Consider the following 60,948-nt stretch of genomic DNA (forward strand, 5'->3'; position numbering starts at 1 on the left):
ACTCAGTTGTGCACCCTGGGTTTTCTGGTGAATCTTTGCTAAATGGACCTTAAGTGCATTAATGGAGTTGAATGTGCACACACATTCTTGGTGTAAGCAGGGAAATGGGACAGTTCTACCATAGTTTCCGTGTTTTAACCGATAATGTTTTAAAAGGTAACCCCTTTTCTCACACATGAACTCACAATACTTACACTTCCACAGCATCCTCACACCACAAGGATAACAAGGAAAATAGAAAACAAGAAAACGTTTAGCTCAACAACTCAGCTCAACAATGTCACTGTTAAATACAATAAGGTAATAGAACCGAAACGACGCCTGTGTTACAGAGAAAACCGGCATGTAAACAAGCGTGTGTGTGAGAGTGAGTGAGAGGGAAAAAGAGAGCGGCCAAGGAAGGGTCGAGTGGATCAATGCGCTGCAAGCAGCTCGCAGTGTTCACAACGTAAACACCTCCACAGCGCCTGCTACACTCCTTTGCCCCGACAGCGGTTGAATCGCTTTTCTATTGCGTAAAATGATGGTTATATAAATGATACAGTCGAGCAAACTCGCCAGTATGTGAGCCGTCCTCAGACTGTTAACACTAAGCTAACTTTAACATTCAGCTGACACTTTTTTCAGTGGACATTAGCTAGTGTTAGCAATAAGCATGTATTAACACCATGCACAGGTTCAAACAGTAACATTAGACAGAAAAAAAAGCTGCGTCAACAAATTCCCATAAAGATAACTAGGCTACAATAGTTATTTTACATACTAACCATTCCACTTGGAGTAAGGTTGCTTCCTGGTCAGGTTACCGTCTGCTGCTGATGCCTGTGCTCGTCCCGCCAGGTGTAGAGCCCCTTGGATGCACATTACAAGACGCTGGTCTTGTCACGTGACCTGGCAGGTTTTTGAATTAGCCCCCTCCTCTTTCTTATGAAAGTAAACATACCAAGTTATCTCTGCTAAACCTGATTAGTGCAATGAATCTTTCAGCTAAATAGTACAAACAACTAATGTTGTTTAGTAATGATAGCAGGTTTTTACTAAACATAAAAGAATAAGTAATGATCACTCGTAAGTTTAATTAGAAACAAAATCTGGGTTTACAGTGTACAAGAGAGAAGTTAGCCAAACTATCTCCAACACATCCCACTCTTAGATTCTTTATATGCAGTTTCAAAACTGCCAGATACTTATAAGGAGCGAATGACTTTACAAGCTGAATATGATCTTATCATGTCACAGCACACTACTGAACTTTTACTACATTCAAGATCCAAATTTTATGAACAGGGAGATAAGACTAGTAAACTCCTGGCCCATCGGCTACGTCAAATATCTGCATCTCAGTTAAGTCGCACCTGTGGGGGATGTGGGTGTTTTAACACCCACACTTTTCCCGGTTAGAGGGTTCAACACCCACACTTTTTCTGCAGTTTTGCACAAACGCCTTATTACGTATGTAACTCTGTTACTGTGATGATAAATATTGAATCTGTGTCTATAATAACCACATCCTGACATGTAAGTGTGTGGGAATAAAAAGCACTGATGTTTACATTACATTTAACTGATTCTGATGAATCGTTTTTATATCCAGTGATTTTAACTACTAAAAATGACAATCATGGAGACAAAAAATAACAAAGTCTGCAAATCAAAAATGAAAAAATAAGACAGCAATTGGCTTGCTGGCTTTGACATAGAGCAGGTCACTGAAGAACATATATGCATACTTATATCTATACAGCTGTATGTACAAGGAAGCACATTGAAGAACATATGTATATATGTCTATGGCTGTAAACACTCATAAAAACATTAGAAAAATACATACGTGGGTTTGGTGCCTACCTGTTTACTAAACATATAAGGAGTAGTTAACGTTTATAATCATCAGAGAACGTTACTGTTACGCCTGGCTCTGAGGCCGCAACAAAACATTGAAAAAACAGCGCGATGTGGAGCAATACAAGCTTCTTTATTGCCGAGATTGCACATGAAAGGTACGATGGAGCGTGGAAGTGAATGTCAGTGCTGTGTGAGGGTGCTTGGGTGCTATGTTGTGTGTGAGGTGCATGTTGTCAGGTGCAAACAAAATGGGGCGACGTGCAGCAGGATGGAGGTCCCCGGGAAGAGTGCAAGAGCGAGGCAGCCCACAGCAGGGGTTTAAATCAGCAGGCCTATCAGAGAGCCGGACACAGGTGCTCCCAGTCAGCCATCAAGCAGCCACCTGCAAAACACACCCACACACCATACATACCACACACACACACAGCCATGGGCTGGGGCCATAACAGTTACATACCTTGTTTTTGGTACCTGTCTGTTTCCCAGATATATTCGTAAGTGTGAATGGGTAAATGAGAGGCAACAAGGATGTGTGAGACACTCCATCTCACTCCTATTGCCTCTCCTCATGTCCTTATATGTTTTTGTTTGTTCAGTGTTGTTATTGTTTGATTTGATGTGCTGATGTTAGCCTACAGAGAGAGTTAGTCAACTTTAACTACACAATAAGGCTGCTTGAACTGCTTATCTCTTTGATTTCATGTTTGCAGTGCATGTTTGCATTAACAAGAATCACGCTAAAATGTGAGCTAAAGCTTTTTTTGTGTGTGTATTGGCAGTTTTTATCATTGTTGGATTTGCTGTCAAAATGTTCCCATGCCAGGTCTGTTCTAGTGAATATACCACTCTATCCACATATGTAAGGCACATGAGAATTCATAGGAATATTCCAAATTCAGTTTTCATGTGTGTCTTGCCTGACTGCAAAAGGTCATTAAAATTTTTTGCAGCATTTAAACCAGTCACCCAGTCCTCTTTATATAGTAGCAGACATTATTGCTATCCAACCTCTAATCTCAGACTACTGTGTTTTCAGGTGCTTCATTGGAATCAACCCGGAAAGAGGGTCCAAAGCTGGCCGAGGCAAGATCATCTCCAACAAGACGGGGAGAGCTGTTCAGAAGAAGTCTGTCACAGTCAATCCCTGTGTGTCCACTCTTCTGAATTACCTCATGGACTTTGAGTGGAATTTTTGTATAAGTCACTGAGCGCTCTAAACACAGGCACTTTACACCGTCGCAGCCACTGTTATTTCCCATTTTTTGTTGTCAGTTATGTATGTGTTCTTGTTAAATATGCTATATTGCACTTTAAAAAAGTGGATATTTATAATGTAGCTGCAGAAAAACTTGTGTGTATGTACAGTAAACAAGAAGGGACCGTGTTCACTTGTCCCAGGACATGCTCAGGGCAGGAGTGCTGTTGTATGTTCTGTTTTGCCTTTTGATGTTATTGTCTATAAAACAGTCAGCAAATTCTTGGCAGACACTAGATCTGTTATTTTTAGAGGACTCAGAGCCTTCTCTTTATGTTAAGATATGTTTTTTTATTATTTATTTTTATTTTATATTTTATTATTATTGTAGGAGATACACTAATAATAAATGTAATTTATTAATCGCTGGTGATTAATAAAGCACTCGTAAATGGGGCACCACCTCCGTTGTTTTGTCTGTTTGAATAATCCGGAAGTAATTAATCAAATTCGACTGGACAAGGTTAACTTGTATCAATTCTAATCAATTTCAGATCAATTTATTCAATCTCATAAATGAAGTAGTGACTTCTACACAGTTTCCATCGGTTCTCCACATTAAAAACAAACCTGCACAGACAACGACATACGGTTAAATATGTTTATTGACTAACTAATTCAGATTAAATAAATGAAATGGCAATTTAAATGAATAACAACAGGTAACAGGAAATGTGGAATAACTAAGTAATGGGTTATTAGTGGAATATGGGCTGATGGTGAGATCACGAGTTAGGTTGAAGCATTTAAATATTACGAGAGTAATTTTAATACTAACAAAATCCTAACCGAATTTCTCTTAAACTAAAAGATATGAATCAGAAGCCAAAAGACACCAACTCATGTATGCGTGTGAATCCAGCAGTGTGCCAGGTGCTGAGCCTACTTTGTCTAGAGAGTTGGGACGTCCACAACTTTGGGTCTTTCCTCTGGAGTTCTTAGCTCCACTGCGGGCTTGCAGTGCCGGTCCAAGAGCCGGAGGGAAGTCGCAGTTCGTCCGATTTCACAGCAGGTGACGATCTTGGCTCAATGCCCAGCGGGATGGTACCGCTAGCGAGCGCTGGGGGCAGGGTCGGTCTGGCTTGTCAAAGAGTCTGTCTTTCGTTGGAAACCGCTTGCACGGTTTCGGACACAGCAAGTTGCTGTAGTGTCGTGATGATGATTTTAATAAAGATGTTCTTCGTCGTTGCTTGTTCTCAGGTGGTTCTCAGGCTCTGATTTAGTAAACTAATTTTAACTATCTTGACTAAAATAACTGAGGATGATACGTTGATCAGGCGGATATTCCTTTGTTACTTAATGCAAGATAATCTAAATTAAGTTCCCTTCCTCTAAATCAGGTTACAATACTTAACTGTATAAAACAAATTAAAACAGAACTTCGTTCTGGTACAAACTTAATAAAAGAATCAGAAATCAGAATCAGAATCAGAAATCCTTTATTTGTCCCGCAAATGGGGAAATTCCTTAGTCACAGCAGCCAAAGGACAGTATCACACTTAAACAATAATAAAAAGTAAAAAATAAACAATATAATAGAGATAAGAAATAGAATTAACTCGTATATACATAGTATTTACAATATGAACTTGGTATTTACAATATGACATAGTATTTATAATATGAACAGTGTAAGTATAAGCAGTTTGGTATTTTTATTTACAAACATTAAATAATAAATATGGGTATTAAAAATTGTCCAATTAGTGCAAACCAGAAAGTGTGTGGATATGTGTAGAGTTTAGTATTGCACAGTGCACATGTGAGGTCTACTGGGAGCAGTGCTGGTTGTACAGTCTGACAGCAGCAGGAAGGAAGGACCTGCGATACCTCTCCTTCACACACTTGGGGTGTATCAGCCTGTCGCTGAAGGAGCTGACCAGTGCTGTGAAAGTGACCTGCAGGGTGTGGGACTCCTTCACCAGCAGCGATGACAGCTTGTCCATCATCCTGCTCTCTCCCACCACCTGCACTGGGTCAAGAGGGCATCCCAGGATGGAGCTGGCCTTCTTGATAAGTTTATCAAGCTAATCAATACTAGCTAATCAATACTGCGAAAAATATAAAAGTGAGAAAAATCAATGCGTGAGCACTTCTGCTGAGATTGCTGTCTTGAAGCGTGTTTCAAAATAAAAGTAAAGAGCGGAAAAATTAAAGACGAGAGTTTCAAAAGTAAGTTTCAGGACTAGGAGTTTAAGAGTAGGACGTTACAAGAGTAAGAGTGAGACTAAGCCTGGAGAGAAGTGATGTCTCTCCGTTTTGTTGTCTCCAAATAGTGGGCGTGCCTGGGGGCAGGGCTGCCGGCTTTTTGTCTCCAAGTAGCTAGTAGAAAGTGTGAAAATTCACAGGAACTCACTAAAACTAAACTATAGTTTTAAACGTTTCAAAACCGTGCTTCACCTTTAACAGAATCTCACCATGGCTTAATAGATGTACTTTGTCTATCATGAAAAAGGATTATGACATGGTTAAAATCACTTAACATTCAAAAGGAATTAAAACTTGATTAAAACGTAAAAGAAAACACACTTGAATATACAGTAGGTAGAACTGGTAGAATTGATCACTTATACATATTTCTCCTAGTTCTAGCTTAATACTTGTTAAAACAAAGACATATCAGAGACATTTACTGGTGATAACAATAAACATATTAAACAGAATATTTCTTAAACAGCTCGTCCAACTGTACCAGGACTCGCCGTCAGGAGGCGCTGTGGTTCCACGGAACACAGGACATTTTAAACATTAAAACTTGGTCTCAGTCAATCTTAATCGTAGAGAAACGGGAAAAAGATCAGTTTTATTAACTTCTTTTACTGAATCCTAATTTGTTAGAATTATTATTTTAAAATCCCTTCTAATCCCACAATGGGGAAATTCTCTTTTTTTCACTCACATTACACACACATGCACACACAGTGTATAGAGGAGATGAGTGAAGGGGCTGCCACATGCACAGTGCCCAACGAGCAGTGTTAGCGGTCTGTGCCTTGCTCAAGGGCACCACTGCAATGCCCAGGATGTGAACTAGCATTCTCCATTACTAGTCCACATCACACTTTTTCTGGTCCAAGTAGGACTTGAACCGGCCACCTTTGAGTCCCCAAGCCAAGTCCCTATGGACTGAGCTAGGGTGAGATCCTGGTTTAATAGTTAATTAGAACTGATCTGAAATCTGGAAGAATACAGAGACCATTTGAGTGGAATGTCCCACAGACAGTGAGACCAGATGTGTCGTGAATAACCAAAGACAACAAATCAGCAGGTTTCCAGTGTCCTTTTAACTGAGTGAGAAGAATTCGTCTGTTTTGGAGGGGGAAGAAAGAGGGCAAATGGTGTTGCATCCCGTTTTACGGCCCCCTAGAGATGGGTTTTGATACCAGGGAGGATCTCTGAGAATCGTCTATTTGACGGTTTTATCGTAAGCAAAACAAGTCCTCCTTGTCAGGTGAAGAGGTGAGAGACTTCATGGCGTCTCTTTCCTGAAAACAGTCAGCTTGCAGATGAGAGGAGTAATTAATGCAAGAACAGAACCTCAATGGAATGCAGAGGCGATGGACATGTGTTCCTACATTATGTTTAGTTCGGCTTCATTGTACATTGTATCTCTATGGCAGATGTCTCCAAAACTGAGTGAATCAGTCACACTAAAACTGTTGAATTTGTTTTATTATTTTGTTAACCAATTAAGTATTGCTGTTGGTGCTAATGTTTAAATAAAGGTTACATGGTTGGTCATGTGATCCGGATCAAGATGGACGCTTAAGACTTTTCTCTGCTCTGACTTTCTCCAAGTAAACTCAATATCATCAGCCGAATTGTACTTCAGGGATGCCTAGACCGCAGTGAGACAAGGACTTTCCTATCTTTTCACCGTCGGGTTCTGCCGTTAAGAAGAAAACTGTTCAACAAGCGGCCTCACGTGTCCCAAGTGAGGCTAAGCAAGGTGATGCTAACACCTCGGAGCTAACGCTAACTGACCAAGCAACTATGGAGCAGATCTTAGCTGAAATAAAGTCTGTGGCCTCCCTGGTGAACGACATGGATGAATCAGTTGGCATTCACCTGGACATCATTGACGGTGCACTGAGCGAAATAAAAGTCTGTCACCTCGGTGGAGAGCTCTTTATCGGCTCTCTCTAACCGAGTGACGGACCTGGAAAAGCGCACGGATGAGGTTCAGGAGAGGGTCATGAGGCCATGGAAAAAACAGTGGAGCAGCTGCGGCTGAAAATTGACGACTTAGAAAACCGTGGCCGACGTAAAAACCTGAAAATTATCAACCTTCCAGAGAAAACGGAGGGCAACACCCTTCTTGCGGACTTTCTCCAGATAACATTACCGACTTTAGTCGGCCTGCCTGCTGACTATCCTCCGCTGGAGATTGAGCGCGCCCACCGAGCCCTGGCTCCCGCTCCGGCTCTAGACAAGCCCCTGAGAAGCATCTTGGTCCGGTTTCTATGATATTCCCAAAGAGAGGCTGTGCTCAGAGCAGCGATGAAGAAATGCGACATCCACCATGGTGGCTCCCAGCTACGGTTCTACCCTGACCTGTCTGCGGAGGTCCTGCGAAGGTGGTGAGAGTTTGACACTGTGGGGAAAGCGCTGGCTCGTCATAATAAATATTGTGGATTTGCCTACCCAGCGCGCCTCCGGTGTCTCCACGAAGGGCAAATTCGCCTTTTTGACACCCCTGAGTCTGCCGCTGCATTTCTGGATACTCTTAAATAAGGTAATTTCTTCATCTCTAATGTTACCACTTATAATGGAGGGGACGGATCTTATATGTACACTGAGCCCCCACTGAACAATGTGCACTTTTTTGTGACCACCACATGGACTCTGAGAGAATTGTCTATACAACGGTGCTGATTTAATTTGTAGCTCTCTCCCTTGGAAATAAGGTGATTTTAGTTTTTTTCTTTCTGATCTCACACTCTACAGTGCTTTTTATTTTCCATGATGTTCTCTTACAAATATAGCACTTGCATTTTTAATTTAGCTTTAATAGTTCATATGCCCTTGTAACAACTTTGTGTGTAATTTGAATTTAAAGTACACCTTGCACAAATGTTGTGGTCCAAGCACAATTTGGAAACCCATCATTCTGGGGTGTTTCTCAGTGGTGTTCACCATTCAGCCTGGAGTATGGACACTGTTTCGGGTGTCTAAGTTGTTACTGTGCTCTAACTACTAAATTAGGATTTGGACTATGCTTAGAATGCCCAGTGACTTCTTTTGGGCCAGTTTTTTCCTGTCGTTTGGGGACAGGATAGGGGAGGGTAAGCGCTGCTGTTCAAATTTTTTGTTTTAGTCTACTTTTGCTAAACGACTGGAGTCTAGGTTCACTCTTTTATATAATTGCTTGCACCCTGATTAATTCCTCTATACTCAGTACCTGTTACTCAATTATTTTCCGGCTTTGTGGCTCTTATGTCTGGTTCACTTAAACTTACTACTTGGAATGCCCAAGGATTGGGCCATGTAATTAAAAGGAAGAAGATTTTAACATATTTGAAAAAACAAAAATCTGATATAGCATTACTTCAGGAAACAAGGCTATCTGATACAGAACATCTGAAACTCAAAAGGGACTGGGTAGGCAAAGTTTACTTCTCCTCCCATTCAAGAACAAGAAAGGCTCAGTCATTCTCATAAATAAGAACCTTCCTTTCATCTTGGAACATGTCGAAAAAGATTCAGAAGGGAGATTTATTTTGATTAAGGGTTCGATTCTTGAACAACATATAACTATTCTCAATATTTATGCCCCAAATAATGATTCACCCCAGTTTATGTCACAAATGATTTTGATGTTTAATCATCATTGCAATGGCCTGGGCTTCTTAGCTGGCGATTTTAATTGTATAATGAATGCCTCTCTGGATAAATCCTCCTCTGCAAACATGTCTAACCCAAGGTCGTCTGCCGTCCTTAAAAATGTATGCACAGATACCGGATTGATAGATATATGGCGACACTTAAATCCTAAAGTGAGGGACTACACATTTTACTCACATCCTCACAATTCGTATTCTAGACTAGACTATTTTTTTATTCCCAAAAACTTTTTACACTCTGTCCAGACCTGCTGTATAGACCCTATTGTTTTATCAGACCATGCTCCGATACATCTGTACATTAACCCAGTATTTAACATTCCTAAAACTCCCACTTGGAGATTCAACACGTCATTTTTGAATAGCAACTATTTTTGCACCTTTGTCCGGAACAACCTATCACAATTCTGGCTCGAAATAAAATAAAAGCTCTCCGGTGTCCTCTGCTACAATCTGGGATGCAGCCAAAGCCACTTTACGTGGACACCTTATTTCCTATAGCTCTCAACAGAAAAAAGCCTTAGAGGAAAACAGAAAAAACCTTGAAAAAGAAGTGATACTAAATACTTAAACAGTCACCCACACCAGCAAACTTAAAGGCACTAGTGGCTGCTAAGACTGAACTTAATATGGATCATACTCGTCATGTCCAGAAACTATTACTTTACACTAAACAGAAATATTATGAATTTGGTAATAAGTCCAGTCGCCTGCTTGCCCACAAACTGAAAAATCAAAATAATGATCACTCAATTAACATGATAAGAACACAGAATGGGGATGTTACATGTGATCCAGTGATTGTCAATAGCACATTCTGGGATTTTTATAAATCCCTGTATAATGCAGAGAAGGCTGACGCCACTGCCATCGCTTCATATTTGAACAATATTCCTTTGCCTACCATTGCGGAGGAGGATCGCTCCAGCTTAGATGCTGTATTCACGCCGGAGGAGGTCTGGGCCGCAATCCAGTCTATACCAAATGGGAAGTGTCCAGGCCCAGATGGGTTTCCATTGGAATTTTTTAAGAAATTCTGGCCAGAGATCCACCCAATTTTTATGCCCACCATCAATGGTATTTTGAGAGACGGCATCCCCCCTCCTGGAGATACGCTTCCATTAGTCTACTTTTAAAAAAAGATAAAAACCCTTTAGATTGTTCATCATTTAGGCCTATTAGTCTCCTCAACGTAGACTACAAAATTGTTGCAAAGACACTGGCTCGGAGATTCGAAAAAATCCTTCCGAAAAATAATAAACACAGATCAGGCAGGGTTCGTAAAATCAAGATATGGCACAGACAATGTACGCCGTGCTCTCAATGTTGTTCAGTATCTTAACACTCATAAAAACCCAGCGCTGATAGTCTCCCTTGATGCCGAAAAGGCCTTTGACTGAGTGGAATGGTCTTTTTTGTTTCTGGTATTAGAAAAATTCGGTCTGGGCTCTAACTTCATTAATATGATTAAAACCTTCTATTTAGACCAAATAGCCACAGTTAATACTAACGGCCTGCTGTCTGATGGCTTCCCGGTGCGCAGGGGCTGCAGACAGGGGTGCCCCCTGTCACCTTTACTGTTTATATTGTTTATTGAACCTTTGGCCGAGGTTTCAAATACTTAGTTATCATTGTCACTCCTGATTTAAATAATCTGTTTGAAAATAATTACTTACCCCTAATTCAAAAGGTTAAGAATCATCTGACAAAATGGGCCTCCCTACCAACTTCTCTCCTTGGGAGAATCAACAGTATAAAAATGAATATTCTCCCTCGATTGAATTATGTATTTCAAAATCTCCCGTGCTATTTGACCCCTGCCTTTTTAAAGTCACTGAATTCTCATATTTCTCGCTATATTTGGAACAACAAACACCAAAGAGTTAAGTTCTCTACACTTACTAAACCAAAGGATCTGGGAGGCTTGTCCCTGGCCAATCTACAACTATCAGCACACCTTAAAATGATGTCAAATTGGCTTATGAACAGGAAAGATTCCTTATGGTTGGGTCTTGAATCCCTATTTTGCTTTAGGCTTAACTCCCTTCCTTTATCAATAATATAGATCAGTTAAATCATCTCAAGAACAACATAATTGTTTATAACACACTACTGGTTTGGCGAGATATGAAGAAATACCTGAATATTCCCCCTGTAATCTCTCTCCGTTCTCCCCTGGCTCTGAATCCAGATTTACCAGCACAGATTAGGAGTATTGGTTTGATGGAGTGGACATTTTAGGGCCTGTCAAACTTTACAGACCTGTTGGTCTCCGACTCTGTTAAGTCATTTGAGCAAATCAGGGCTGATTTTAATATTCCCCACAAAGATTTTTATAAGTATCTCCAAATTCGTCACTATATAGGGTCTCTCTTCAGGACAAACGGGATTCACATGAGACTGTCAGAGCTGGAAAACACTATATTTCTGGCCAAATCTCCCAAAGGACTGATTTACAAGATTTATACTTCATTACTTTATTCTGATTCTTCAGGCTATGACTCTTTGAAGCTGTTGTGGGAGCACGATCTGGAGGTGACGTTTAATCCTGTAAACTGGGACAAGATCTGCAGCGGGGTTTTCCCTTAATGTACTTCAATCTCTATACATGAACAGAACTTTAAATTTTTTCATCGAACTTATTACACACCTGTTCGCCTCCAGAGAATGTTCCCTGACACCTCCAACCTTTGTTATAAATGTAAAATACACAAAGGTACATTTATCCACTTGTTTTGGTCATGTGACCGCATCCAGACTTTTTTGAAGGGGGTTCACTCTGTAATCCAGGAGGTCACTGGTAAACAGTTTTTGTTGACTCCTTCGTTCTGTTTACTTAACCATGCTCCAGACAATTTCTCGGACACGGACACCAAATCTCTGTTGACAATTCTTTTGTTTTTGGCTAAAAAATGTATCTTGCTGCGGTGGTCAACTCCTCAGATCCCTACAGTCGACATGTGGATATCACAGATTTCTGCTCTTATTCCTCTCGAGAAGTTGACTCATGACCTTAATCACAAATCGGACAAGTTTTGGAGGATCTGGGAACCATTGCATTCCTTTTTACAGAAGCTATAACTCATCATCTGTCCCTGGAAGATGAGGTCTGTCTGCCTTTTCATTTATTTCATGTATGTGCTCTTTGTTTACCTGTCTCCTGTCGTCTTTTTGTTTACTTATTTATTTTATGCATATCTAGAAATATATAGCGCATCGCTCACTGTTAGTTTGGGGCGGGACTTTTTTGTTTTGTTACATGTTTTGTTGTCTGGTTTGTTTCTTTTCTAATGTTTGTGCTTATAAAAATGAAAAACCAATAAAAAAGTATTAAAAAAATAAAGGTTACATAATTGATATTTTCTAAGTCTCTTCTTGTACACTTTTTTTCATTGCTGTCTTTTAATTAACTAACTCATTCAGTATATATTAAAATTTCTAATCGAGGTTACAGTGAAAACAGCGCTTAATTCATAGTAATTGGCTTTCAGCCAGTAATATGCTCTATTTTCAAAGACTGCATGGTATTGTATTTGGGATTATGGTGAAATTCCATTGTTAATGGAAAAAAAACAATATTGCGACTACCCTGCACCAGTATACTGTGAATTCATACAGCACTAAACCGTGTTTTAGTCTAATGTAAAAATCAAGAAAATAGAGCAATGTACTGTAATTCAGTACATGGCTTTATTACGGTAACATACTGTGAAGTAGATAACAGTAGGGGAACTGTAAAATTAACAGTAGAATGCTGGCAACCCTGCTGCCAGTAGTCTACTGTTAATCTACAGGACAATCGTTTATAGTGTGTATGTCTTTTTTGACTTTTTTCTCAAGCTTTGGTTAGGATCAAAGCTTGAATTTGAGGGATTAGTTAAGTTTATAATAAGTTTTTTATTCCACATCAAAGTTGGGTGAAAAGACTTTTTCTTGTTCCTTGGTAAGGATTTTGACAAAGAATTACTCGAAAAGTACACAGTAAAAGTACAAGTAGTCTAGGAAGTACTAAGTTCAGCAGTATATGGACCTTGGACTACTTATGAGAGAAACTTTGATATGTCCAAGGGGGACAGGGAACGGCAACACGACAAATCAAGGATTGAGACGAGACAAAGTTAACGGTTAAAGAAAAATACTTTATTGAGGATGAACTTAACTCACAACTTGCCAAGGTTTACAAAATGTGGGGGAGGAAAGGAGGGAGGTGGAGTGCCAAAGCAATGAAATCAATAAAACAAAATAAAGCCTATACCAATTCTTATTCATAACACAAAACAAAAACGTCTGTCTTCTCAAAAAAAGTGTTCAAAACAACTTTCAAAACGATACACAAGTGACATCCATCCACTGCTAAACTAGTGTTTTTAGACAGAGTTTACTATGTGATGAAATGTATAGGGCACCCCAACTTACCTAACTCCTTTCTCCCACCACATACCTAAAAATCCACAACAAAACCAAGTCTGCCAGAGCATCTGTATCATGTGAGGACAAAATGCAAAATGAGAGAGAGTGAGCTCCTCAGCCAGGCTACCTTACATTGGGCCTCCAGACAGGGGATTGGCCACTCCAGAGGTCATTGTAACAGTGGGCAGTGGCTTCATGGCCTCTCAGGTGCAGCTCATCACCCTGTCAGCACCTGAAGGAAAACTAGGGGAGAGAGGAGAGAGGGAGAAAGAAAACAAAACCCTCTGCCCCTGCTGGGCACATAACAGTTCTGCACAAACTCCTGATGTTGCACCTGGAAACTGCTCCTAGTCAACCACAGTCAACGTCTGCTGGCTGATGGTCACCTCACTCCTCAAGTTGTATCCATGGCCTTATATGCTTGGGTTTTATAAGTTATGACTGGAAAAAAACCTACTCAGGAATCCAAGTTTCAGATTTGCACAGTGTTGGAGGAAATACTCTGATCTCTTACTTAACAAAAAAGGGAGTAATACCACAGTCTAATAATACTCTGTTAGTTTATGATAGTTAAGTTTATAATAAGTTCTTTAATTCCACATCAAAGTTGGGTGAAAAGACTTTTTCTTGTTCCTTGGTAAGGATTTTGACAAAGAATTACTCGAAAAGTACACAGTAAAAGTACTTATACAAGTGGTCTAGGAAGTACTAAGTTCAGCAGTATATGAACCTTGGACTACTTATGAGAGAAATGTTTTTTATTCCACATCAAAGTTGGGTGAAAAGACTTTTTCTTGTTCCTTGGTAAGGATTTTGACAAAGGATTACTTGAGAAGTACACAGTAAAAGTACTTCATAGTATTTATACAAGTAGTCTAGGAAGTACTAAGTTCAGCAGTGTATGAATCTTGGCCTACTTATGGAAAAATAAGTTTTTTATCCCACATCAAAGTTGGGTGAAAAGACTTTTTCTTGTTCCTTGGTAAGGATTTTGACAAAGGACTTCGTGAAAAGTACACAGTAAAAGTACTTCATAGTAGATATACAAGTAGTCTAGGAAGTACTAAGTTCAGCCGTATATGAATCTTGGACTACTTATGGAAAATAAGTTTTTCATTCCACATCAAAGTTGGGCGAAAATACTTACTCTTGTTCTCTGGTAAGGATTTTGCCAAAGGATTAATCGAAAAATACACAGTAAAAGTACTTCATAGTACTTATACAAGTAGACTAAAAATTACTTAGTTCAGTAGTATTTGAATCTTGAACTACTTATGGAAACAATGTTTTTTTGAAGGATACCTTTGTGATACCTTCATTTCATTACGGGGAATAATTACTGCAAAAGCATCGTATGTTTCATGGGTCTGGTTGTGAGACTGCAGGCTGCTCCAAATTCAGTGCCAGCGGCTCTTCAGAGCGGTTTCATTACGATTACCGTAAACGTTAGATCATTTGCGCACTGGGAAAAAAAGGGGTGGCTGATTTGACCAAGCAAACGCGAACCACGGCTGGCTTGACCGCAGTGAATGGTAGACCTGGTAGACTGCTGACTCACAGGTTTGAGTGCCGCAGCAATCCCTCTCCTCATATTACCTTAGATAAAAATCACAATCAGTCCCAGAGGCGTAAAGATGAGAGATTTGGGAAAATGGAGCACTGGTATCGGATTTGTCCTTCACATCAGCAGATACCCAGTGTGGAGGTATCAGATTCAGTATATAGAGAGAAAAAGTTGGTTCCCTCATTCCTGCTATAGGAATATCAGCACAAGAAATAAGTGACCCACGACAGTTAGTCTGGGCATGTGCCCAGGCTAGAGGTTTATCACAGTTATTTATCTATACCATCATATTAGGTTTGGGGTATATATACTTCTGGCTTTGGCCATTTAAGATAACAAGATAACAAAATTCTGTTTTGGTTTTTTTTAACTTAGTTTTTATTTGAGTTTCAGCAACTTGTACAAGCATGTCTATACATTTTTCACTTTGTCTTCTGTTTCCCATCCCAGAGCTGCTTAATACATCATCAAAAGAAATTTTTTTTTTAAAAAGGGGGATGTATGGATGTGTGTGGTGGTTTGTGTGTGTGTGTGTGTGTGTGTGTGTGTGTGTATGTGTTCATGAGGGAATCGGTCCCTTACTGCACCATTATAGCCATGGCAGAGCTCCACCTTTCAATACATATATCTTTTTGAAGTCTCAGGGCATAAGTTATTTGTTCCATCTGGTAAATTTCCCAAATCTTCTCAGTCCACATAGTGTATGTTGGTGGGTCAGATTTTAGCCACCTAATCGTGATGCATTTGAGTGCTGCTGTTAGCAATATTTGTAGAAGATACCTTTTACCCCTTCCCTCGATGCCTACTGGAATTACTCCTAGTATAGCCACCTTTGGATCCTTTTTGATAATTTGCTTGAATACTAATTTAATTGTCTCAAACACATCTTCCCAAAATGTTTTTAATTTAGGACAAGTCCAAAACATATGGGTATGGTTATCAATTTGTGTCCCACAGTTTCTCCAGCATTTGTCCGAGTGTGTGGGCCCCATCTTAGCCACTATTTCTGGTGTCCGAAAGAATCTTGTTATTACCTTCCATCTGAATTCCCACCATGTATTTGAATTAGTTACTTGATGTGCTTCAGTGCAAATTTCTTCCCACATGTCTCGCTGTATGTCTATATTCATTTCATTTGACCATCTTTCTTTTATCTGCAGTGACGTGCGGTCAGGAGAGGCAGGGGAGGCAGAGCCTCACCTGTCATCATGGAAAAAATAAAATATATAATCAACAAATAAATTAAATGGTTATATTTATCAAATGGTTTGAACTATAAACTAATTTTCCTTTTAACTTAAACAATTTAGATTGTTTTTTATTAAAAATCGCTGAATTTTCATATTTCCGTTCAAATACGGGGAAGAGACGCACGGTGAGGCAGCAGCAAGCTGAGCCTCACCTTGGATTGCGCAATCCCTCACAGACTGTGCTCTGCCATGCAATGAGAGCGTGTCACTGTCTCTCTGTATGTCGCCAATCAAATGTTTCAAACACTTTTAATATATGCCCCCCCTGACTTCCCATAGTTTAGCTGATGTATATAATATATGTGTATAACCTGTTTCGTGTGCTCAGCGATCTTACAACGGCAGTGAAGAGGCACTGGGTGAGGCAGGCAGTTCTCTTGCCTCAAGGTAGGGGGCACTCGTGAGCCCAGAAATTCTAAATGCTACTCCGCAGCTGCAGAGTAAGTGACAGCGAGCTAGCAACAATCTCAGAGTCCATGGTTATGAGCGAGTCAAGTGCAGTGATATTTTTTTCCCCTTCTCGCCCCGCCTGGATTTACAATGGAGGATTTTATATCCAAGCTCAAACAATTTTCTAAACTGGACTTTCAGTCGAAACAGGAGGCAATAAATAAAGGAAGACCAACACCGGAGCTGAAAGGTTTGCTTCAGACTAACGTCCTCAGCTGCCTCAGACACTGGCAACTGGAGTGAAAGGCAGGAAGTGCCACTACTAGCTGCCACTGCCACGAATTGAGCCAGCCTTTGCTGTCCAATGGTGAATAATCTACTCTGTTGGGTTCATATATTTGTACATCTGATTCTGATGGAGTCAGTGCCTCACCAGCCATGAACCTCACCGCACGTCACTGTTTATCTGTAGTGTGTCGTTTGGGTTCATACCTATAAATATTTGGTAGAGGTGGCCTATGACTTTTTTATTCCCGTTATCAGTTTGTATTTTTATTAAGAACTCTTCTATTATTGAGGGCTCCAGGACTTTATTCCATTCTTTATGTTTTGTTAAAAAGTCCCTTAACTGTAAGTACCTAAAAAAGTCTGTACTGGCAAGTGCAAATTCCTTTCTTAACTGTTCAAATGATTTAAGGCTGCCATCCTTAAGTAGTTGATGTAGATTAGTGAGGCCACGCTCCGACCATTTTCTGAAAGTTGCATCCAGGCAACAGGGTACAAAGTCATTCATAAATCCAATATTTGTTAGTGCTGAAATTGCTTTAGACAATCCAAATGATAGTTTTATTTTTCTCCAGGTCTTCAGTGTGGCCGTAGTCCATTCGCTCATTTGGGTTTCCCTCAGGGGGAAGTCTGAGAAAGGCAAGGTCTGTAAGGGCCGCATGCATACACTTTTCTCAATGTTGAGCCACCGAGTATAGGTAGAGTCTTACATCCAAACTGTTAGAGGTTTCAACTGTGCAGCCCAGAAATAATACCTTAATTTCGGGAGTTTAAGCCCTCCACGTGCTTTAGACAACTGGAGTGTTTTTAGTCGAATTCTAGGCCGCCTCCCTTGCCATATAAATTTTGAAATTAGCCTGTCCAATTTATCAAATGTAGATTTAGGAATATCTAGAGGTAGCATCTGGAATGGGTAGAGAAGCTTAGGTAACACATTCATACGTACACTCTCAATGCGGCCTGACAGAGATAAGGGAAGCACTGACCATCTGTCCAAATCCCTACTTATATTTTGAATTATGCTTTTGTAATTTACATCATAGAGGTTTTCTAGACATGGGGGGATTTGAATGCCAAGGTATTTGATTCCATCCACTTGAACCCACTCTGGATTTTGACCACTTGAGGAATTCTGTTACCTATGTCCATGGCCATTGTTTTATCCACATTAACTTTGTAGCCCGAGAAATACCCAAATGTGCAGATAAGGTCCTTTAAGCATGGAATTGTTGTTGCAGGTTCAACCAGATATAAAAGCACATCATCCGCATATAAAGATAATTTATGTTGTTCCTCGTTTATCATCAACACCTTTATGTTATTATCATCTCTGATAAGCTGTGCCAATGGTTCGATACTTATATCAAACAGCAAGGGTGATAAGGGGCAACCCTGTCTACAGCCGCATTCTAGGGCAAATCGGTCTGATAGGAACCCATTCACTTTGACGGCAGCTTGTGGATTGGAATATAGTATTTGTATCCACTTTATGAATTTGGGGCCAAATTGGTATTGTTTCAATCTTTGAAATAGATATTGCCAGGATACTCGATCGAATGCCTTCTGAGCGTCTAGGGAAAGTATCATTGCTTCCTCCTCTTTGGCTTTTGGATATGTCACCAAATTTAGTAATCTTCTGATATTATCCCCGTAGTATCTTCCCGTGATAAACCCCGTCTGATCAGGGTGAATAATGTTTGTAATGATCTTATTAACATGTTTTGCCAGAATAGACGTTAATATGCGTAGGTCTGTGTTCAACAAAGAAATGGGCCGGTATGATTTACATTTGGTCGAGTCCTTGCCCTCTTTGTGTATTACAAAAATTGTTGCGTCCCCTCAGGAGGGGGCCATGGTTCCAGATTGTAATGAATGATGATAGGTTTTTAAGAGTAGAGGTGACAAAATAACTTTGAATGCTTTATAGAATTCATTAATATATCCGTCCGGTCCAGGGCTTTTGTTATTTTTCAATGTAGAGATTGCCTGTTGTATTTCCCATTCCGTAATTGGTTCATCCAACTCTTGTGCTTTAGATTCAGGTAATTCTTTCAATCCAATGTTTTTCAAAAATTGTGCCAATTCTTCATTATCATCACAGGTGTCTGTGCTTTTGTATAGGGATTTATAAAATTCTGCGAAGGACTCTGCAATTTTGTCTGGTTTTGTGAGTGTTGAATTATCAGACTTTAATTTCTGTATTATGTTTGATGATTGTTGTTTCTTAAGTCTTAAAGATAATAGTCTACTTGTCCTGTTGCCATTTTCATAATATTTTTGATTAGTAAACCTTAAATTACCCTCGATCTCTCCCGTAATTAGACTATTTAGATCTCTCCGTGCCTGTTTGAGCTCGTTGAGCAGATTGGAGGTTGGAATTCTTTTATGTTGTCGCTCTAGTCATAATATTTTCTTTTCCAATTCCTGTTGCCTTGCCTCCCTCCTCTTTTTTTTCACACTTGCAAATGAGATAATGCGACCCCTAATATATGCCTTGGCACAGTCCCATAGGATGAGAGGCGATATTTCAGGTGAGGCGTTTATATCTAGGTAATCGCTTAGTTTGGTAGTTATAAATGTAATAAAAATGTAATGTAATGTAATTACATTAATGAAAAAGAGATCAATTCTAGAATAGGATGAATGCCTGTGTGAATGGAAAGTAAAGTCTCTACCTTTAGGGAATTTGCTTCTCCAGACGTCCACCAGCCCTGACTCTCTCGATAGATGTTAGAAGCATTTTACTCATTCTAGGTACAGGAGTTTTTGAAGTAGGTTGTCTATCCATAAGATGAGACATGACACAGTTGAAATCCCCTCCCAACAGTAGAATACCAGAGCTGTGCTGTAGGATGGTGGCAAAGATCGTGGTGATGAAGCCAGGCTCGTCCTCATTTGGAGCATATATGTTCATAAGCAAAACTTGAATACCATCAATACTTCCATTTACCAGAATAAATCTCCCCACAGAGTCCTTGTGGACTTTAGTTGCAACAAAATTAACCTGTCTATGTATCAGAATGGAGACTCCTCTCTTTCTACCTGACTGATGCGATGAGTAAAATACTTTGTCTGCCCAAGACATTTTTAGTTTCTCATGGTCTATTTCTAATAGGTGGGTCTCTTGCAGGAACGCTATCTGACAGTTGGCTCTTTTTAACTGTGAATTTTCTTTCTCTTTATAGGACTATTGAGGCCTTTGACATTATAACTTCTAACCTTAAGTGATCCCATGGCCCAGCGTTGGAATTTGTAGGGATATTAATTCTGCACTTACATAAAATGTTAAATGGAAAAGGAGAGGAGAGGGGAAATCACAAGTGGGATGCGATATATACGATACAGTGTTTGTGCATGTGGTTGTATGAGTGCTGATAAGTGAATGTGAGCGAAAAAGGATTAAATAAAAATAATACTAATGATTAAAGAAAAAAAAAAAGGAGGGAGAGGGATCTGCACAAAAGGAACTGGGCTAGAAGTTAGAAAAAACATAAACTCAGCCAACATCAGTGTCTGATAAGTCCTTTGGGGCAAGGTCCCGGGCTGCAGGTCAGAAAAGGCAGCGGTGCGAACAAGCTTTAAAAGTGCTTGCCTTTGCTTGGGTATAAAACCAAACAGATCAACTATAGGTAGCCACTCAGGCTCCTGCAGAATCACACAATAAAACACAAACATCTTCACTTCACCGTCTCAGAAACCAAGATAATTACACATCGTTTGTGAACTAGACTGGGAGAAATAACAGAAATATACGAAATGAGAGATAAGTAGACACCCATCTCTATTCTCACACCCTCCCGCAGAGTGCAGGGGAGGATATCAGCTTTGATTGACGCGATGTCCATGGTCAACGTCTCCACGGGAGTAGGCGAGGCCTGGTTGGCGTCTCCTGGACTCTTCCCCGTGGTATTGGGCCTCGTGTTGGACGAGCCGTCGTATTTGTATTTTCGGAGATTGGACGCCATCCACTTCGATTTTACTTACTTTTGACTCCGCTTTGGTATGTTAAAGGTGGGCTTTCAGCGTTTTGCATGTAATTTAGGGTATAAAAGTTGTTTAATTATGAAATTATTAAGGATTCTGCAGGAGCTCCGAGAAACACGTCTTACGTCTTAGGAGAGTCTTTTAATTTTGTAGATGTTCCAGCTTTTGCCTTTTCTAATTATTTACTTGGATATGTGGAAATCTGCAGCAGTTGTACAGGTTGAAAGTCAATATTTCCCCCATTTTATTACACAAGCTCAACAGAGTATATCCCAGGACATCTAGAAAGAGAGGACAATACGAAGAAAGTGTTTAGTTTATTGTTCAAGTAACTTTATCTGTTCTTAACTCCTAATTCAGCCTACTCTAATATGTTTTACAATGAAAATATTAAAGTGAACATTAAAAAATATTATGGTAAATAACATGGAGTGATTCACACATGGCTGATCATGTGACCTGTGAAAACAGCAGTGTAGCCATGTTTGCCATCATAACAGCACATTGAGTATTCATTTGCTGTATGACTGATGACTAATATTAATACTGATGGCTTAATTTGACTTTTACAGTCTCATGTGTAAAAGAATATCACTACAAGGTTAAGTCCCCCAAAACAATACAGCTGCCCTCTCATACTAATGACATAGATTATTGCAACACAACTGTCATGTGACTGCAGATGTAATTTAAACACACACACACACACACACACACACACACACACACACACACACACACACACACACACACACACACACACACACACATTGCTGGCTCGTTGCATCCTCCCCCATGTTTGCTAATATTACATTTAGGCCTCTTGCTCACATAAGACTAAAGCCATTTATTGCATTTATAATAAGGTTTCTGTAGAGCTATAAATAAATAAATATTGGTAGCTAGATAAATATTTGTACGCAAATAAAATACTCAAAATATACAAGTACTACAACACAAACTTGCACGTTACAAAACAGTTCATCCCACGTACTTTATCTGGCAAAAATATTCTGGTCAACTTAAAATTTCTTCCAGTCTGTTGACTGCTATTTCTTGAGAACCTAAATTCTAGAAAGGGAACAGTTGGCAGGACACTGCAGAGATCCTTCCACAGGTTGAAATGAGGGTGAGTGTTTTCATTATCTCATTAATCTTTTGTAAATGCAGGAAGATGTAAGAGTGGACTTCATGATGTATTTTAACGCATGTACAATGCTGCTTTTGGACCTCTTAACTAATGCATAGAAATGATTGTGTGCCTATATGAAAGCCCATAATGGCCAAAAGTGCAATTATTTTTTAAACTAATTAATCTCGTTATCTCACGAAAACAAGCTTTTGTTATCCGAGATAACAAGATAAATGAATCCATTATAACAAGAAAACAAAAGGTTGTTCCCTCTCATCACTGATAGCTGAATGTTTAGTAGATCAGCAGTGCCATGCCAGCATGCACACATGGTGTCTTGACAAGTGTAGCAACAGATTTAAAGGTGTTATTGATCACATTCAGCCACTAAATGTGGCTTATTACATCTTTCCCACAAACTGGCAACTACCAAGACTGTTGCTGCTGACGAAACACAGTTACCACATGATATTAATGGCTTTATACTATTGGCTGACAAACCTTGTTGGATGCTGGAACCAACTGTCAGAATTAAATCATTTTGGACCTGACAATTTTTTTTCAATTATTAACTCACAATCATAATAATGTTTTTAAGGAGAAGAGACACTTTTATTCTGCACCTTGCTACAAGCTCTGTAGATGTATTATTGTTAAAAAAAAAACAAACGATTATCAATATGACCTTTAAGCTGAAAAAGTCAGATCAAGGAATGCCCACAATTGATCAATATATCACATTGTACATCAATCTTTATAATGAATATATAGACACTATTAGCCTATACAATTCAAACACTCACCAATGTGGTTAGTTTCTTTTCCTGAGGCCCACGAGAGGTTGTAGTCTCCTGGACAGAAACACATGTGCTTTGAGTTGATTCTTGCCTCACTCGACACAGAATAATAGACCATTAAAGCATTTTCAGCTGCTTACACCATTATTACATCCGTCACAGACTTACAGACTTGGCATAACAAACACTCAGCCAGCTACTCCTTACAAGTGTCTCATTTAAAGAGTCTGTTCATAAACAAGCACTGCATTAAAACGCTATTTTTACACCTATCACTTGCAGTAGTCAGAATGTAAATACTCTCATATCAAATCAATAAGTAAAACATTTATATGGAAAAAGTAGGGCTCGGCAAGTTAACTCGTTATTATCGCGTTAACTCATTAATTAATTAACGCCGACAATGATTTTATCGCGCATTAGCGCAGGTTTTATTATTTCTTTTATTATTGTAAAAGTCTGTTGCTCATAGGCTTTTATTTTGTAAAGTATGTTGCTGACTGCTGCGGAACCGGAAAAGAAAAGAATTGGCGGATAAACATACACACATGGAGAAGGGTACGGAACTATTACATGGCCATTTTCATTTTAAAGTTCTTCCAGACGGCAGAGTCGACAGAACCAAAGTAATTTGTAGCCACTGCCAAGTTGAATTTTCGTATCACCGGAGTACTTCCAGTCTAAAATATCACCTAAATGCAAAACACACAGTTGATACCAGCAAATCATTCAACGAAACGGACAGTGGAGTGAGGCTTCGGCAGACCACGTTAGATGCAGCGTGTGGGAGAAGTATAGATAAACAAAGGCAAGAGAAGCTAACAAATGCCATAGCGAAGTGGATAGCTACAGACTGCAGGCCGATTAGTGTTGTGGAAGACGTCGGTCTGAGAAACATTCTGAGAATCGCATCTAATGACGGCAGGTATGAGATGCCCTCAAGGCGCACCATCACACGAAGAATACACGAGTTGTATGAAAAGGAGAGGACTGCAAAAGCGACAACTTTACAACGTGCACCCGCTGTTGCTCTCACTGGGGACTACTGGACATCACTCTGTAACCATAATTACCTCAGAGTTACAGTGCATTATATTGATGAAAAGTGGGCGCTGCATTCCCATGCTCTTACTGTGATGAAAACAGACGAGAGACATTATGCTGAAACGTGCGCGGGACACTTTACTGAAGTTGCACAGCAGTGGAATGTGTCAAATAAAGTCACCACAGTTAGCACAGATAGTGCACGACATATGATCGCTGCTGCAAGACAACTGCCTTTTGATCACGTCCCCTGTTTTGCGCACAGTCTCCAGCGTTCTGTCACAGTATCTCTGCATAACAGTGCGTTTGACAATGTCCTGGCCAAGTGCAGAAAAGTCATGGGGCACTAACTGCTAACTGTATAAAAAATGCTGATGTTAAACATGTGTTTGCACAACAAATGTTATGGCACTTTCATTCACATGGCAGTACATTTAAAATAAAAGTGAGATATACACTACTTTTGAATTCATTATTGGATTTTGCGTATACAAATGCGATTAATCGTGATTAATCAGGGAAATCATGTGATTAATCGCGATTAAAACTTTTAATCGTTGCCCAGCCCTAGGAAAAAGTTAATATGGCTTGCTTTGAAACTCCCCCATAGTGCAGTGTGTGTATGTCAGTCCATTCTTATGGATCTAATGAAATCATTTGCTCATGATAAAAGATGTCATTATCTCCGGAAAACAACCTGTGTTATTCTGTGATAATGACATAAATAAATAAACACATAGCTATGTGAAGTCTGATAAATGTCATCAAGTGATGTCACTTGAGTCAGTGTCGGCTGGGGCTGAAGACCAAAACTAATACACTCTGGGGGTGTGGATTTATAAAGAATTGAGTTTCCCAAATCTCTACCCGACCCCTCATCTCTGCTCAAGGCTATGCTAATGCATAACAAAGACAGATGAGTTGCATTATGGGTAGGATGTATGGACTAAAAAGACGATGAACTAAAAAGGACACAGTCTCCTGTTCTGCTGCTTCAATTTTGATTATTTTTCATGTGTGTAGGATTTAGGGGGACCTCCTTTTGAATATATATTCATAACTATGTCTTCATTAATGTAAAATCACCCTGAAAATAATAATTGTATTACTTTTGCTTCCTAAGAATGGTCCTGTTCCACTGTCAATGCTAAATAGTAATCAACATATTCACACTATCAACTTTGATGCTCTACCTACCCCTCTAGCACCAGTTTTGCCTGTGAAAGGCTTTGCACTCAAGTTAGCGATAATAAGTTATATGCTACGTCCAGTTATGTCATTTCTGTATGTTTACTTACTCAAATAACATAATTTGCAAACAAATCACTCTAGGTCACAAGGACCAGCCCTAACTCAGACTTTTCTCTGTCTTTGTAGTGCTGCTTCAAGAAGCGATGCCAATGTGGTAACAGCGGCATCAAACTGAGAAGCATAGGGCTACTGACTAGGCTGCTGTATTTGAAGCGTTGGGAGTAAGAAAGGGGTGATAGTAACTGATAGTTTCTTTATTGTGCATTTTGTAAAAACTAATCCTGATTTATAATGTGCTAACTCAGTGGTTAAAATCTGATTAGGTTTCAGCAAAAAAAGGAGGGAAAAAAAATGGTACGGTTAAGAAAGATTATGGTTTGGATCAAAATCATCACTATCACGATATCTTTCACGGGTCTATGGTTACCAGGCCCGTCCACCATATTGCACCGACATGTTTCTATAGTAGTTCAGAGCAGACAAACCAAACAGTGGCTGTATAAAGGGCCCTTTCACGTTTTAGGCGGCCACCTTGGGTTCTCTGACATGACTGCAAGGGAAGAGTGAGTAGAGTTCCAATTGGAGGGTGGACCAATCTGCAACCTCACTGCTAGATGCCACTAAATCCTACACAGTGGACCTTGAAATTGTCCACTGAGAGTCTGAAAATGTAAAAGTGTGATCCTAAATCATTGCAGTACTCTTAACAATGTAACAGATCAATATCACCTCCCCAGAGAATTCTTTATTAATCTGGCTTGCTTTCTCTCTAGTGAATAAGAGACTAACAAGCGTTGTCTATATGTTTCACATTAAGATATTGCCCCCATCGTCATCAACAAAAGGCCTACCAGTATAACAATAACTAAACTGACAATATTCAAGGAAAACGTTAGGTTTGGGGTTTTTGTTTGGACCCAAAATGCAGAGAACGGAGGCAGGTGTTCAGTCCAAGGGTGAACACTGAACAATGGAATAATAATGAGGTGAACGAGGAGGGCAGGCAGGCAAGACGGTGTGGTAAGGAGACGGTGGAGAGTGTGCTTCCAGGTGGGCTAGAGATGCTGGGAGGCAGGCAGAGAGACGCTGGAGAGATCTGTTCATGGAAGAAGGAAAAAACACAAGAATGAGCTGTGATCCAATATTCAAAAGGACTGTAGCAAAACACTGGAAACGTGAATGTGCTCCCTGGAGGTTTCAAATATCAACATCACAATTGTGCCTGTTTCTTGCGGTCCATGACTAGCTTCGAAACTAGTTTTAATGTCATAAAGCCATCTTGTAGTTACACATCTAAAGCTGAGGTTTAAGGTGAGCACAAATAACTTTCACTCTATGAATATGAAAACAAACTGCACATACATTGTTTGCTCAGTGAAAGTCAAACTCCAAGTGAGGTAATAACTAGCAAAACACATTTTTGAGTAGAGGGGAGCTTTAAAGCTGCAAAAGGTAATCTGCACAATAGCACATAAATTTGAATCTTCTACTTGACAAGACAATAATTACAGGGCTAGATGTTGTGGCTGTTTTTCCTTTATTAGATAGAAATCTCGAATTATTTTTCGAATTACAGAGAAGATTTGAGTGTTGCAAATGTGAAGACTACTAAGCCTTGCAAAAATGAAATGCTGGTTTTATCTTGGTTAGAGGTGTTGCTGCCTTTTTAAAATCTAACAATATTTTAGTTTAACTTTCTAGCCTTTTGTCTCTTTTGCTTTCCTTTGGGGGAAAGGATAGCGTGAGGGAGGGAATTAAGAACTGTTTGTTAGTGCTGGGGTGAATTAGCTTAACGTGGGACACTGCCTAATGTGTAGAGCTTCCTCAAACCAGATGAAAGTCAGTAAAACAATGGCTGCTGTGATGTCATGTTACCAAAATCACATGACTTCTTCGATGTCCAGTCATTGTGTGGCGCAATCTTCAAACTGGATGTACCCCATTTAAAGACCCCCAAAGTCAGTGTGTTCAGTGTGTGTGTGTGGAGGGTCATGGTAGAGCAATACTATTTTTTTTACGTGGTTTTAGCCTTCTAATGCATTGTTTAAAGAAATTATATTCAATAATTGTGGGTGACTTCATCAATTTTTAAAGGGTATATATATATCTATGTGTGTGTATATATGTGTATATATATATATTAATATATTTATACACATATACACACGCACACACACACACACACACACATACACACACACACACACACATATATATATATATATATATGTATATATATATATATATAAATTATATGTACTGCCACAACATTAAAACCACCTGCTTAATATAGTGCAGGTTCCCCTTGTGCAGCCAAAACAGCTCTGACCTGTCAAAGCATGGTCACAAGACCTCTGGTGGTGTCCTGTGGTGTCTGGCACCAGGACAGTTGCAGTGGATTCTTGGGGCCTTGTATGTTGGGGGGCCGGACATGGATCAGACTTGTTCCAGCCCGTCCCACAGATGCTCAATCCGATTGGGGAATTTGGAGGCCCGGTCAACACCTTGAGCTCTTCCTTGTGTTCCTCAAGCCGCTCCGGATCCGTTGTCATGAGGGGGTGTACCTGGTCCACAATGGTGTTTGGATGGGTGGTGTGTGTCAAGTGGCATCCACATGAATGAGAGCACCCAAGGTTTCCCAGCAGACCAGTGAAAATCAGGCTAATTCACCCAAATTATTAATAAAGAGTGAGAGCAAAATTGTGTTATAAACCAATTTTGGAATTATGGAGCAGTTGAGGTGAAAAACATAAGATCATGCAAGAAAGCGCTTTTGCAGCTCGTTTTTCTGAGTAAACAAACTGTAGCTGCAGACTCCAGAACACCAGAGCCGCTCTGGTCAACAACAAACGTCATTTAAAGGGAGAGATGACAGTCACGTGGTCATGTCAGCTTCCTGTTTACCGCCTGTTGTACCTTCAGACTGTAGTACACAGATTGCAACACCACTCTGTACTGCTGGGGCTTTCATCCATAACAAACATTTGCAGCACTGAGACCCCACAGTCACAGGCTCCAATACTGCATTACTTTAATCCGTTTATCATCATGGCCGTGGTTACTAAGGAGACATGAAGACGTGACATTGACGAAACGTGAGCAGGCCAGGAAGGATCCGGGAGATTTCCTGACTCCAGCTGACCGGAGTTGCTGAGAGTCCGCGATCACTTCAACAGATGTCTCAAACAAAACAATGGTGATGTGGAGGACTACAAAGGTCGTTGATATCGTCTCAAATGAGTATTTCGAGGTTTTTGAGTTAGTGGAAACGACCAACCAACGCCTGGGAAGCTGAACTAGCCTGTTAGCTAGTCGTGCTAACTCCGGTAGCAGCAGCTGCCTTGGTCCGAGTGGCTGGCTGTGCGGGCTGGCGACAGGGTTGTGTTCGGAGCGTGGAGCAGCTCGCCGGTGCCCTGAATTCAGGAAGACTCCCCGGCTCTGGCCCCCTCAAGCGGGCAGTCAGGAAGAAGCTGGCTGGGAAGGGATGGCCTGGTCGGTCTTCCCGTTCCCGAGGACAAGGCTCTGCGGTGTTTGAAGGAGGTCGAGTTCGGCTCGAGGCCACCACCGCGGGTCGAGGCGCTATGATGGCAGCCTCCCCCTCCGCGGCCGGCGGCTTCACGGCCACTGGTGTGCCGGTCAGAAAGAGCGAGGAGATAGCAGATTTGATAGATTTGTTTTCCAAGATGCAATACAGAGCAAAGGAAGTCACTCCTCGGGTAAGATTGGTCACTCAATGTGCTTCAGCTACTTCACCATCTGCCATTCTCTCTTGTGTGAGTAACAAGCCGAACTGCCTTGCGGAATCAAGGAAATTAAAGTGCCCTTGTACACCAGTAAAACATACTCTGTGGGTAGTGATATATAACCTCTCAACAACCTTAAGAAGCACTGCTCTGTTCGGCATACATGCGATCCACCAAGCTAGACTGTCTGTAAATGTGTTGTTCTGCATAGACTCAGCGTTCTTGATGCATTTTCTGCCTCTCCTGTATTTATAGCCTCATTAATGTCTGAAATGGATATGATTTTGATGAAAAACCACATTGCTAGGGGTATTTAATTACATTTTTGCCCTAGGAATATAATCATCTGAGCTGTTCTCAAAATGTCATTGTATCTTCGATATGCTATTGCTCAATCAATAAGAATTCAGTAAATTAATTTGTTTTAAAAGAAAAGTAGTTGTTTAGGGGTGGAAAACAACAACATGTTTAATCCCCTAGATCCAGATTTTTTAAAATCACTATCCTTGAATTATTCCCTGAGAAATTAACAAAAATGTCAAAAAACACCCCATCTCCCAATGTTACAGAAAGTGGGAAAAAAATCCTGGATCCGTTTATTTGGATCCACACCAAAAGTTAATGAGGTCTATTCTGGGCTGAGACCCATCCTCCATCCAAGTTATGTGGAACACCATTCAATAGTTTTTTTGTTAACCTGCTGACAAACCAACCAACAAACAGACAAGGGCAAAAGCATTAACTTATTTTTTACAGGGACTGACGTCATTGTAATAAATGTATCATCAAGCTAACTGTATAGTGGTAACATTGGTCTTGAATGCTACATGATTTATATCTTTGGATATACCTTCCATACTTTAAATTCCTAGATATTTATGATTGATCAGTGAATGTGGACTCCGTGGCTAGACCTTTAATATATCCAGTTTAGTTAACCATTTAGTTCCATGCAAAATGACCCATTTCAAAGTTCTGTCATTTTCCAGATTAGGCTCTTTTTAAACCACAAGTTTTACTTTTGTTGTGTGTTTCTTTTCAGGTGGAGGAGATAGAGAACCGTTGTCTGGAGTTATTTGCCAGAGATTACAAATACAGTATCATCCACAACGCCAATGGAGAGGTGTGCGGCCATTACCCCCGGCAAATCGTGTTCCTGGAGTATGAATGCACAGATGTTGAGAGAGACAGGTACCTCTCCACTACTCAGTCTGTCCATCATGTTCAAATACAAAGTCCAGTCCACTCAGTTACCAATTACCCTTTTGTGGTTGTTTGTGTCACTCCTCTAATCATGCACATCTTACTGCGATGCGGGGAGCAAAGGTCAGCCTCCATCTCCAGGCCCTCTGAACGCATCAAGGCAGCACAAGTATAAAGTCACTCTTCTATCACATGAGGTCATATTGTAGCCTGAAAAAAGAAATTTGCTATGATTCAATAAATGCTCATTTCTCACTGCTGATTAATGCATACTATTTTCCACTGTAGTGCTGGAAATGGACGATGTGCTCTACCATAGACAGCAGCATAATCTTCCATTTCATAGTCTGGTCCACAGTTTCCCACGGTTAAAGTAACACACTGGGAAATAACTTTTGAGTCATTCATAGCAGCGTGTGTGTAGAGGTTAATTGAAAAATTGTGAACAAACACATTTACAAAGAGTAAGTAGTAGTGTTGGAACAATTTGTCAGTCTGTAAGCTGATGGGGAGAAATTTAATTTACAAGTTATCTATCAAGCAAAAACACGAAACATGCACTGGTTCTAGCAAAGGGTGGCAATAAGACTAAAATCCTCACTCTACAACTTATTTTATATACCAGTATTGATATATATCATGATATAGTGCATTTTCTGGAAAATCATCAGGGAGACTGTTTCCAGATAAAGTATCTATTTTTGTCTTATCCAGTTAATTACATACCTGAAAAATCCAGGTCCATCACTTTCTTGATATTTTTTGATGTCCTGGCTATAAAATAATGATAAGCTGGGCTGCCTGTCTCACTCCTCACCAGATGTTGGCTGCATTGCTGTTTGCCAACAGAAAAGAAGAAGAGATTTAGCCATTTTCATGTTGTTTTGTTGTTTCATTGTCAATGAAGATCTCTATCAAAACTGCCTTGAAACACTAATGTGGAAGCAAATGGTTTTCACACGAAACCAGCATTTTACATTTTAGATGGCTTAAAATAGATGTAGTCTAAATCACAAAAAAACCCTTTGTTGGTTTTTTGGCAGTTCACTCTGGATTAAATTAAATGTTCTTGTGGCCTTTAAGATTTCCCCTGTGACTTATTTAACCCTTTAGATAAACATTCAAGTGTTCGTCTTTTCATTGCCAGAATAGCAGCAGTCAGGCAGTTAAGTGTTGGTAGTGAATGTAATGAGATAATCAATGGTAGTTAAGTCCCGCTGAATGTCCCACTTAACTGTAACTTACATTTCAGAAGATAAGAATTGATTATGTGGAGGCGTCAGCAGTGTTAGCTTGTTTCAGCTGACTCTAAAGTGTGTAGTTAATGCTAACTGTTGTGATGCCAAGTGCTCTATAGTGGCATTTTCTGTATGACGTGCTGAATTAGTCTGAATTGGACTGACTGATGGATAACATGCTGTGGTTTGTGTGTGCAGGTTTGAAAGCACAGTGCAGATCAGTAAGCTGCAGGACCTGGTGAACCGGAGCAAGCTGGCTCGCTGCAGAGGGAGGTTCGTCTGTCCGGTCATCCTCTACAATGGCAAGGTACTGCTGCTCAGTCTCTACTCAGAGTTTCATATGGGTTATATTCCACTTTCTGTTCACAAGCAACAAATTCAAAACATTGTGTTTAAGTCCTGTCTTTATTGTTTCTGGTGTAAATTCCTGTAAATTCCTTCCTTCCTCACTATTTATAGAGACCTGCCGTGCTTGTTTCCATTTTGTTTGTTTTCTCCAACATTCCTAATTTCAGTTATTATTTAAAGGTACTATAGCCAAACTGACATAGATTGCTATTATTGGTTGGTCACAGCCTTTCACAGATATATTGGTATTGACGTATATGTTTTCTAATATGCACTGATATGAAACTTCTTTGTAGCGATTATAAGCTTGATACCAGAACTTATTTTACTCCCTAGTATCAGTAGCGGCATTGCCCCTAAAATTGCTTTGGCTCTAAAAGGTCCAGGAGACTTTTTTTTAGAATAATCCTTTTTCCCACATGTATAGTTAGGTTTGTATGTTATGTACTATGAAAAGCATTTACAGTGTTAGTTACACAATTACACAGAACATGACCCAACAGGTTAAAATCACAATTGTTCAGACTTTGCTCATGGACCACCAGACACAAAAACGATGTATCTGTTTCCATGAGATGCAAAAAAAAAAAAAAAAGGGGGTTTGTGGTCTCAGATACTGTATGTCCCCTGCACTAAGAACAAATAATGGCAAAACAACACCCAAAAAACTTCAAAGTGTGTTACAACATCAAATTCGTGTGGTTTAGGTTGCATTTGTCTGTGCTTAACACTGTCAGACTATCAATACATCTGACGAATGAGACTGAACAACCCTGTGGATTGCAAAAGAAGGTGTATTTAAGGCAGAGAGAGGTTGAGGGATCCCTCATGTAACAATGCAAACAAAATTCCAACTTTAGAGCTGCTATGCATTAAATCTTGTGCACTAGTCCAGTATGTTTTCTATACAGTCAACAAGAGTCAATATCAATCATACAAATATCCTTTTTCTTTCTGCCACATGTTTGTTTCACCTTCAGTACTCCTTGCATTGTTCACCCCTTCACAGATGTTGGTAAAACACCTTCTCTTGACATGGGAGTGATTAACAGCAGCTGATTGCAAGACTGTTGACACGATCAATACTCATTTAGTTACGTGTTTAGTTTTCTCACATTCAAACCTCAATATGACTGCTGCAAAAATGTGAAATTATAATGCCATCATGTAGTCTTACTTCCTCTAAAAGAAAACATTGCCTCGTTCACATCTTAAAATGAGTGCATTTGTTAGAGCCCGACTGATACTCGATTTTTGGAACCAATGCCGATACCAATATTAGGGAGTAAGTAATGTGATTATCAAACACAGGTTTTGTAACAGAGGCAGGATATTTACTATGTAAACAATATACTGTTACTGAAATGACATCAGCACACAGTAAATTTCTCTGCGAATTTAATGATTATAAATCACCCCAGGCATGATTTTCTGCATTATAATTCCTATATATTATTCTGCTAATAATCCATGGCAAACGGATATCATGCTCTAGTATTTGTAAGAAACTGTTCTCAAAGACAATAGCAGCACTGCAACTTTTTACTAAAACACACTGTGACGGGGATAAAAGCAGGGCTGGTTATAATATAATGAGCAGATCTTCTGTGGCCACCTCTACCTCTTTTCTGTATGTTTAGGCCGGACAGGTGACAAGACTATTAATAATTTTTCAAGTTCACATGCTGGTATGAGCAGTGAAACGGTGCTGATCCTGTATGGTTTGTTCCTCATTACAGCATATATGCCGGTCGTCCACTCTGGCAGGATGGGGGGAGCTGTACGGACGCACAGGCTACAACTACATCTTCTCAGGTACAACACTAACAGACACATGCATACACACACATACACAAAACATAAATTTAGCCTAAACAGGGGAAGTTGTGATTGTCTTATTTTCCATGGGAGGTTTCAGTTCCCTGTATGCTCTCTGCCCTGTAGTGAGTAGTTGCAGCAGTTGTCAGACAGCTGCCAAAGTTTTCCTATTTGGACTTAATGTTCCTCTGAAAAATGACTGCAGGTTAGCTTCATTCACAATGAGTCAACAAATATAAAGAAATGTTTCTTTCCGGCACATATTGTGATGTGTAAGGGATAATGATCAGCAAAGTGTCCATTTTCAGGAATTAATGGACAACATGGAGGCCCACTTATACCATGGTCATTTCATGTGTTTTGCGATCATAGTATAACATTTTTCACAAGCAGTAACTCAGCAGTAACTTTCCCTGGTAACACCTGAGAGTTTAGCTGAAAAGAGTCATTACAATTCCATCAGGTACTCATGTAATGGAAATGTTGTTCACTACTCCAGTAAATAGGATGGACCTTAGATACAACTTAGCTAAGGTAGATAAACTAGTCTGCTCAACTCAATGAATCCTTTGGTTCAGCTGTTAGCCAGACATATTATGCTAGCAAGATTCAAAGTCAACAACATTGTGTACGGTCGACAAACGGTGAATATAATTCACAGCATGTTTAACAACAAGACAAACTATCTAACCAGCCATGTCACTGTCCCCAAATAAAATTAAAAACCTTTCACTAACAAATGAGTGTCTGGTTGCAGACTGAAGTAGTGAGTTAAACAGTGAACAGGATGTGGGAGGATCTCTTGATACAGTCAGCTCAGAGGAACAGTGTAGCAGCTGTAGTGAGGAGTAAACACACATAAAGTCAGTTTAATTAAATCAAAAGGGTTTACTCACCTATTCAGATTCAGACAACTTTATTAATCCCACCAGCTTGCCTTGCAGACATACTAAAACATACAGTAACATGAAGACACAAAAATAGATTAGTAATAAATAAAATAAGTATAAAATAGAATAAAATAAAATAAAATAGACCAGCAGATACATGGAAAAACACAGGAGGCTTTCAATAAAAGATTGATAAAAGCAACACAGGATGACGGGACTGATGAGTTAAGAGTTATCCATTACTTGTTACAGACAGTTAAGCCAGTGGACACTTAGGTTACCACATTTTAATTTACTACCACCCTGAATGTAGGCTTCTTGTTGCAGCTTGTGTGTTACAGCTAACCTGTGGCATTCAGGGAATGATTCTCTCTCATTTTAGATACAGGATATCGCACCATTCAGAATGGTGAACAGGAAGTTTCAATGGAACTAATTAAGGAGTTCCAGAGGTGTCCTTATATCAAAACTTAATTTGCACCTTCCAGCCAATCAGAATCGAGTATTCACCCAGACCATGGTATAAAATAAATTATGATGGAAGTAAGCAACAACCATGGTATGCTCTAGAAAATGTTTGCTGCAGTGATTTGTGTTAAGTGAGCTAAAATATGCAATGTGCAATGAGGGGTTATTATAGACAATATATGTTCACTTTCTTTCAGTTGAGTCTCCAGTTTAAGTGGGTTTGATTATGGCTGCAGCTCATAATTATTTGTATTATGTATTTTATGACCCCCCCACAGTAATTACTCAAAAGAGGTCTAACATAAATAACCAAGCCAAGTTGCAGTTAAGAAGAAGATGATGTTTTTAAATAAACCACAACCGAACAAAGGGAAAATCCCCCCCAAAAATCAAACAAACAAACTGATGGGCCGGTCAAAATAAACAAAATAAGGACAGCCTCCCAGACCAACCCACAAGGGCCGCCGGAGCTGGGGTCTAACCCTCTACCCTAACACAAAGAAAAAAACTAAACCTAACTGAAACAAAGCCACGAAAGCAGGACTACTGAACCCCTCAGATAAACGCAACAAAACATAATAACACGGTCAGCTTCCAGGCTAACTGACTGCTGCTCTGGTCAGATGGCGGAAGGAAGAGAGAGTAGCCCCATTCACACTGCCCTTTGAGTGCGGGGATCCTGTGCCAATTCTCAGCATCCTCCTCTGTGTGAAAGTTTCAGATGCGGCAAGGGGTGAAATTTCGCTGCGGCTCTGATGCGCCTCCGGAGGTAGTATCAGAGGCGCAGCAGAGGTGGATGAATGGATAAGCCAGTGGCACAGAGTGGGGGCGTGACGATCTGATGGTGTTCACTGTCTGATAACTATACAGATCCTTCACTCAACAAAATAAAGAGAAATGTCCCACAAAGCAACGTTACAGGACCAGCAGTAACGTAGTAACTGGTAGTGTCTTTGGCAACTTATATGAGGAAAATAATACTGCAGTTATACGTGGAAAAGCCTCTGTCCTCCTGTCTGTCCGACCGACTCTTCGTCACATTTCTGCCCGAAAAACAGTGTCTGTCCCCGGCAAAAAACTTTAACTCACCAAGTGTTTGTCTCCTTCACTATTGTGTTGTTGTAGTTGTAGTTACTGTCTTGAAACAAATCACTGCGACGTTCAGCCCTTCTGACCGAGACTTCAGTTAACTTTCCCCCAGAAAACAGCCTCCCTCCCCGCGAGTAAAAGAGTCAGACAGTGTCCCGTTTACTGATGGCGATAATGTAATTATGTAATTTAGAGAGAAAAATGTAACTTTGTCACTTTCCAGGATGTTTGGTGGGTTAGGATCTCAATCACAACACATTATAACAGCATCCATATGATTATAAACAGTCAGCGTGTACATGTTTAGATTAACAGGAGGACACTGGGAAACACGTTGAAGAAAACACACAGCTGCATCATCATGACGTGTACCGTCACGCCTCTTTTGGATCCGCAGTGCCGGCTTGCTGTATGAATTAACACTGGTGCGTCTTTACGCCGGAGCTGCTTGGTTCTGTGTGAACAAACAAAGGTGTAGAATTGGCGAACCTCGGCTGCGGAGATAATGCAGAGTCTCTGTGTGAAAAGGGCTAGTGAGAGCCTAGTGCCCTGCCCCCTCTTATGGTTGTCCTCATTCAGTCAGACCACTTTCACCTGGGAAGGCAGGAGCCTAAGCATCAGCCACAGTTGCGTGTCCTGGCCAGCAGTGCATGTAACAATCAATTGCTGTGCTGATAATTTTCTCAATTAATCCATTAATCATTTGATTTACAGGCCAAAATGGGGAAAGGGAAAACAGGGAAAAATTTAATTCATGATATCCTTATAATAAAAATGAATATTCTTAAATATTCAAAATAATATTCAGCTTACGTGGAACCATCAAATATAAATCAAAATGTCAATGATTAATCAGTTATTAAATTGGTTGTCAGGTAGTTTGATTGTTTGACTGCGCATGTTTCTGATTGAATTTATCGTTACTTTGTCAATCCTTAATAAAGTGTGAATTACTCTCAAAGTTATGTTTGAATGTATTCTGATCCATGTCTATGGTATTTGAAGGAAAGAACTCATAGCTCAGCTCCAGACCTGCTGTCTGCAACAAATGGTATATGATGATGTGTAGGTCAAAGGTGTACACAGGTGTAACATTGGTGTTAGGTTTCTTTACCTTCAGGGGGTTCTGTGATGCAGTAACAGGACCTCACGCAGTGCCAAAGTTTAGGACTTTTAGTGTAGGTTCCTGATCTCTAAAGTCGTTTTTTTTTTACATATGAACATATGAGTTGCCCTTTCACACATGTAGCACACTGTTTTTGTGGTGATATCAACACTACTTGAACTTGTCCAAAATATGAACAGAAGACTGAAAAACAATATACAGGCAAACAGGAAAGAACACCAAATAGTTGTAACATCAACATCATTAACATGACCACTCTCGCTTTGAATTCTCTTGAAAATCACCTGCTCTGCTCATATATGAGCTCAATAAGACATTACACATTGTACTAGGGAGCTGGCAGGGTAAAGTCCAGGCCAATTGATTCGTACATTTGTGTTCACACATACAGCTCCTCTGGGTAATGTCTGAACAATTTCAGGATAGCAGTGCCTGTATGAAAGGCACTTTAAATACTTATACATGGCCTAAAACAGGTTTTGTGAACCATTAGGTAAACAGGTTATCTGGAGAAGCCTGCAGACCCAGTCTGCTGACTGGGCTTTTACATTACCGCCATTCATTTGGCAAATGCCTTTATACAAAGCACTTACAATAAGTGCATTCAACCTCCATAAGAACAGGAGCGAGATGTCATCAGAAAGTGCATCCTTCCCAAACAAACAACTAAGAGTGTGCTCAGAGTCACACTTGCTGTATCAACTGCCCGTCTGTAATTATTACGACAAACACAAACAGTTGCTGGTCCACCTTAAAAGTTCTATGAGGACTGAAACTGCTAAAATCAGAATGGAATAGAATAAATTAATATTCCATTAAATGCAACAAAAATAACATTAAACATAAATGTAGGCATTAACTAATTTTTAATGTGACGTAATTTGATATTTTGCCTTAATCATTTACTTTTGTATTAATTCAACAATTTATTTACTTTCACATTTAATTAAAACAATTTTCGTTTACATTTCTTTATTAATTTTTGCTTCGTTATGCTGTTGTGGGGGCTATCAATTAAAGTGTGTCATGGAGTCAACTTTTCACTTATTGGTTGATCGACACCAGAGTGCATAGATCTGACTACACATGCCTTGCTCCCACACCGGAGGCCTGGCTCACTTTGGGTCTTCAGCTAGCAAGTTAGCTTGCTAGTCTTAATGTAGTACGTGTCTATCATTTTTTCAACCCATTCTGCAGTCATGTGGGGCCTGCAAAGTATGACAGCTTCAATAGCTTGCATTATAATGATATGGGGATATTTGCTACTTGTATGTTTACAATGGTTTTTGAACAAAAATGTGTTACACATTTTTAAAAAATCCCATGATGCTTAGGCCTAATATTCAAAATCCATATGTATCAAAAAATCTATATTTTTGACATCTCTATTCTGTACTGCAACTCGCTGTTACTCTTATATATGTTCACACAGATCACACATCAGTGATGAGCAGAAACTGGGTAATCATTTTGGGCTGCTGATTCATTTGTCGGGCTTATAATTGTTTTATAAATGTCATACAATATATACTTGCTCTGCATAAATGAGCATTAGATAAATACATGTATTATTTAAGTTTGTATGTGTCCCTAAAATGATACTTATAATGACATTTTCAGTTGCTCTTATTCAGTGCCTGTTCCCAACACAATCATGTCCCTTATATCTGACTTAATATTTGCAGAGCGAAATGGCTCTAAAAGATACTATATTTAGAACTTAACTTGTTTTCAACCCTGAAACCAACCCAATAGGCTAGTATTTGAAATAACAAATGTTGTGAGTTTGTGTCCTAATCATTAGCCTCACTTTGAGTGAATATATTCTGTGTTTTTTTAGGGGGTGCTGATGATACATGGACAGAGTCTGAGGAGGTTCTGGAGGATGACAGCGCAGTCAGGTAATCAGTTCACTTTAACTAGATTAGTGCACAATGACCATCTGACACTGGTGTGTCGATGAGCTCAGGCCATGTGTGACACTAATCACATGTGACAACAATAAAACACAACAATGACTGACCTCATTGTAAAAAAGGAATACATTACTGACTGAGATATGGCTTTTAAACGTGTCATCAAAGTAAAACATCTTGCCAGAGATAGTCCATTTTATTCTGTTAATTTCATTTTCCTCCTTTCTTCCTCTCTCCTCCTTTACTCCCTCCACACACTTTGTGTCTCCCTCCTTCCCTCTCCTCTCTCCTCAGGAATGGGGACTCCCAGCTCTTTGACAAGGTTCGAGGTCACGACATTAAGCTGCTGCGTTACCTCTCAGTTCGCTACATCTGTGACCTGATGGTGGAGAACAAGAAGGTTAAGTTTGGCCTAAAGTAAGGAACAGCACGGACTATTTCTTCCACAAGCTGCCTGTTATTTAGGTCACTGTTTCCACTGGACTTTGTAGAGAGGCATCTGACTATTGACTCTTGTGTTTGGCTTCAGCTTCTGCCATGAATTGAGTTAGGAGACTGAGTATGCTTGTGATTTTCCAGCTCTGTGTATATACACAGATCTTGGTTCTCGCTGTCACATCATTTATCATATTTTAGGGGCTAATCCACTGCAGTTGTTGATATTGGCTGGTAGGTTACATGTGAAACAGATGGTGCTGGTACTTTTTTGAAAATATATATTTCACAAGAGATGGTTGACTGAAAATGCATAGTGAATGATCAAAAGAGCAGCTAACATATGAGGACCAACCCCTAACCCTAAAGAAGGATGCAAGGAATGGAATAATGTTAGCCTAATAGTAAAAGGTAAACAATCAGTATAGCAATTATTCAACAGCATGTTAAAGAATGATTTAAATACAATGTAATACTTCAAATTCTGAATTATAAGAACACTAACAATCAAAGGTTGGGTTGGAGACCATATTTCCACTGCCAGCATTGTCCTTTGCATATGTGCCAAAATAAACACTGATACTGCTATTGCTGTGGTTTTGCCCCTTTGGTCAGTAAAGAGGCCCTGTATTGTGCACAAAAATACTGTATTTGCCCATGAATGTTCACAGTGATTCTCTTCTGGCTCTCTGCAGTGTGACTTCCTCTGAGAAGGCGGACAAGGCCCAACGCTATGCAGACTTCACTTTGCTCTCTGTGCCTTACCCAGGTAAGCTCCTTGTGTTAATGCTCTCAGTCACTCCAGTAGAACTCCACAATGAACTGCAGACCAACACTGTACGCGAATCCTGCGAAATATCGGAAGTAGACAGGTCTCCGTATTGTGGTGCCGTCTCCCTACAATATCCATGCGTTTGAATGCAAGCTATCTTAAGAAATGAACAGATTTCTACTTTTACCTTTTACTTTCTTTATAATGTTACTCTTGACAACAATGTTTAGGACATCAGGGAAAACCTGTGTAGTCCTCAGCAGCTTCAACAGTTGTCAAAAACATACAATACAAAAGCCGTTACTTGACGAAGAGCGCCCCTGTCCGAGACCATAACATTACTCTGTTCATAGATTCATTGTACGTGCAGAGGACCAATAATTATCATTATTGTTATCGTTTAATTGATTAATTCATCACTTGAATGTGGTAGGTGGTCAGGTTTTTTTTCTGTTTCTCCATTATCTATTCTGACTTTTGTTGTTAGAAATGTCTAATATGTAAAATCTGAATGATGTTGAGATCGCCATCTTTATGAGGTACCTTCATGATTAACTGGGGACCACTGTCGAACATTTTCAATCTAATTTTGTCAGCAGGCAGCAGCAGAAACTGAGTCACTACAGCTTACACAGCTCTTTTTTAACACTGTAAAAATCCTCCTCAGTACATATTTTGGTCAAAATCCTTTAAAAACACAACACATACATCACATTTATATCACACATCCTTATAAAAGTTGTTCTATAACTGTCACCTTTTATAAAAAAATAAAAAATAAAATCATATTACCTACTTCTAGGAACAGACTTGTGTAACATAGAGGGGAAAAATATTTTATTTTCAAATGATCGTTTTTCGTCCTTTACAAAAAACGGACAGCACAAAATGAAAGTAGAAAGTAGCAGAACCAAAACATTTGCCCTGTTTTATCATTATGGAATAATGGACAAAAAGACATGTTAAAATTATTGACATAATGTTCAATTTAAATAAATCGGTCAAATCAGACACAACACACTTTCAAATGTCATGAAACAGGATTTAAAAACATAATAAAATAGTTTCTCACTAGCGAATGTGTTAATATTCTCGAACCATGTAAAAGAGATAACAGTTTATTATTTGAATTTTGAAGAAAATTCCATCATTTATGTAAATATGTCTTTCTTGTCTTTTTTTAGGATGCGAGTTTTTTAAGGACTACAAAGACCGAGACTACACAGCAGAGGGTCTGGTGTTCAACTGGAATCAGGTACAGAGCCTGCTGTGAGGCTACCCAGTCTGGGATTAAACAGTTGTTTGGCTCTGTAGTATTGATCTGATATCACTGTGTCTTCACTGACAGGACTATGTGGACGCTCCTTTGACAATCCCTGTGTGCTTTACTCAGAACTTGAACATTGACTGGACACAATATCAGGTGACCTCCCCACCTCTCCCCTCCCCTCCTCTCCCCTCCCCTCGGGTTGTGACTCAGTTTCTCTCAGTACGTGTTTGTGGTGTGTCACTGCCATCTGTTGTTCAACCTGCAAAGTGCTTTGGTCATGATTCACAACCACTTGCACTGCACACATACATTAATATTCACAGTGTGGTTTAAACCTCAGTGACTCATGTTGAGCAGCCAAACATAGTTTAAACCCACAGACCTTTATTTTAGAAGCCAGTTAGCATATATGTAAAGCTGCATTTGAAGAAATGTGTATAAAATGATGTTGCAGCCTTAAACAACAGGGTTGGTCTTAAATATTTAGTTTAATTAAACAAAGAACTGGAACAAGCTGATACAGAACATGCTGTATGATTCTGAAGATGATGTTTTCAACTTAAAGGGGAATTGTAAAGGGCTTGGTTTAAATCCTCACTGTGCAACCAAAGCTTTAATTTCTCTGTCGAATCAACAGTGTATTTACTCTTATGTGTGTGTTGTTCAGTCTTGGGACCTGGTGGAGCAGACCCAGAACTACCTGAAGCTGCTGCTCCACATCATCAACAGTGATGGTAGGTGGTGGTGGTGATGTTGACGGGAGGAGGATCAGATAAAGTTGTGTTGAGGGTTCATAGTAGTTTTGGACTGTGGCTGATGGCTGACTTGCTTATTCCTTTCTTGTATTGATAGAGAGCCAAATGTTTAGTCAGCAGATATCAAAGTGAGGCCTTAAAATACTTCCAGACTTTAGCAGTACTCAATTAGGTATTCAATTTACAATGACACAGAAAAAAATCTAAGTTGTCCATAGTCATTTTCAACCAACTGATTATTTGTAATAACCGAGAATATTGATCGTTAATTTACTTAATTAGTTAATTTTGATTATGGATTAATAATTTGAGTCTAGTTTCAGCTTCTCAGTGTGCAGATTTGCTGCTTTTCTTTATCTTGTATAACTGTAAAGTAAATACCTTTCCATTTTGGATTGTTTGCCAGAAATAACAAGCAACTTGAAGTTGTCACCTTGGGTTTGGGGAAATTGTATTGTGTTTTTTTAAAATAATATCATGACATTTTTATAGACATAATGATTTATCAATCATTCATGATATAAATAATCAGTTAGATGCAGCTCTAAAAAATGCAAGTGTGTGGTGCTTGTTTCAATTCACCTGTTTCAAGTGTGTACTGCTGTGGCCCAGAGCAACAACTATGCTAATACCCCCAGGAGAATTAACATATCACAAATTACTGTCTGTGTTAATCAGCTGCTCAGACATTATGTGACACGCAGTGAATACACTGCATTATGTTTTATTATACCTAATCAGAATATAGCATTTTTTTTTTCAGTATCTTTATTTAAACAGGAGAGTAACTTAACAGAATCACCTTTTACAAAAGGAGAAAGTAAAGGTGAAAAACTGAAAAAGCATTTTGACCAATCTTTTTTTTTTTTTTTCAATAACTGAAACTAAACATTCCTGTCTTACAGCTTGGCTACACTGCACACTACGTGTCCACTGTAATCAGTGAAATTGGCTACACCAGGCAAGACAGCAGCACATAAATCGTGCATATTTGCCACGGAAATACACCAGTCTTTAATTTATACTTTTTGTATAGAGGCCCTTTTATACAAAAATGTGTCAAAGTGTCAATACTTTGTTAAAATGAACTGCCTGTATGCAGGAAATGACTACAGCTGGCATTGTGGTTTTGAGAGTTTCTATTATAATTTATTGTTTCCTCTCACCAGCATCATTTGATAATGATTGATAGTAAAAAAAATTCGATGAGAGCTTAAATCAAACAGGGCTCCCCCTTTGGGGTCTTGATCTACCAGTCAGATGGTGGTTGCACGGTGACTGTAGATGTTAACTTATCCATATTACACAAACTGAGTGAAAAGTGAGTTTCATAGCACTGCCAGGTTGATAAATTTAAGACTCAATCCCAAAAATGAAAGCTCACCGTCTTGTTTTGACCTGAGACTCACACAGCCATATGCAGTAAGTGCAGTTGTAGTCAGTTAAAAGATACATTCCGCTGCACATCATTATGTTTTCAATGTAACAAAAGCATTTGGGTCCATGTTAAAACACAAATCAACAGCCAGAGGCTGATGGTGTGGGTTTTTACTTTTTTTAACATTGATCATAGCAACTAGGGATGAACAATTACTTGAAATAACATTGAACTCAAAATATGTTGAAGTGCAATATGTCAATTTTTTGATAAAGGTACAGTAAAATGTGTGACGTGTGTTTGTGTGGTTCAGACACCAACAGTTGTCGCATCATCATGATTTTAATAGTTTTTTAAAAATTAAAGTAGTGCAAAAGTGATAATTCCCTCTAATTGTGAATCATATCACAATTATAATATCTTTTGAAATAGACACTATGATATTTTTTTTATCATTATTGTGCAGCCCAAATAACAGCTTTATCAGGCGATAATATGTCAGTGTTGTATCTACATGAAAAAAAAACTGAATGCAGCACAAACTAGTTCTTTGTTGCTCAGTTTGTAGTCTATGGAAGGAGGCTGAGGTTAGTTCAGGTTAACTTATGTATGTATGTGTACAACCTATTAAATACTGGTTGTTTAACATTGATGCTAGTGTCCTTAAAGGATAGTTTGATGTTTATATTGGTGGTGTGATGATAACTGAAGGATGAATGAGTGGAGTTTACTAATGTTGTTTATTTACCACTGCAACACTGAATATGTTTATTTACAATCTTACACTTCTGTCTTCATTCAGTCTTGTATCATCTGATTTTTGGATGTAGGGCATTACTTGCTAAAGGAAATCATCAGGTGTACATTACAAAATACTTGCTTCTCCATTGTAATGACCCTGTCTGCTCATAATGAACTTATGATTTTAAATCAGCACATTCCAGTGTAGCTATTGGTCTTGAATGTGAAGATGTGTGTTGTTGCAGATGAGAGTGGCCTCCTGGTGCACTGCATATCAGGCTGGGACCGAACGCCTCTGTTTGTGTCCCTCCTCAGGCTCTCTCTGTGGGCAGTAAGTTCTCACTTTTTCTTCTCTTTCTTGCCTTTTATCTGATGTATTCTCCCCTGGTGTCTCGCCACACGACTCCCCGCCAGACGGCAGCTCATTTGGCCCCTCCAACATTCATTAGTGACTTCAGTAATCCCATGCTGGATCCATCTGCCTCAACCCTGCCCACCCTTCTCATTCATATCTCTCCATATAAAACTCATTTACCATATCAAACATGCACTATAATGAGTTTCTTCTGTCTGCTCTGCCTTTATTAAAAATAAAACCCTATGTTATAAATATGTAATTTTTTTTTCTCAAGATATGATCCACACTGGCAGCTTCTCATGAAATCACAGACCACACACGGAACTGTCTTTCAAACAGAATTTTAAAAAATACAGTTTGGGTGTTCTGAGCTGGATGACGTCCTGTGGGTGATTGGCCCGTGGTGATTTATTTAACAAGGGATGTTTGAAATATTTGATTCACTCATGTCATGTATTTTTCACAGGATGGTGCGGTGCATGCCAGCCTTGAGCCGGCCCAGATCCTGTATCTGACCATTGCTTACGACTGGTTCCTCTTCGGGTAAAAATAATCATCACTATCATAATTTCATGACTTCCCCATGAGCCATAATTCACAGCACATTAGTCAGCATAAATACTTTAAAGGTGCATGTGCCGCTTCTCATTGCCATCTGGTCTGAGAAGCACTGTGTTTGTCTACGATGCATAACTGAAAAATGACTGGCTGATGAAGCATGGAGAGCAGTGGGAGAGGGAAGCCAGGACAACACAGGGCCGCTAGTATGCCTCTTGACCAAGTCTTTTATCCTCCCACTCCACATTTTCTCTCTCTCTCTCTCTCTCTCTCTCACTCTCACTCTCACTCTCACTCTCTCACACACACACACACACACACACACACACACACACTCACACACTCTCTTGGGATTCTCCTTTCATAATAACCAGCACAGTCGCTCCAATTTGAGCTCATCAGAGGCAGTCTCGTAAAAAGGCCCTTCACTGCCAGCTAGCCTGTGTAATTATGCATCAGCAGGCTTGCCCAAGCCCTCAGGACATTGTCCAAGTAGAAAGGGTGTGGTTGTGTGTGTGTGAAAGAGAGAGAGAGATGAGTGATGAAGGAGTTGGATAAAGTAGAGAAACAGAGGGAGTGCTCATAGGTGCTGTACATGCTGGACTTAACCTCATCAGTCACTACTGAATCATATTTGGACTTGAGGTTATTTGTGGAGTAATCTTTGATTTCTGTACTCAGCTGTAGTCACTGTTACAAAATCACTCTCAGGGGAGTGTAGTAGATTCTGCACCAGTGCTCGTAAACCTCTGAACATTTTTTTTAAGTAGTCAGTGTATGTTAATGGGGAAAACAATCAAAAAGCAAATCATGGTCCCCAGTGAAGTCCTTGACTTATGCTCTGTTTGGCTGAGTTAAAGGGTTCACTTTGCCCTAATTCCAAAATAAGCCTTTCCTCACTCAGCCCTGAGTAATATCCAGCGAAATAGTTTAATTTTATGTATGGAGGTTTTAGCAATGCTTGGTCACCATGGTGCCACAGATTTCTTTGTCAACTACTTGATAGGAACAACTCTTCGGTAGTAAGAGGATGCCGTGAAAACAGTGACTAGTTCTTTAATCATAATTGAATCTCACTGACTTATTACATCTGGTACTCATATAACAATGTTAACTAATGCAGGTTTAAGGAATTTTTTCATTTTTTTAAGGTTCTCTGCATGGACACAATGAGATTTTCTTGAGTAGTTTTTTGACATAAATTAGTAACAACCGGCAAATAAAGCGTTATATTTTTCTGTCTCTATTTGCAGTCATATGCTGCCAGATCGACTCTCCAAAGGGGAGGAGGTAAGTTTATATTACACTGAAGTTTTACATATTTTTTCTATGATCAGAATGATTTAGCTTTAATTTACTGAAAAGGGACTGACAGGAATGCGTTTTCATCATCATCCTGATCCTGCCAAATAATATTCCTTGTGGCAGTTTTTGAGGTCGAAATGCAATTATTGTAATTGTCAGATTGTGAGAAAATTCCAAACAAAGTAAGGGCACGTTAGTGTTTAAATTGAGTAATGTGTCAGCAGAGGAAAAAATGATTAATTGAAAACATTGGAACATACTAAATTGTGATCCAACTGTACAGGAATTTGCAGCTTTATCTCCAGGTTTTGTTCTAAGGGTCATCAGGAATGTAATGTGCCAGATAAAACTGTGCAATTGCAGACGAAACATTTGGAGACTATAGACCCAGAAAATGCACATTGTTCAATAAGTGGTCTAAAAGATCAACATCAGTGTCATGTTCTGGTGTCTCTGTCTGCAGAAAAACCTGTATCTACACCAAGAGCAGTTTCTGTGGAACAGAATCAAATATAGTCCCTTTTCTGTAGCTGCTGGCAACAGCTCACTGTGGTGTTGTTCACTTCACACACACTACTGTTTCACGTGAAATAACAGTATGTATGAGGACACCTACTGGGTAGACTCATTTATCTTTGATGGCTGTGTTTCTGCTCTGATCAAAAATGCTTTTTTCTCCTTCAGATTTTCTTTTTTTGCTTCAATTTTTTGAAGCACATTGTCTCAGAGAAGTTCTCTGCTGTAAAGAAACTGAGGTGAGTTCCTCCATTTATCTTATTATGTTTTATGTATGTCTATTATCTTTCTTTCTTTCTTTCTTTCTTTCTTTCTTTCTTTCTTTCTTTCTTCTGTTTCCTGTCAGTCCGTCTGTCTTTCTCTCTGTCTCTGTCTCTCTCTGTCTCTCTCTAGTTAGCAATTTTCTGCTTGTCTTTTCTTTTGCTAAAGTTCACAGTAACACAGATACAGTAAATAACTAACTCACTGAATGACCGGTTTCTGGAGGCAAGCGTCAGCCGTGTGAATCAAGTATTCTTTCTCTTCTTTTGATTCCCGATGATTTCATCAACATAATTTTTTTTGTTTTCAGAAGGAAGAATTCCCACTTCAAAGACAGTGAATTCAATGTGGAAGAATTCTGCCAGTTAAGTAAGTCTGTATGTCTCATATATTCCTGCCTACAAACAGGGTACCTCTGATAGACCTTTAATGGCGGTGACTCATTTAACAATCACATATTATATATGATATATTTTATACAGTGCATTCAGAAAGTATTCAGACAATCTACACTGAATACACCTTAACGACAAAGTGGAAACATGCTTTTTGCTCTGTTATGCATTGTCAGCTGTGAGACCTTTTATATAGACAGGTGTGTGACTCTCCAAGTCATGTCCAATCAATTGAATTTACAGGTGGACTCCAGTCAAGGTAGAGAAACATCTTAAAGATGATCAAGAGAAATGGGAGGCACCTCAGCTAAATTTCAAGTGTCATAGCAAAGGGTCTGAATACTCATGTCAATGTGATGTTTCAGTTTTTCTGAATGCAATAATTTCAAAAATTTGGAAAAGTTTCCACTTTGCCATTACGGTGTATTGAGTGTAGATTGATGAGGGGAAAAATAATAGCATAAGGCTGCAACATAACAAAATGTGAAAAGAGTGAAGGTGTGTGCGTGTGTGCGTGCGTGCGTGCGTGCGTGCGTGCCTGGAAGATCAAAAACATAATGGTGGCTAGGGTTCAAAGTGCCATGCTGCCTGGCATGGACAAATGGCTGATCGAAGGGTTGGACTCAGGTCCAAGATGGTGGATCACCACTTGTTTCTTTGATAGGATAGGGAAGAAACACAGAAACAATGGTGGTGCTCACACCATTAGCTCACTGATATCACATGTAGGTGTGATATGGTCCAGGCTGAAGGAGTGTGTGTGTTGTGGTGCCAGGTTAGAGAAGATGGTTAGTTGTATGCCAGGACCCTGAGTCTGTGTGAAGCATAATTCAACTAGCATCAAATTAGCCGCAAACTAAAGCAAACTAATAACCTGACTACAAAATAACACCTGAAGAGTGAACAAACACATTGGTTGATGTAATGCACGTGTTCAATCTGAGTTCAAAAAGTCCTGTGCTTATCCGTGCTATGCTATGCTGTGTGCTTTCTAGGCCCAGTTCAGCGTTACCAGTCTTTGAAGAAAAGGTGCTGGTGGTTCCTTAGCTGACAAGCCAAGCAGGAGAACGTTGTAATCCCAATGTTGAACAGTGCTGTTCTTGCTTTGTATATCCTCATCTAAACATATACAGTGAGCCACACAACATGCTGTTAAGAAAAGCTCTCTTCCAAGGCTAGATGTTTATGAGCGTAGTAAAGCTGCCACGTGCATCTCGGAATGTCTGGCAGACATCTCCACTTGGACAACTGCCCATCATCTCAAGCTCAACCTTAGCAAAACTGAACTCCTCTTCATCCCAGGGAAAGACTGCCCTCACATGGACCTGTCAGTCACTGTCGAGGACTTCACGGTATCGCCTTCATCGACTGCGAGGAACCTGGATGTAATCCTCGACGACGGACTATCCTGCACTCCCAACATCACCGCGGTGGCCCGATCCTGCAGATTTGCCCTTTACAACATCCGCAGGATCCGGTCTTTCCTCACAAAGGAAGAGACGCAACTCCTGGTTCAATCACTGGTCATCTCCCGCCTCGACTACTGCAACTCGCTCTTGGTTGGACTCCCAACCTCTGCAACTAAACCATTGCAACGTATCCAGAACGCTGCAGCGCGCCTCATTTTCAATCTACCCAAATTCTCCCATGTGACCCCCCTCCTCCGCGACCTCCACTGGCTTCCTGTTGAGGCCCGCATCAGATTCAAGACCATGGTGCTGGCCTTAAAGGCCGTCAACGGAACTGCACCCATCTACCTCTAAAAACTGATCAGACCACACGCCCCTGTGCGAGCACTTCGCTTAATAGCATGACTCCCCCCCCCCCCCCCCCCCCCCCCCCAAAAAAAAAAAAAAAAAAATCATATACACTTATATGTTCCTATCTTTAGCACTTATATCATAGCACTTATGAAAGGTATCCTTGATAAATGGCAGCTACTTTGCTCAGATGAGGGCTTGAATATTGTTTCTATTTTTTCTACTTTATCAACGGTGATATGTTGTGGTTTCTTTCTTGTGACAAATATACTTATTGTAAGTCACTTTGGACAAAAGCGTCTGCTAAATGCCCTAAATGTAAAGCTGTCTGTGGGATTTCAAATGAGGTTTTCTTAATTCTGGAACAGAACCCACCAGTTGTAGTTTCACTTCAGCTCTCTAAACACCTGGGTCTTTCCTCCTACAATATGTCAAAAGGGCTACTGTGAAAAATGTCTGTCAACTTAGTAATGGGAACTAACAGCCCTGCTGTATGTTTGGTTTCAGAGTCAAGGGATCGTGGCAGTGTGACCAGTCTGAGCAGCGAGTTCTCCCTCATCACTGAGGAGGCTGGCGGTGCCTCCAGCCTCACCAACGATACTGTCGACATGTTCTCCAGCCAACAACAGGCCTCCAGCTGGTCAGTGTCACACACAGGCTCATAGAGTCAGGGATTTATTTCTCTGTTATACCATGGTCTGGGTGAATACTCAGTACTGATTGGCCGGAAGGTGTGAATCAACTTTTGATATATGGACACTTCTGGACCTCCTCAAGTAGTTCCAGTGAAACTTCCTGTTTACTGTCCAAAAATAATGCGCCATATCCTGTATCTAAAATGAGCAGCATCAGCTGGTTGCAGACAGCTCGACTGTATGACAGACTATATAGGGATCTTGGGTGGCAGTAATCGCTTCAGGGTGTCCGGTCAGGACACTGTTGTAATGTTCAGGTGAGTGCATTAATAAGAGGCAGAGTCCTTTAATCCAGTTCAAGCTGTTTATCGGCGTTTTGTGGGTGAGTGTGTGGTTGCTGCAATACAAGCACAACAATACAGACTGATTAGAAATAAAGTACAACGTAAACATAAAAATAAACTGAGCTAGATATATATCTATAACCAGATAACAACTGAAATACAGCTCCAGATTAGTTATGAACTTAAAGTCAGCATTAATCAATTAAACCTGAATGAGTATTAGTCTATAGGCTTAGATGCAACATAAGAGGGACATACACTGTCACTGATCAATTAACATTCAGTGCGCAATGTATAAACAACAGAGATTAGCAATACAGCAGCATAAACCTCTGAGGCTATTGCTAGTTAGCAGCTAGCTCCACGTCATTCATTAGTGGCCAATTGTTCATCACATTATACAAACCGATGGCAAAACTACTGCTAAGTCATCAAAATAGACTCATGGATAAACACAACATCAACAGAGTGTAACACAACAAAAAAACACAGAAACTTACATCTTAAGCGACGCACACACTAACGATCGTTCAGCCGATCTGTGTCTCTGCACCGGTATACACGTCCGTGGTGCGTTCAAGGACCCAGAGACTGTTGGAATTTTCATGTGCGGCATAAGCTTTTGTACCTTGATGCTTGAAATAAATTAAATAAAAAAGAAAAATCATAATATTTTATTTACAACCCAAAGTGTAGTCCCTCAGTGCATCATCCTGGTGAGTAACCCTGTTTGATTTTAAAAAGCTGGTAAACTGACTTTATGTGTGTTTACTCCTCACTACAGCTGCTATGCTGTTCCCTTGAGCTGACTGTATAAAGAGATCCTCCCACATCCTGTTCACTGTTTAACTCACTATTTCAGTCTGCAGCCGGACACTCATTTGTTAGTGAAAGGTTTTTAATTTTATTTGGGGACAGTGACATGGCTGGTTAGATAGTTTGTCTTGTTGTTAAACATGCTGTGAAATGATATTTACTGTTTGTCGACCGTACACAATGTTATTGACTTTGAATCTTGCTAGCATAACGTTAGATGTCTGGCTAACAGCTGAGCTGAAGCATGCAATGAGCTGAGCGGACTAGTTTATCTCCTGTTGCTAAGTTATATCTAAGGTCCGTCCTAAAGTATTTACTGGAGTAGTGAACAACGTTTCCATCACATGAGAACCTCTGTAATGACCTGTAATGACTGTTTCAGCTATTAGTCAAACTCTCAGGTTTTTTCCAGGGAAATGGAGTTACTGCTTGTGAAAAACTTCATATTTTGATCATAAAACACACGAAAATATACACAGTTTGTCTTAATGTTTTTTTCTTTGGCAAGCGACCATGGTATAAGCTGGATAATGCCCTTCACGGTGTCCATTGTTCCATCAGGAATTAACTGACTTCACGGAGGCCTCCATGTCATACGTTAATTCCTGATAATGGACACCTTGTCCGACTTTAGCCCTTACTAAATATTTAATCATGTGTTTTGGAGAGTTAATATATGTGTGTTTATCATTCATATTTAATCAATATGTTTGAGTTTGAGAGTTTCCATGAACACCAGCCCTCAGAAAAACATGTATGTCAGGGCTCAGACTGAAAACTGCACCGCTTTACAAAAACTGAAGAGGCAGCCTTGGTCAAGGCGTTCTCTGCTACAGGTGCCAGTGAGACACTGAAATATGAGCAACAGACATAAGAGATAACACTCACCAATTGATATAGTCCTTAAAAAAGCCCAAAATTACCTGATGGTCCACAGCTGTACTGGAGCTGTGTCGACAATCACATGCAAAACCTCACCAAATCAAGATCACCATGATCTGTCAAATCATACTCTATGTATAATCCCTGGGGCCAAGGACAACACTTTTCACTTTTAATACTTACGCACAGGAAATGGGTCAAGTCCATAACATACAAACCCCAGGGGGTCCTAACAGCTCTTAGGTCATCCAAGTACATATATACACAAAAACACATATTTACAAGAATCACTATAAAAAATAGAAAAACAAGGAAAAATATGCAAATTCCAACCATAATAGATTCACACAGGCTTTCCCACACGCACCCGATAAGTTTGTGAGAGTTCAGGGCTGTCATACTGTGGAATCAGCAAGTGCTTGAAGACTCTGATTGACTTTGTGAGCCCCAAACCTTGTTGACTGTACTCAAGGTGAACAACCCACAATGCATTGCATGGTGACATTAAAATGTTATTGACAGTAAAATTCAACATCATAAGACAGTACAAATATCCATCCCATATTAACCTCACTATCTCAGTGATAGTGATGTTAGTAGTAGCAATACATTGTTTATGTCCAGGAATGCACTTGCACTTCACTTTCAAACTTGGTGTGTTGAAGGATGACGTGTCAAAAGAAAGAAGAGAAGTGCAACATGGCAACGTGAGCCAGACCCAACTTTTTATTTTTGGCCAGGCAACAGTGCGTCATGCCAGAGCTGTCTTTGTTCAGACCATCTCTGTGCCAACGCAGTGGTCTCTTTCAGTGTTTTTTAATGCAGTGCTGATGTCCATCCTAATAAGGCCATGGCCCCAGAATTGGACTGATTTGGAACAAAGTAATGAAACAGCATCTTTCTCCAGTTCACCATCAAAACATGTATATTAGGTTAATTTTCTGGTCAGTTCCCTTGACCAAGGCACCAAACCATCTCTGGAGTTGGTTCCCGGGCGCTGTATGTTGGCTGCCCACTGCTCCTCAGGGATGGGTTACATGCAGAGAACCAGTTTCACAACAGGTTCATTGTATGATAAATAAAGATTATTCTATTATAATTGATGGCCGACATCAATGTCATCAATCATTTGGTAAACTTACATCACAGGCTGTTAGCACTGCAATGGTGCCCCTCCTCTTTCTCATTGTCTTCCTCTTCCTCCTCTTCCACTTCTTCTTCCTCTTCCTCTTCCTCTTCCTCTTGCTCTTCCTCCTCCTCCTCTGTGGATGTTGATGTTTTCTTTCTCTCCTCAGGAGAAAAGGTACCACCTCCTCTCCTCAGATGGTTGTTTGGAATAAACAGAACCCTCTGGAAGAGCACCTCTCCCATCCACTCAACGAGGCCAGGTCTTCCAGCTCATCCTCCTCAAACCAATCAGAACACGGTGTCACACGCACTGGTAGCAGTCCATTGGCTGTCCCTGGAAGAAGGTGAGTGACTCCAAACAACTCCATCATCCAGTCCAAGTTTGCACGCCATCTTGTTTTTCTACACACAATTAACTTCAATAATGTAAATTTTGGATGATCACCAGAAGCACAGTGCTTTTACCACCGCACAGCACAAGCACCACCGCCTGTGGTAAAGATCTTGATCCAGCTAGCATGTGCATTTATTTTGAAAGTGGGTGATGGAAAGACCCAACATATTTTTAATACTATTTTACTTTTTAAACACAGCTGTTTGCAGATGCGTATCGATGAGTTAATGTGTCTATATGTACGATCACTAAATGTAATATGACAATGGCAAAGTAAAATGAACAAAGTAAACTTTGTTGTTTTTTGTTTTAGTACCATACCAGCAGACTACAGAGCATTCTTCTGCTTCTTTCCTCAGGTTGTGAGGATCCTTAATTCATCCTCAGCACTACGCCATAAAAACAGTTTTAATTTTTATGAATTTTTCAACCCAGATCAGTCAGAATCTGACCCAGTGACAGCCATAAAGAATAACTATATAGAAATAGCCAATGTATCTTCTCACTGATGGTCTTGTATCCAAATCTGTGACCAATCTGCTGGATTAAAATATTCATACAGTAATTCTAATATTTGGTTAAATGTCTCTTTTAAGCCATCCACAAGCTTCTGGTCGTCCTCTGGCTGAATTTTTAACCACTCCTCTTGACAGAATTGGTGAAGTTCAACTAAATTTGTTGACTTCCTGGCACAGACTTGTTTCTTCAGCACAGTCCACATGTTCTCGATGGGGTTCAAGTCAGGACTTTGTGAAAGCCATTCCGAAACCTCTATTCTAGCCTGATTCAGTCGTTCCTTTACCACTTTTGATGTGTGTTTGGGATCATTGTCCTGTTGGAACACCCAAGTGCGCCCAAGACCCAATCTTCTGCTGACTATTTTACTTCAGTCGAGCTTTAAGGTGCTGCATCTGGATCGAGGGCTTCTTTCTTGCACGGCAGCCTCTCAGCTCATGTTGATGTAAAACACACCTGACTGTGGACACTGTCACATGTCTTCCAGCAGCTTCTAATTCATTGCAGACTTGCTTTTTGGTGGTTTTTGGTTGACTCTTGACCATCTTGACCAGTTTTCTCTCAGCAGCAGGTGATAGTTTGTATTTTCTTCCTGATCGTGGCAGTGACACAACTGTGCCATGCACTTTATACTTACAAACAGTTGTTTGTACAGTTGATCTTGGGACTTGTAACTGTTTCCTGACTTGTTCAAATCAATAATGAGCTCTTTCAGATCAATGCTGAGCTTTTTAGACTTTCCCATTGTAGTGTTTGTGGCTGAGTCTAGTGGGTGTATCAAACAAGCCCTTTTAAAATGGGCCCAGAAAAGTCACCAGCTGTTATTATTCATTATCACTCAGAAGAAGTTATGAGGCCATGCTACAAAGAACATTTGATTCACACAGCTTTCTATAATCACCTAAACTGGTTGTTCAAATCCCTGTGTGTATATTTTTGATCCAGCAGATTTGGCCACATTTTCAGAAGACCTGTAATAAATTAATTATTGAACCAAACTTCATGAACGTTTTCTGTGACAAAGTAGTATGTGTTCACTCACTCCATCACAGAAAAATGAGAGTTGTGGAAATCATTGGAACTCAAGACTGCCATGATATACATGTTCTTTACAAGTGGATGTGAGTAAGGCATTGGTATTAAACTGAGACTGTTTCATAACAATTTATAAATCCTTGTAATTTCTTTGAACATTACTTACAGGTGTTTTAGTTGAAACTAAAATGATCAATAAAATGTCAAAAATAATAGTTTTGATGTAATGACGTCAATGAATTGTGTTGGAGAGATAACTGAAGTTAGCATGCTAATCAGTTAGCCCTGCCAGTTCCCGGTCCAAAGCTTCTGTGCTAGTGGTGTTAACACCAGCACTACCCTGTTGCTTTGAGCTCCTAGTCTGGACCACTAGATGCATGTCTAAATGAGCTCACTAACTAATGACAGCTACAGTTAGCAGTTACTCTGGTGATATGCTGCTCTGTTTGTTCTGAGTATGAATTTGACAGTTGGCCAGTTCTTAAATATAGCACCTTTAACCAGAAAGCCACATATAAGTAGTTATTTATAAAAACCTTTCTGTGATGTGGAAATGATCTCATCTCTAAGTCTAAGACTAGACTAAGTCTTGACTTGACTGAAGTGGTTGCAATACAGGACACATATGTGTCTAAGCCTGTGGAGGACTTGTATGAGCTTGATGAACAATGTGCAGAATAATACTTTTACTAATAATAAACCAATACTGTTTTTCTTTTGTAATGCATTATATAAGAAGAAATCTGTCAATTTTGTTGATTTGATATTTACAGATCACAGGGCTGTCACTTTTTATTTGAAGTCTGAACATTCATTCAAATGTGGGGTGAAAAGTTCATAGTGGAGCTGTAATAACCTGTTCGGTATGTAACGTCTTATTTAAGACTCCCTCCCTCTCATTCCCCCTCCGGCTTTCTTGCTCATTCAAAGGGGATAAAGGAAAATCGATTAATCATATTTATTGATAATTATCAAAGGCAAACTCCATGTAAACAGAGAGGGCATGCAGAAGCCACTGCTAGCAGCAGCAGCAGCAGCCAGTCTGTGTCTGTCTGTCTAATAATTATGATGTTCTCAAAAAATTAATTTTTCATTATGCAGTGAGGAAGACCTTTGCATACCTGGATGCTTGGTAACTAAGATGTGACTACCTGTTCCACCTGTTAATTCTCGCTTTTATTTGTCTCTCAGGTTAGCAGCAGACTACACTCGGTCAGGTTCCTCCCTCTCTACAGAGTACGGGAGTTGGCAGATAGTTTCGGGCTGTGGCAGCATCCATGACCACGCTCACTTCCCACTACCTCTGGCCTCAGTTTCATCCACCTCGTCTGCTGTCGCTGCTGCCTACGACTCCCCACTGCCCTTCAGTTTTCAGGATGAAGGACCCAGTGGACGGATGTAAGTCACACATCGTCTCCACCACTGTCCCTCTGTAAGATTTTCTGTTAATGAAAACAAGTCCGTCAGTCCTGTATATTCCAGGTGTTTCAGTTCAGGGGGGTTTGACAGGGATTTAAATCCATTACACAAATGAGTAAATGAGAACAATTATGTCACTGTTTTCCCAGCTTTCTGGAAGACTTAGGTGCATGTATTTGGTCAGGGGGTTTGGGGGTTCTCCCTTTTATGTTTTTTGAATTAAAAAAATGCAATTTGACAACATTTGGGACCATTATTATATCTGCATACAAAAAATGTTTGTTTTGTCCCACTCCATGTGTGCAGTGTTGGCATATATGTCGGCCTATTAATAACAAAATAGCGCAGTAGAAAAGTGGTAAATAAAACTAAGAACTTTAGAAAGAGTGTTTGTCCAACAGAAAGCATTTACTGTGTCCAGATCAGTGCATATCTTGATCAGTATACTTTAAAAAACAATTAAGTAAGGAAAATGAACATCACTCAGCAGAGGTGGTTTCCTGTCGGGAAACTGCAGTTTTTGTGGCTGATCTCTGCCCCCCTACTGAACCGAGCGATAGACAAGGAGGAGGATCAGGGGGGATGAGTTTTCCACCAGGTTCTCCCTCTGACTCATCCTTCTGTTCGAGGCACACAGCAGGGGAAACATTTTAATTTTTGCTTGATCTGACAGCCAAATTAAATCTGTCCTGGCAACATCGCTAGCAGTCTGAAAAGGCAAACAGCATCTTTCTATCTTAATTCTGACTGAATGAGAGAAACTGGGAAGAAGGGCAAGAAGCAGAGAGATGATGATGAGGAGGGTGTGAGCTCTGTGATGGTCAATTCAGGAGTACATTGTGGCCCAAGTGGGGCTAATCCAAACTGTCTCTGCCTGCATCATTCTGTTCTTTTCTCCTCTGATTTCTTCACAGACTTTTTTTCCTTTTCTTCTTTCTGTTTTACAGCACTTTAAAAATCAGATTTCCCCCCCTAACTTTTTTCTTCCTGTCTTCTTATCCTGCCCTCTCCCTCCTTCCTCTCTCCTCTGCAGGTGTCCCTTCCCCTCTGAGCGTCAGGCTCGTCTGGAGGCGGTGCGGGAAGTCTTCCTCGCAGCCTACAGCTCCACCGTTGGCCTCAAGTCATCAGCGCCCAGTCCCTCCGGCGCCATCTCCGGCCTGCTGGAGCAGTTTGCCCGTGGAGTAGGCCTCCGGGGCACCAACGCCATCGTCTGAGCCCTCTTAATGTGACTTCAGACTCTCCTTCTGCTTTTATCCATCCATCCGCAGCTGATTCTACATGTCTGGACTCGGTACAATAAAGTGCCAAACATCTCTGTTCAGTTCAGGGGTGAAGCATTCTATTTTTTTATGAATTTCTTTTGATTTTGTTTTCAAACCTTATAAGCCAGGATGTCATTTTTTCTGTGCTTCTCTGGCTTTTCTCTGGACTTTTAATCTTCCATGTTGAGTTCATCTGTCACATTCAGGGAGGGAAATCTTTCAGCCACAGAATCAAAAAGGGATAAAATATAAATTGCTGAGAACATGGGATGTGTACCTGTTTCAAGCAGGATAAAAATAATTCTTCCTTGATCTTTTCACTACTTTTAAAATCCCTAAAGTGGCCGTCACATGAACAGGAAGATATATGTTTTTAGTTATCTTGTTTTGTGCTGCTATTCTTAATCCAAGCAGAGAAAGTTATTTTGTTCAGGTGGATTTTGAAGATGAGATAAATACAGCACTTAATGTGGTCTGACAGAAATGGTACCAGGCTGTTTTTGGTTTCTAATTCGGCACCGTTGATTGAAATCAAAATATCTTAGCAGTTTAAGCTAACCGCTGTGAGGTCTAGACTTAAAGGATAAGGCTGAATTTTTAAAAGACTTTGGCTGCTATAATAATTCCTTCTGATGGTGAAGTCAGCCCTCCTCCTTGCTGTAGACAAAAATTTGCAGTCCTTGTTAAGCTGAAGCTAATATGAAGCTTCAGCAGTTTGAGTAAGTGGATGTGTTATGTCCTGTCAGATTCTGTGACTTGATTAGGAATTTCAGTTACAGACTAAAAGTCTACAGGGACTGTTATTGATTGCCTCACAGAGCACGGTTTTGTGGAAATCGTAATCTAGAGGCTGAAGTGACGATCTTTTCACTTCACCAGTCTAATGTCTCATATCCTCCACTTGAGTCCATATCCAACCATTTCTTCTTCTTCTTCAGTAGCACTGACATGGTAGCACAAGAGGCACTGAGCATTGTGGTAGCAAATCTGAACCGAATGCCTTTTCAATGTTCTTTCTCATCGGACTCCAGTGAAGTGAGGTCCATGTGACCCCTGCCTGTGCTTAGAGTTCCGCCCAGCTGTTAACCCACAACTATTGTTCAAAAACACGTGTACCTTCTTTCAGGTCACACTTAGACTTTTCTACCCGGGCGACTCTCAGCTGGATTCACATGTTCAAGCCATCTTCTTCAGAGAATTCAGTTTTTATTTTAAGCTAGCTTGTTGGTGTTTGTCAGCTGCTGTACCTCAGGACCTTTTGTTGTGCCTTTTTTATCTTCAGTGACACTGGCTCAGATCTCTTCTTCCTCTGGTCCAGTTCAAGTTGCTTTTTTTGTTATTTAAATGGTTTGAAGAAGCTTGGGGTGTTTGCAGCTGATTGTTAATGACAGTGAGAGCATTAGTAGCATTAGCTTTGTGAAGAAGCTTTTGCGTTGCTGCTTTATCACCCATTTGGTTGCAGGACTGTAAGACTTGTTTTTTTGGACAGTAACATACAGCTGTTGAGTCTTATGCACACCCCTGATTAGGTTGGTGAGATGGGATTTCAGCTAGTTGAACTCATTGTCGTGTCTGAAGAGGATTTTATTAATTTAAGAAGTAACTCTAGGAGGAGTTTGGGGAAAAATGTATTCACTTTCTTTCATGGTGAGATGAGAAGATAGTCATCAGTCATGTCTCGGTTCAGCACAGAGCTAGAACCGGGAGGTGTTTAGCCTAGATTACCATAAAGACTGAGGTGGAAGCTTATTTAGATGTTGTATTTAGCCTGTTGAAGCGATAACCAAACAGAGACTGTTTTATCTGTGGACTGTGGTTTTTAGTCTTTATGCTCGGTTAGCTGACATGAAAGTGGTATTGATTTTCACATCTCACTCTCAGAGAGAATTTGAATTGACATTTCACAAAAAGTTGAACTGTTCTTTTAACTGTCAGAATTTGAAGTCTGGCTGTTTTGAAGCCACGTGAGTCCTTATCCCTTTATCCTTGATGCAGTAAGGAATTTGTTTCATTGACTGCCTGCATCAGTTCTCTGCCTGGGCTGTCAAAATGGTTGAATTTCGTACCCCTGCACAAAGTGACAGTCGAACAGTCTGTCCAGCTTTATTTGAGAATTTCAGGCATGGCCTCATCTCCCTGTCCGGTCTCAAGCTTTGTTTTTAAGATTATTTTTTGAAGAGGAGATTTCATTTCATATTCATATAATTTGTTGTTATTTTGGTATAATTTCTACTGTCGCTGTTTAGCAGCCAATCACAGGGCACTTTCTAAAGCATTATTGTCATTTTCAAATGGCTGAAAAATGTATGTGTAAAAAAAAAAATGTCTCATTCTGAGTTACTTCAGATTTTCCCAAATAACTTTCTCACTCAGTTTGTCACTTTTTCACTCGCTGGTTTTGCATGACATCCTCCACATTTATCTCAAGTGCGGCATATGATGGTTTTATTTGTTTTACAAATTAATTTTTATTTCAGAATCTTATATTGAAATGCTGCATTGCACTCATCCAAGGAGTGTTCTTCTTTGTACAGTTGATGCATTTTTAAGTAATTCTATCTTTTTGTTTTATTCATTGTTGGCAGGTGGCAGGCTACAATGAAAACTGAACTGAGCAGCAGGTGGCAATTGTGAATAAATGAAAAAACAGAACAAATTTGGGACTTGCTCATTTATTTATTTCTTGTTCATATTAAATTGCTTTAACACATGAAATGTGATATCAGGAAGTTTGAGGATTCAAACGGTAAGTGAAAGTGTCAGAAGTCAAATTGTTATTCTAAGCAAAAGGGGCTTTGTCAGCGTCAAATCATGGCTAGAATAAAGGTTTGGAAGGGGGCAGTGCACAAATTCTAAAACACTACAGAAACTGGATCAGTCGTAGTCAAAGCACGATCAGGCAGAGCCAAAGTGACAACACATCAAGGTCAGTTCACTTAGAGATAGAAAAGCAACTTCATCACAGAAACATAATTGACTAAATAAACGACACATCAGCAGTCGTCCTGTCCATAGAAAGTTGTTTAATTCCCTCAAAGTAGAGGCAGTCACAAGTGGCTTTCTTGCTACTGGTTTATTTGAAGTTCTCTCTCCAAATCCACCGTGAAAACTAAACATACATTGT

General features: G+C 39.9%; 1 protein-coding gene across 1 annotated transcript; it reads left to right on the top strand.

The window, feature by feature from the left end:
* The first annotated feature begins 27,953 nt into the window (after window positions 1-27,953).
* Window positions 27,954-60,480, top strand: mtmr14 (myotubularin related protein 14). The gene is made up of 19 exons (XM_073467464.1): window positions 27,954-28,766; window positions 29,836-29,984; window positions 31,433-31,541; window positions 33,322-33,397; window positions 38,814-38,874; window positions 39,184-39,306; window positions 40,020-40,093; window positions 41,281-41,351; window positions 41,445-41,519; window positions 42,034-42,100; window positions 44,486-44,571; window positions 45,065-45,141; window positions 46,410-46,446; window positions 47,146-47,216; window positions 47,549-47,607; window positions 49,901-50,033; window positions 53,366-53,542; window positions 56,335-56,541; window positions 57,596-60,480. Exons 1-19 carry the CDS (start codon window positions 28,632-28,634, stop codon window positions 57,774-57,776), a joined length of 1,968 nt encoding a protein of 655 aa, XP_073323565.1. The 5' UTR covers window positions 27,954-28,631; the 3' UTR covers window positions 57,777-60,480.
* The last annotated feature ends 468 nt before the right edge of the window (window positions 60,481-60,948 follow it).

Source organism: Pagrus major, chromosome 6 (genome assembly GCF_040436345.1).
Source record: "Pagrus major chromosome 6, Pma_NU_1.0".
Taxonomy (NCBI): domain Eukaryota; kingdom Metazoa; phylum Chordata; class Actinopteri; order Spariformes; family Sparidae; genus Pagrus; species Pagrus major.

Excerpts from the sequence above, each read along its gene's own strand:
- mtmr14 (XM_073467464.1), top strand. The coding sequence starts at position 28,632 with ATGATGGCAGCCTCCCCCTCCGCGGCCGGCGGCTTCACGGCCACTGGT. Across the intron at positions 47,217-47,548 it reads TCTGCTGTAAAGAAACTGAG|AAGGAAGAATTCCCACTTCA; the intron begins GTGAGTTCCTCC and ends TTTTGTTTTCAG. Across the intron at positions 53,543-56,334 it reads TTGGCTGTCCCTGGAAGAAG|GTTAGCAGCAGACTACACTC; the intron begins GTGAGTGACTCC and ends TTTGTCTCTCAG.